Genomic DNA, 71,180 nt, shown 5'->3' on the forward strand with positions numbered 1-71,180 from the left:
TTTTTTTTCTTTGGGGCTACTCCAACCGGTTTCATAGCCTGCAACTTGATACTGTCTTCACTGCCCCCTTCCTCTGCCTCTCTCACTCATCCCCCTCGATTATGTGTCAGATTATGTGCCGTCCATTCCTTACACATGTCTGCCAAGCTTTCACTTAACCTCCCAGGCCATTAATTTGTTAGCCGATTTTCAACAGATCTCACAGGGGTATAACTACCAACAGGCCTCCGGCTTGAATGTGGATTCCATTTAAGAGAAACACTACAGCCCTTTTTCCTCCTAAAACAGGCCCTGATCCGTGGAATTTCACCAGACTCCATCCAAGTTAAACACTAGCTTGATGCATCTTAGTGGATACTGATGCTTATGAAGTATGCTGGATCTTGAAAGTGTATACTCATCGCCGTTGGTGCACACTGCCTTAAGGGAATAGGCAGCCGAGTCAATGGATTTGCAAAAATCTAGTTTCACTGGTTCCAGTGGAGCTGTTGCTCTGGCTTGGCATCCAAACCGGTGTGGGTTGTCTTGGGTCTAATCCCCACTACCGTCTTAGCCAGGTTTCAGAACACAAACTAACCAGGTTTGAGGGATGACCTCCCCATTGCTTGCGTGGCAGATTCCGTTTCTGGCGCTCGTTCTCCCCATTAATCTGCGTTCCGGCAGGACCTGGTTGCAAGTGGCATAGACCCCATTAACACGATTCAGAGCTGATCCAAGGGGAGGGATGAGGGTTGAAACCCTGACTCGTTTCCCACCCTGGAGTGTGACGCGGAATTCAGGCAACCAATCAGCACTGCGATGCGCATGCAGCCTTTCCTTGGTTTTGTTTCCACTTTTGCGATCGGCCAGCAGAAGGGGACGCAAACGTTAAACAGTCAAATGTGTAACTTTGAATCTTTAATGGTTTACACAGGTAATGATTAACTGTTTGCACAGTTAAACAGTTAAATGTTAAACTTTTACACGCTGGTTTTTTTTATCATGCCCCTACAATGTACGTTTCTGCAGTGGGAAAAGGTCTTGCCCCATCAAGGCATGCCAGCCAATCAGGGGAGACCAGCGAAGCGAGCTCGTCTGGTAGTGGGGATTGCTAAGAGGTCTGCAACTGGGTGTGTCTGCTGTGTGCTCGCTGCCTGGGGGGGGGGGAGAAACTCTGATGAAGAGGACACGGTTTCACAACAAACAGGTTTGGATCTGCGAGCAAATTTTAAGTGGGGATTCGACCTTGGAGTATACCTACAATACTGTCAGCTAATAGCGTAATCCTTCAGTTTTCCCCTGCTTTGCTCCAATGATAACTCTACGTTTTTGGAAAGATTATAGTCCTACTACATTTGCACATTGTCTGGAGGCGAAGGGAACAATTGTTTTGCATTTTGTCTGTTTCTCTGTTAAGGCCCTCCCTATGGCGCCTTCTGCAAATGCAGAATAATGCACTTTGCAGCTGGATTTTACTGTATGTCATAGCAAAATCCACTTGCAAACAATTATGAAAGTGGATTGAAGGTGCATTATTCTGCATGTGTGGACTGGTAGGGGCCTTCTTGTGACCATGACTCCTACCTGTCATATTTTCCCACCCATCTTCCCCCACTTCCTCCACCCTTGTCCTCATAACCCCTGAAATCCAGGGGCAGAGCGAGAGGGAATTGCGCCCGGGGTGCGCATTTGCCCTGCGCCCATACCACGCCCACGCATGCCCTGGAATGCCCACACCATGCCCATGCACTGGCACGAGCCCAGGGCGTCACGCCCCACCCAGCCCCCTGGGCACTACACTTCTGCCCAAGTCTCAAGGAATTTCTCAGCTGGGACTGGACAACACCATTTCCATGCCACACAAAACTGTGTAAACTACTATTGCTTTAGAAGTTTCTCCTCCCTAAACCAAACATGGTAGGCTTTCTCCCAGAAAAGGTGGTGCAGTTCATTTTGGTTTCCCTCCCTGGCACTAATATAGGCTGACCAGACGTCCCGCTTTTGGCGGGACAGTCCCGCCTTAAAACAATTTGTCTTGCGTCCCGTGGGTTTTTCAAGTGTCCCGATTTTTGGAAGGCTGCCGCACTGCCGTCTGGGGCGCAAGGCAGTGCGGCAGCCTCCCACGCGCACGGCCGCAGGAGCGCACGGCCTTCTAGGGTGCTCCCGTTTCCCACCCTGTCACAGGGCGGGAAATGGGAATGCCCCAGAAGGCAGTGCGCTCGCACACACGGCCATCCCCCTACCCGCCCGTCCCGGTTCACAAGGTGACCATCTGGTCACCTTACACTAATACCACTTGATGAAATCCTTTCTGAGGTAAGGCAACCAGAACTGAACATAATATTCCTGATGCTAGTGCTTTTACTGGGAGGCCTTTATGGCCTCCTCATTCTTGAGTCTTGTGAATGCATCGCTGCCTCTGGAAGCCATTTTCCTCTCGTCACATTTCGTGTCCAAGAAACAGAAAACTTCCCAGGCAATCGTTTCACATGCTATAAAGCAGCCAAGATGGAGGTGAAAGGTCTTAAACATTACTGACTCCCTGTTTTTCACGCACTGGAAACCAATCAAATACCAGAGTTTGAAATGTTCCCAGCTGACCCTGGCCAGAACAGTTATGCTTCATTTGGCATGAGGAAGAGCAAAGCGCATAAAACCAAAGAGACAAAACGGACCATTTCCTTTGTGGAGAAACTGACAATCCAGCAACTTTCTCTGGCCTGTTGGAACCAACTCTTACCTTGGGATTTGACATTCTCATTCCACTTAGGTGTCAACATGGACAAACAGGGAGTGTTGAAAACCCGCTGAAACCTTGGAATCCTTCTTTCCTCCACAGGGATCTCGGGCTGCTCCCCTTCACATCCCACCTTGGCTCTTGGCTGGATTGTCATGGAAAAGCCTTCTGTGAAACCGCACAGCCTGTTTTCACCATCAAGCTGCTTTCTGGACATCTGATGAATCTAATAGCCCCTGTTGCTGTGCCATTTCAGGTAGACAGATTTTCACTCAGTTCTGTCTTTCACTGAAACCTCTGCATGTCCTGGAATGCACTAAGCTGGACTAGAAGGTCACTCAAGTGACTGGAAGGTCACTCAACTGTTCCAAGGCTAGAAGGAGCATGATCCAGCACTCTCAGGTCAATTCCCCACGGTCAATTAATCGTGTGATAGTCATGCAAAATTACCAGGTTTCAGGAAGAACTCCCCACTGCTTGAGCAATGAGCAGGGATTCATCCCGTTTCTGGCGCTCGTTCTCCCCCTTATCCCACGTCCTGGCAGAACCTGCTTGCCTGTACAACTTTTCTCCTTAGCATGCTTTCAATTTAGTTTTGTGAGGAGGAAGGGGGGGGGGTCCAATCTGTGTTTAAAATTCCCGCTGTGGAGCGTGACACAAGTCTAGCAACCAATCAGCTCTCGGCAGCTCGCACAGCCTCTTCCGGGTTTCGGTTAGCATAACGAAAAATGGCTTACACGAGTAACCGTCCACCCTTCCGAACGGGCGAAAACCCGCTTAAACGCCTAAACGCTTAAATGTTTATCCTTGCAAACGAGCGAAAACCCACTTAAACACCTAAACGTTTAAACGTTTATCCTTGCACATGAGCGAACCTCAGGTTCCCGCCCCCAAAAGGTCCCGCCCAAACACGGCACGCCAGCCAATCAGGAGAGGCCCGCAAAGGAGATTGCGTGGGCGGGGGGCGGACTACTACATTTCTGGAATCAGAGACAGGCCTACATGTCTTCGCTGAATACATGCTGCAGTGGGGAGGTTGAAACCCCAATTAAAAGGTGCAGTTTCTTCACAAACTTGGTTTAAACTAGATAGAATTTCCCCGTGGGAAATCAACAGCAATTAAACTAAGTGGATCTGAATCTGACCAGGGCTGGGATAGGAGAACTGGAATTCCATGAAGGAAGAAAAGTAGCCTATACAAACAACAACAACAACAACAACAACAACAACAACAACAACAACAACAACAACAACAACAACAACAACAACAACAACAACAACAACAACAACAACAACAACAACAACAATAATAATAATAATAATAATAATAATAATAATAATAATAATAATAATAATAATAATAATAATAGGGTTGCCAGTCTCCAGGTGGTAGCTGGAGATCTCTGGCTATTATAACTAATCTCCAGAGATCAGCAAGATTAACAAGTCATAAGCTTTTGAGAGTCAAAACTCCCTTCATTAGATGACAGGAACATTGACCATCAAATGCTTATATGTCAGCTATATTACAACTGATTTCCAATCAACCAATATCAGTTTCCCTGGAGAAAATGGCTACTTTGGAAGGTGGGTTCTAGGGCATTATACCATACTGAAGACCCCCACCTGCCCAGACTCCACTCACAAAATCTCCAGGTGTTTCCCAACCCAGATCTGAAAACCCGAGACAGAGGAGATGGGTAATAAGGAAAAAGCATCGGTTGGAGGAGATAATTTGAGAAGACCAGGGGGCAGGAAAGCATATGAAATGTGGAAAGCAGAGGACAGAAAAGCCATTGGCTATAACTTTCATTTCATATTAAAACGGAGGAGGTCATGAGAGCCTGCAAGGGCTATGGCTGAAGAAATGAAAAAAGGCAACATGGTTCAGTGAAAGGGTCCCCAACCTTTTTGGAGCATTTGGACATGGAGTTCTAACACAGGGTGAAGGGTGCATCCAGTGGAGAGATTCAAAAAGTTTAGTAACAGGTTCCCATGGTGGTGGGATTCAAACAGTGGTATAGCGCCAATGTGGCTGGACGGGGCACGACGGGGGTGTGGCCAGGCATTCCGGGGTGGGGCATTCCTGGGCGGGGCTGTGGCAAGGACGCAGGGCACACGCACCCCAGGTGCAGTTCCTTTTCACCCCGCCTCTAGATTCAAAGAAACCAAAAACTGTTTACAATTGTTCACTAATACCAACAAACAAACAATGGTGTGAGCGTGAAGCAGTGAAAAACAGGAAAACAAGTTAACATATGTCCCCGGGCAAATACGCCACTGTGAGGAGGAGGGGCGTAACTAAGGCAAAAATCACGTGGCAAAATCACCAATTAGTAACCCCCTCTCGGCACACACAAATAATTAGTAACCTACTCTCGGGAACCTGTGAGAACCGGCTGGATCCCACCTCTGGGTGCATCCACAAAATGGCTGCCAGAGGGGATAGAGCCAACCACATTTAGGAGGCAGAACCACACACGCATATACACTCAGAGGGAAGGAGGGAGTCCAAGCGCAGGAGAAAAGGATAATTTAAAATATGCACTGGGAAAGAAGTGGCCCTATCATTTTCTGAAAACACTAGGTGTGGATGCCTGGTAAATTGTCAGAAGGTGTCATGGCACCCACAGGGGCCGTGTTGGGCCCCCTTGGTGTTTAGAGTGTCAGACAGGTTTGAATCCACACTTTGCCAAGGAAGCTTTCTGGGTGCCCTTGGGTGCCCTCCCTTGCATGGGCCCTCCCTTGCACGCCACCCCTCCCTCCCCTCCCCTCCCCCTGCTAGGATGGGTGGGCCATGTCCAGATGCCGGATCCCCTCCCCTCCCCTGGAGAAGCGTAGTCTTCATCCTCTGAAAATATGTCTCGAAGCTGATATGTGAGTGAGTCACAGTTTTCAAGAAGTGACGTTTCTGTGCTAATTAGGTGACTGCTTCTTTTGACCCAAGCCGGTTGACAAGGCAGTCACAACAAGAGTTTCTGGAAGGACGCGGCACCATTGAGGAGAGATCTGTAGCTTGATGAGTAGATTCCTTTTAACAGGCATTTCAGAAGCAGCTCAAACCTGCTTGCTGACTCCTTTTAACATATTCAAATACCACCGTACTCACGCAGCCTAGCCTACCTCACAGGGGTGTTGTGAGGGAAAATGGAAGAGAGGAGAGCAATGTAAGTTGCTTTGGGTCCTTACTGGGGAAAAATAAGGGTATAAATGAAGTAAATAAGTCAATGTACAAGTAAAGGACAGCATGGTGTAGTGGCTAGTGTATAAGACTGTAGGATCCAGGAGAACTAAGGCTGAATTCTCTCTGTGACATAGAAGCATCTGCAATATAAACAGTAAAGCTTGAAGAGATGGAAAACTGGGTAGAATCAAAAACAGATAGCAATAAAGGAGTCTTTATGTAGCGCCTGAAAAATAATATTGTAAGGTCCAGGTAAATGTCAAGGAAAGACATTCCACAGTTGTGACCAAAGAGAAGAGTTGATTTGTATACTTCACCTTCACTGGGCATTTCCTCACTCTCCCTGATACCCCCTATGCCGCACGCTGCTCTCAGCGTGCGGCATCCCTGGCGCGTGCCTGGGCGTCCCCACGACCACGCACTCTGCGCGGGGTCATCAAAAGGCGCCGTTTACAAGAGCGCCAGGGATGCCACGCACTGAGGGGGCGCGACAGCGGCAGCGTCGGGGCGGCTGCGCTGTCGCCGTCCCTGTCGTAGGGAGTGCCGGGGGACCCCGCACTACTTGAGGAGAGTAGCGTGGGGCTTAAGGTAAGTGGGGAAAGGCCCACTAAGGAGTCTGAAAGCAGCATATGATCACCTTCATAATCTTCATAACAGACACCTTGTGAGGCAGGTGGGGCTCAGAGAGTTCAGAGAGAACTGTGACTAGTCCAAGGTCACCCAGCAGGCTTTGTGTGGGGAAACAAACCTGGTTCATCAGATTAGTGTCTGCCGCTTCAAGTTGCTAGACCACACTGGCTCTCCAGCCATGCTTTCTTTGGGAACCCAGAGAACCTCTGAGTTTGGATGCCCCAGGAACAGGGCCTTTGGTGAAGACTTGTTCTCATAAGTACAAAGGAAAGATGGCAGAGCCTGAGGTTGTAGAATGGACTGGACCACTCTGGGCGGCAGGTTAAGGAAAAGATCACATTTCAGAGTGTTCCTTGATGGCAAAAACCCCCGCAAATGCCAAACCAGTACAGCATGCCAAGAAAGGTGGTAGAGCGTTTCCTGCAGTATCCGCCATTAACTGAATGTGTATCTACTTTTGTAGTAGAGAATCAACATTTGGGGTGGGGACTATATGCCAGGAAAATAAATATTGCAAATTATAGCCAGGCACAGAATCCAGAAAATAAGGACACTGTCCAAGCTGTACAGGACAAGCAGAGTCACGCAGGTCTGCAATGCACTTTGAAGACGTCATCTGCAAAGCAGTGTTTAATTATCGCCTCCACAACTGCAGCGTAAATTGCGAGTGGATGCAGGAAGTGAACTGTAGAGCAAGCTGTCAGCAGCTCCTGATGATTTGACACGAGGCCTGCAAATGCATTCCACATTCTGACCCCGACTGTCAATCAGCACTCCGTAACGGCGCGCATTTCCCTGTGCGATTGTCATCTGTTCCGCAGACCTCGATGTTGGGCTATTCTTCGGACTGCCTTGTCATCTATCATTATTTTGAAAACGGGGGGGACCAAAGAGCATTCTTCGGGCTGCTGAAACGTGTCCTCGGTCGTCTGCATCGGAGATTTTAGCCTGATCTGCTTCATCAGAATGTTACGCAGTTATGCAAAGAGTTTTTTAAAAAACGAATACCTGATCAACGTTCCAATCCGTGTTTTCACCCACTCTCCGATTTGCATGAGGTCACTGAGATGGGGGGAGAGTAAGGGTCAGCCAAACCCCCTCCCCCCCCCCAGCTGGGACCTGGAGTTCTCTTGGAATCACAACTCACCTCCTCCTGTAGAAAAGGGCTTTCAGAGGATGGGCTGTGTGCCATCACAATCTTCCTGATTTTCCTCCCCTCCCCAAACTCCAGCCTCTCCAGACACCACCTCCAAACCTCCAGGAATTGCCTGGCTTGAAGTTGGCAACCCTAGAATGCTCTGGGGTCCATGATCAGCCAAGAGAGCCAAGGAGGCTCAAGGTGCGATTTATTTTCATATGAAATTTGGGTTATGTATAGATAGAGTTGCAACTGATCTGGATGAAAACATCCTGTGTGTGTGTGTGTGTGTGTGTGTGAGAGAGAGAGAGAGAGAGAGAGAGAGAGAGAGAGAGAGAGAGATGTGCCCTCAAGTCATTTCCAACTTACGGCAACCATATGATTTCATTCATTCAAAACATTCTATTGTTGGCTCTCTTTCCACACAATGCATTTAAAACGTTTCCTCCATAGAGTTTTCCACATTGCTTTTACCCCCTTTGGTTCGTAAAATGTTTTTATTTCCAGCCTCAAAATGTTTTAAATGAGTCCATCATGCTGCCACCTCCCTTACCCCTCCATGAGCAATACAGTCTAGTTGTGACCTTCTTTGCATGTGAGTGAGTAAAATTCTTCAACAGATCCTCAAAATGGATATAGGACTACGTACTGAGGTCTAATACCTACCATACCAGGGACATACTGTCAGCGGTAGTAGGGCGAAATATTAAAGTGCTAGAGGGGGCCTGAAGTACCAGAAAGCCTAGGGGTCCGGCCATGGGGTAATACGCCCCTGAGAGTAAGGGGGCCAGGTGTACTTCTGATAGCGGAGCCAGGAGAGAATCCCGCTCCTGGAATATGTCTGAACTAAAAACAATTGGAAAATTTATTCTGTCTTGTATTTGTTTAGGTAGGAACTGGTTTGTATTAGGTAGAAAAAGGATTTGTAAGTTTCCCTGTATTTGTGCTTGTATGGAACCTCCTTGGCCCAGGGCAGAGAGCCATCTCTGCCCCACCCGGACTTATCCCATTCACGTGTAAAGTCCCCTGATGCACGCGGACAAAGGGAAACCTCAGCCGAAGCGCCTTGCCCTGCCTAATCTCGTCAGCAGGCAGATAAGGGGACTCACGTCATCGCTTTTTGCTTCCTGACCCCGGACACCTGGAGAAAACCTTTGTGTGTCCCCCGCCAGTGGACACGTCATCGCCTCGCCCTGCTCTGGCGCGAAACTTGAGAAGAGGATGCCTATCGGACACTGATTGGTTCCTGCATGTTGCAAATGAATGATTGGTTGTTTTGAATGGTGGTGGGCTGTCTTTGATTCTCCTGGGCTCCCGACGGGAGAAAGTGTACTTAAGGTGTTGTAAGGCTGCTAGGCAGCGCAGAGTTTGTGCGGAAGGGAGGTGCTGACACTTAGGTCAGCATCTCAATAAATCATTTTTATTTATCCAAGCCTTGTCGGGTCTTGCTTGGGTTCCTGGGCGCTGCCGAGAGCGGGATACCTCTGGGACGGAAAGTGTTATCCTGAGCAGCGCGGTAACACTTCCCTGGAGAGGTTCATAATTGTGGGGCTGTCACAGAAAAGGCCCTTTCGCATGAACCCACCTAATGAGCTTCTTCAATTGATTTTTAAATACCAAATGTAACCCGGTATAATTATGCTCTGTGGAATCGACCACAGGCAGCTCTAGCTGCACAGCTGCATTACCCTGTTTCCCCGAAAATAAGACAGTGCCTTATATTAATTTTCGCTCCCCAAGATGCGCTGTGTCTTATTTCCAGGGGATGTCTTATTTTTCCGCTCCACAGCTGCGTGCTCTGGTGTTCTGTTCGACGGGCATGCTTCCAAACAAAAACTTTGCTACGTCTTACTTTCGGGGGATGCTTCATATTTAGCACTTCAGCAAAACCTCTACTACGTCTTATTTTCAGGGGATGTCTTATTTTAGGGGAAACAGGGTATTAGTTCCCCCCACTACAGTTCAATGAAACAAGCTGGAAAAATGATTTTTCTAGCTGTTCTTGCACATACTGCTAGGATAAAGCAATGTGGTGTACTGGGGTTAGAGTGCCATACAAGGATCTGCGAGGCCCAGGTTCGAATCTCTATCTGCCCTGGAAACTATCTGAGTGACTTTAGACCAGTGACACGGTCACAGCCTAATGTACCTCGCAGGGTTGTTGTAGGGTAGCCAGCTCTGGATTGGGAAATATTTGGAAATTGGGGGGGGGGGTGGAGCCTGCAGAGGGTGGAGTTTGGGGAAGGGAATAATGCCACAAAGTCCACCTGCCAAAGCAGCCATTTTCTCCTGGGGAACGGATCTCGGTCATCTGGAGATCAATCGCAATAGCAGGAGATCTCCAAGTGTCATTGGGAGGGTGGCAAACCAAGGTTGTTGTGAGGCAAGGGTCGAATCCCCACTACCGTCTTAGCCAGGTTTCAGAACACAAACTAACCACAAACTTGCGCAGCAGATTCCGTTTCTGGCGCTCGTTCTCCCCGTTAATCTGCATTCTGGCAGGACCTGGTTGCAAGTGGCATAGACCCCATTAACACGGTTCAGGGCTGATCCGAGGGGAGGGATGAGGGTTGAAACCGTGACTCGTTTCCCGCCCTGGAGTGTGATGCGGAATTCGGGCAACCAATCAGCGCTGCGATGCACGCGCAGCCTTTCCTTGGTTTCGTTTCCGCTTTTGCGATCGGCCAGCAGAAGGGGACGCAAACATTAAACAGTCAAACGTGTAACTTTGAATCATTCATGGTTTACACAGGTAACGATTAACTGTTTGCACAGTTAAACAGTTAAACATTAAACTTTTACATGCTGGTTTTTTTGATCACACCCCTACAATGTACGTTTCCGTAGTGGGAAAAGGTCCCGCCCCATCAAGGCACGCCAGCCAATCAGGGGAGACCAGCGAAGCGAGCTCACCTGGTAGTGGGGATTGCTAAGAGTTCTGCAACCGGGTGTGTCTGCTGTGTGCTCCCTGCGGTGGGGAGGGAGAAACTTCGATGAAGAGGACACAGTTTCACAACAAACAGGTTTGGATCTGCGTGCAAATTTCAAGTGGGGATTCAACCAAGGAGAACCAGAAAACGCAGCCCCGGAATTACCCAGGGCTGCTATTGCAGCAGTGAAAGGGAGAGCAAGAAAAGTCTGGCTGCATAGCAGCAGGCCTGCCAGGCCTGTGGTCACATGACTGGGGGCCTGTCATGTGCCAAGGGAGCCTGGGCGCACCTATATAAGGTGGCACCCGGCTGACCCCAGTCTCTTTCGAGGCCATCAGAGTGAGCAGAAAACAGAGCGAGCAAGGAAAACAAGAAAACTTTTCTAGGGACTTGCTGGGGCAAAAGGGGGTATGAATAAAAGAAGGACATTTAAAAAAATATATATACATGTTTTCTACTCATGGCTTTGTACGGCTTTTGTTCCAGATGCTTGGAAGGACTAATTGCCCATCAGTACCCATTATCCTACATTATACTGAATCCTAAACAGATGGCCGCTTTGCAGAACAGGACAGGGTGACTTACGCTAGAGTAAGCATTCTGGCTGTGATTTCCCCCCACGCAGCTGAAAGAAAACGAAACTGGAAGGCCAAAGCTTAGTGGATGTGGGCCCTAATCCAATAAAAGCGATCCACCGACGGAAAGGGTCTTTCGTACCAGCGTTGACTTTTTGGATCAGGCGCCGCATGCGCTGAAAGACACATGCCTCGTCCAAAAAGCACACAGTGCATCAGGAAAGGCGCTTGGCGGATCAGTGTTTCTAAACATGGCACTCCCAAATTAGCCAGGAACTGCCAAACAGAACATTGCTACAGATAGCTCGGACGATGCCCGTCGTGTGTTTGGAAGGAGGGAAGTGACTTCAAGTACAGAGGAGTATGGAGGGCGGGGCAGTCAGGGTGTGAACCCTGGGTGCCACTTGAAGGAGAGAAAACTCTGCTCTAGAAGGGTCCAGCTTTCAATGACAGGCTGCCTCTGAAGTCTGTGCGGTTGTCGGAGGTGGAGTCTGCAATTTAAAGCTGGATCCGGCCAGGCTGATCCCAGCATTGAACTGTGGGCTTTGCCTGTAAAGTCATGTGCACTTCAGAGGAGGAGCCAGCAGTATTAGGTTGGACCCTGCTAGGCTGCAGGTGAGGTTTGGGGACAGCAGTTTTCAGTGCTTGCCCTAGGTGCTATTTTCTATAGGTACGCCCCTGTCCAAGTGCCCAAGTTTTTTGCCATCTCAAATTACTAACAGCACAGGCAGGGGTCTGCAACCTGCGACTCTCCAGATGTTCAAGGACTACAATTCCCATCAGCTCCTGCCATGGTGGCAGGGGCTGATGGGATTTGTAGTCCATGAACATCTGGAGAGCCACAGATTGCAGACCCCTGGCACAGGGAGTTTGGCTTCAATTGGCAAACCATACAGGTGGGGGAAAAAAAACCCTACCTCCCCAAATGCAGATCGGGGCCCTACTCAGCTGCTATTTCTGTTTTTAAAATTCTAGCAAGATCCACCCAAGGCTCTTTCAGTTCCTTATTGGTTTCCAAGCATGTAGCATAGCTGAGTGTCAGAGCAGGAGCGAGGAGGAACTGTGCCCGGGGCACAAGTGCGCCCTGCCATGCCCCCGCCACACCCATGCCCTGGAATGTTCCCGCCACGTCTCTGGAACACCCCTGCACCAGCACACACCTGGTGCATCACCCCCCCCCCCCCATCCCCTTGGTTCTACGCCACTGGGGAGTGCCGACAGTCCACCAAAGTTTCCTTCCATGCCCACCTTATTGACAGCATGCACCACACATCCTGATTGGTCCTGAAGACACCTTTTTTCCTAGCAGTTACGACTGCTGTGCAGCCTCTCCCTGAAAGTGACCCCGCCTCCAATCCGCTTTAAGCCACTCTCCAAGGTCAAAGATGGAGATCTTCTACATCACCTACTTCCTGATCCTTTTTGGTGGAACTGACAGGAATCAAACCTGAGACCTTCTGCGTGTAAGCCGATGCTCTACCACTAGGGTACAGGAAAGTTACCCATCAAGCTTCCATGGCAACAATGGAACTCAAACCTGGGTCCCGCAGATCCTAGTCTGACATGGTATCCATGCTGACTCTTTCTTTTGAACCATAAGAAAACCAAAAGCTTTTAGGGTGCACCCACCATGTCCATGGCTGCACTGGCATAATGCCCATTGGGCAAGGTGGGCAGCTGCCCAGGGCATCACCTTGTGGGGGGCATCAAAATGCTGGGTTCGTTTTTGGGTATTTTAGTGGTTTTCCATTTTTGGCCATCAGGGGGCGCAGTTTTTAGGCTAGTGGCACCATAATTTCAGCGTATCATCAGGAGAATGTCCTTATGCTACCCCCCAAGTTTGGTGAGGTTTGGTTCAGGGAGTCCAAAGTTATGGACTCCCAAAGGGGGTGCCCCTATCCCCCATTGTTTCCAATGGGAGCTAATAGGAGATGGGGGCTACAGTTTTGAGGGTCCATACTTTTGGCCCCCCATGAACCAAACTGCACCAAACTTGGGGGGTATCATTAGGGCAGTCTCCTGATGATATGCTGAAGTTTTTGTGCTGATATGTCTAAAAATGCACCCCCTGCAGGTACCAATGTCCTGGTGCAAAAAAAAATTGGTCGTGATGGAGTGGCCGCCCATGGGGGGGGGGGGCATCCAACTCAGGTTTTGCCCAGGGCTACAGTTTGCCCGGGGCTGCCTCGTTACGCCCCTGCATGGCTGGCAGTGCCAAATGTCTATTCCACAGGTGTGCGGGTAGGAGTGAATGAGGATTTCTTCGCTTTATACAGCAGAGTGATAATTTCGTTATTATTTGCTTAATGCAACTTATTTTCCTTTCCAATAACAGGATAATATGTACAGCTAAACACATTTTCTCAGCCCATTGAACCTGTAACATGCACTTATTGGGTTATCAGCTTACTTTGCTATATTGCTGCTTATTACAGAGTGGGGGGGATCTATTTGATTGATCCGTTCCATGTCAAACGTCACTGTAGCTGCATGACACCCAGAAGATTTGATTTTTTTGCACACATGTAAATTCTGTTGGCATTCCTGCCAACATTCAGATGTGCCTGTTGTGCGCTCACTTACAACTTCCCGATCCCAAACATACGGCTGCAAACAATTTCTCTTCAAGTGGCTTTTGGCATTAGATCACAACAGCTGGAACCATTCCTTGCTTGCAGCCAGTGCACAAATGCCGAAGGGATGTCTTCATCTGAGGTTGTCCTCAACTTGTAGCTAGTTGATCCCAGACGTTGCTCCACCAGAAATTCATGGCACCTTTCAAGAGCCCAACAGAACCTACTGCGCTGGGCAACAGGCAAGAAAACTACTCCACGTTGTATCCCTTTATATAAATGTGCTCTATTTAATATGCAATGACCCCCTTAAGTGAGCAAAAGTGCAACAAACATACAAACTATATGAAGAACCAGAACAACAAGAAGACAAAAACAAACATACAATGCAAACCCTTGGAAAACACAATAAAGTTCATAAAGAAAGTCCAGAAAGAAAGTCCAGAAAGAAAGTAAGAAAGAAAGAAAGAAAGAAAGAAAGAAAGAAAGAAAGAAAGAAAGAAAGAAAGAAAGAAAGAAAGAACTGAGCGAGCAGTGAGCGAGCGAGCGAACGAGCAGTGAGAACGAACGAGCGTGACCCGCTAGCTGTAAGACCTGGTACATACAGTCTTAAAACAGGTCAGTCCTTTATAATCAGTATGTTTGAGGCACTTTTTTAATCACTGGAGGGGTCCTCGCATATTAAATAGAGCACATTTATATGCACTTATACAGTGTGGAGTAATTTTCTTGTCTATAGTCCAGTGTAGCAGATTCTGTCCGTTTGGTTTTTTGCTATTGTTCTGCTACACTTTTCGGTTTTGGATCTTTCAATAGCTCCCCATCAAGAGGGACAAACGGCATTTTCAGTGAATCCCGCTAAATTCCGGCGTTCCATCTTGCACTGCATTTGTTCCGTTCCCCACAACTGCCCAAAACGGCTTGTTAGTTTCTTCTTCCTCATAGCCTCCAAATCTGTTCTTTGCAAAGACAACTGCCTCTCTCACATCCTTCAGAACCCTCCTCAAAACATACCTTTTCCATCTGGAAATTTCATATACTGGAATGACCTTCCCTACATCCTGATACAGGCAATTTTACGGGTGCAGGAGAAAACGTCTGCGCGTGGGCCTGCTCACATCAGTTATCTGCAGATGCAGGGCCAGCATCAGCATGCCCTGAGATGGGGCAGCTATCAGGACCCTGGGCTGTTTGCAGGGCCCACTGTTGCTGATTCCCCTCCCGCACCCACCACCTCGTAGAGCTCTACCTGCTGCAAGTGTAACCCCCATGCTCAGAATGGGTTGACCCAGTAAGGGGTGGAGACTCAAAGCAGCAAGAGGCTGCAGAGCTCACGTAGTTGGAGGAGACGAGGCTACCAGACTTGGACCTTGATTTCTATAAGCCCTTAACACCTTGTTAAGGGAACTGCAATGTTGTTGGGAACTAGTGGGAAGGTGGTAATTTATTTTTGCTATGTTGTAAATGTTGGAGTTTATTGTTTCAGGGTTTCTTTTTGTGGTTGTAATGGGTGAGAGTTCTCCTGGAAACCTTCATCATGTTGAATCCTGTTCACCCAGCCCTTGGAGCCTTCAGGAGCCAACCCACTTGCAGGAAGAATTGGACTTGGCAATATCAGAAGACTGTGACTAGAAGGACTTGAAATGCAACCTGAACAGGACCTTGAAGGGTGATGTTAAATGTTGATGTTTGATGTTATATGTTAAGAAAGTAAACCATTTTGTTTTTAAAATTTGTTGTTGCAAACTCATTCCAAGTTCTGCCCCACAGAACCCACAGATAGAGGTTACACAAGCACAGTATTCAAAGAATGGGCTGCAGCCATCTGAGGATGGGGATGCTGGGATGAGGGCAAGAGTAGCTCATCCAGGCAGATGAGAGCTACGTGGCCCCTTCCGCACATGCAGAATAACGCACTTTCAATCCACTTTCACAACTGTTTGCAAGTAGGTTTTGCTCTTCCGGACAGGAAAATCCAGCTGCAAAGTGCATTGAAAGTGGACTGGAAGTACATTATTCTGCGTGTGCAGAAGGGCTGTGAGTGGTTTGGAGGGGGGGGGGAGGAGTGCATAAACAGAGGCCTGGTAGTGGAAAGAGGAGAGGGGGGGGGAGAAGTGGTGGATTTTGTGCCCCAGGGCTTCCAAAACCTGGAATTGGCCCTAAACAAATATTGTTGGATGTGAACAGACCAAGAAAGCAGCATGGGTGGGAGAAGGCATTTTGGCACAAAAGGAGAAAAGTTGACATGAGTTTTCCGGTTTAAACTCCGTTTGACTGCCTAACGTAGATGTGTCAGAAATTAGGGTATCAAATTGAACCTGAACTTTTTAAAAAAAGAAACAAAATACAGATTGACGGGTTTCTTCTGAAACAGAAGCGACTCTGAACGGGCTGTTGTGGGTTTTTCAGGCTGTGCAGATGGCCGTTTCAGCGCCTAACCTTTTGCCGTCAGCCATAGAATCAGCAGCAGTTAATTCCAGGTGTGAAAACCTCTGACAGTGCATTGCCTCTGAACTATTATGTTGGCCGTAGCTACTGATTGTGAATTGGGTTGATTCCTTGGCCTCCGTCCAGAGCAGATATTCACACCTAAATCCCATTGACATTTGCAGTCGGATGTGGCTGTGAAGCTGTTTTCAAAGGCCCTTGTGTGAGAGAACACACACACACGTGTGTGTTGCCGTTGCTAGCTGCACACCCCAAAATGGGAAGATGGTGCATCTTGTCAATTAATTAAGGCACAGGAATGCTTTTGTGTGGCTGGGAACCGCCAGGAGCCTGGGGAGGTGGAAGCTGGAATGAAAGGAGTGGCATGGTACTGCAACATCATTTCCATGGGACATCACCATAGAGATGGTAAAAACCACTGAGATCTGGGAAGCCCCTCCTGTACTGGGCAACACGATGATGTCACTTCTCGGTTTTTGACTGGAAGTGACATTGGTTGAATCCCCACTGCCGTCTTAGCCAGGTTTCAGAACACAAACTAACCAGGTATGAGGGATGACCTCCCCATTGCTTGCGTGGCAGATTCCATTTCTGGCGCTCGTTCTCCCCGTTAATCCGCGTTCCGGCAGGACCTGGTTGCAAGTGGCATAGACCCCATTAACATGGTTCAGAACTGATCCGAGGGGAGGGATGGGGGTTGAAACCCTGACTTGTTTCCTGCCCTGGAGTGTGAAGCAGAATTCGGGCAACCAATCAGCACTGCGATGCACACGCAGCCTTTCCTTGGTTTCGTTTCCGCTTTTGCGATCGGCCAGCAGAAAGAAGGGGAAGTAAACGTTAAACAGTCAAACGTGTAACTTTGAATTGTTAATTGTTTACACAGTTCAACAGTCAAACGTTAAACTTTCACACGTTGGTTTTTTTGATCACGCCCCTACAATGTATGTTTCCGCAGTGGGAAAAGGTCCCGCCCCATCAAGGCACGCCAGCCAATCAGGGGAGACCGGCGAAGCAAGCTCACCTGGTAGTGGGGATTGCTAAGAGTTCTGCAACAGGATGTGTTTGCAGTGTGCTCGCTGCGGTGGGGAGGGAGAAACTCTGATGAAGAGGACACGGTTTCACAACGAACAGGTTTGGATCTGCATGCAAATTTCAAGTGGGGATTCGACCATTGAAGCTTTCCTGTTTGCCCCTCCCTTTTTGCTCCTGCCGCTGGCAGAAGATGTTATAAAGCAGCATGATAATCCAGGAAAAAAAACAGAGGACGTTATTCCCAACAGCTTTTTCTGTTCTTGTGGAGCCATTGCACAGATTAACCTTTCCCAGCATGCCTCTCCAGTGCAAACTGATGTAATCCTTTCAAGCCCGGAGCTGCAGGAGGTCAATAGGATCTTTGCAAGAGCCTGCACTTAAAAATTATTATTCAGCTCTAGATAAACAGTGTGCAGAAATAGGCACTCAATCACTGGAGCAAAAAAACCCACTCAAATAATTCTGTCCTACATATGTTAGTAAATCCACATATTCTGGAATGGGAGCATGCCCATCTAGGTCAGTGATGGCGAACCTTTTTGAGACCGAGTTGCAACCCAAAACCCACTTATTTATCGCAAAGTGCCAACGTGGCAATTTAACTGGAATACTGAGCTTTTAGTTTAGAAAAAACGGTTGGCTCCGAGGCATGCGTTACTCGGGAGTAAGCTTGGTGGTAGCCGGTGGCTTTGCTTTGAAGCAACTGTGCAACTCTCCCAACGGGTGAATCACGACCATTGCCAGCAACCGAGCTTACTCCCAGGTAAAGGATCGCACTTTAGTTATTCACATGAAAATCAGTGGGGTTTAACAGCGCTTAACAGAGTTACCTACACTGCTTCCTCAAAACTAGGTCTTACGTTTAATGCTAATAATCAAGCCCAGCAGCCCAGGCCAGCCTCGATGTGTGTTGGGGGGGGACTCTGTTTGCACGTGCCCACAGAGAGGGCTCTGAGTGCCCCCTCTGGCATCCGTGCCATAGGTTCGCCACCACGGATCTAGGAGGATGATAATACCATCAGCTGCAGACACATCTTTGGAATGAATTAGCCATTCTTTCATTTACTGAGTATAAAACCAGATGCCCTCAGTCTTGCATTGTACGGAGCCACGTTGGGTTGGATACAGGCAGCTTTTTCACTCAAGCTTGCCTAATTCTCCTCTTTACCATAGACCCATTGATTTTGTCCATGCAGGTCCAATGATCCCCAGCATAGCCTTTGAAACAGTCAAAGGACCTCCACCAGAGGAAATGGGGGCTGGATCCAACTCAACAGCTTGCAGCTTCCACACTGGCCTCTTTAGGGCGGGGCAAGTCGGGGCATGAGCCTTGGGTACTGTTTGACTAAGTGCACCCAAGACACCCCTTTGCAAAGCAGGAAACCACAGCCACTCAGAGGGCTGGTCTACCTGCCATTAAGAATCAATGGGTAGACGAGACCAAGTCTACCAATTATTCTTAATGGTGGGTAGAGCAGTTCTCCAGAGAGCTGGTTAACCGCAAGTAAAAGGAATTGGTAGACCTGGTCTTCTTCTTAACTGCAGGTAGACCAGCTCTCCGGAGAGCTGGCTGCCCACAATTGAAAATAATGGATAGACCTGTCACCTGACCTCTGCAAAGGCCAGGTCTTCCAATAGTTCTTAATGGTGGGTAGACCAGTCCTCCACAGAGCTGGTTACCCGTGAGTGAAAGTAATGGTAGACCTGACCACTGGAGAGCAGGTTCCAAGATGGGGGAGACCTGTCAGATTTGGGGAGGGAGGCACAACTTCAGTGCTTGTCCTGGTTGCCATTTTCTGTAGATATGCCCCCTGACTTTCCACTCTCTAAACGACTCCGCTCCTACCGGAAGATTAACATTGTTCTTTCAGAAAAATCACACACCAAGCTGCTCTAAGCTGCTTGAAATAACATGAAACAAGGTATGTAAAAATAAGTCTTTCAACTTTTGGTTTGTGTATGACTTTTCACCAGTTTTGTTGGCGTTGTTTTTACCAGAGAGAACCAAAGATGTTTGTTCACTCTTCTCTTAGTTCGTGTTCAGTCAGGGAACCCAGACACAACTCATGAAACCAGTGGTGGGATCCAAAAATTTTAGTAACAGGTTCCCATGGTGGTGGGATTCAAACTATGGCATAGCACCAATGGGGCTGGGAGGGAACTGACGGCCACAGTAGTGGCGGAGCATTCGAGCGGGGGGCATTCCTGGAAGGCGAGGGGGGGCTGTGGCAGGATGCAGCCCTATTGTGCTGTGCCTTGAGGCGAGAAACAAATACTGCCTTAGGCATGCCAGAGCTGACCGCATGCCCGGTGCACCTCCTGCTAGACTGCTTCAAGTTCTGTGCGCTACTGCTGAGAGGAGGGGCGTAACTAAGGCAAAAATCACGCGGCAAAATCACCAATTTGTAACCCCCTCTCGGCACACACAAATCATTAGTAACCTACTCTCGGGAACCTGTGAGAACCTGCTGGATCCCACCTCTGCATGAAACACTGTAATGTGTTGTCTGGTCTTCAGGAGATCGGTCATGGAACTCTGTCACATTGACACCCCCCCACCCCCCGCCCAGCTTCTGGGTGATTTATGTACAGTAAATGCAAAGTGGCTGTGTTCTTCCCATTCCATAGAAACTGTCTAAAGCCACTATGGTATTTCATCGAGCTAAAGTATTTAACTAGCCTACAGGGGAAAGTCATTCAAATGGCTAAAATTGAGTATAGCACGTATTATCAGTTTAACATTTGAGACAGACTGGATTTAGATTTTCAGAACTTTGGCTCAGGACCTTGTCCCCAACCCAAATGTATCACCTCAGCATCGCTGTGCATCTAGAACACAGGTGTCAAACTTGCGGCCCTCCAGATGTTGTGGACTACAGTTCCCATCATCCCCTGCCAGCATCATGCTGGCAGGGGATGATGGGAACTGTAGTCCATAACATCCGGAGCGCCACGAGTTTGACACCTATGGTCTAGAAGAAAGAAATCACCAGAAACCTGAATATGATCAAATAATAGATTTCTGCCAACCAATGTTCTTCCTCCTAGCCCAGAGGTGTCCAACTCTGGCGCTTCAGATGTTCATGAACTACAATTCCCACCAGCCCCTGCTGGCAACCGCCAGAGTTGGACACCCCTGTCCTAGTCCATCTCTCAACTGAAAAATTTGCAGATGTTCCTGCTTACATGGTGGGAAACGAGCCTTCACAAATACCTCCATATTTTGCTGGGTCCTCTGTTTAATATACTGCCCAGCATTAATCAAGCATTTGGGAAGCATCCCAGATCCCCTCGGCCAAAACGGGTCTCTTGAATGACTGTCTGTTCTAGCTTTCCAGCTCCTGTTGGGCTTCTGTTTTCCTTTCATGTTTGGGGAGCAGAGGTCAGCCGCAGGAAGACAGGAGGGCCGTCACGTGCTCTCCCATTTGTTGCTGTCCTTCTAAACCTGTTTCGGTCCCCCCCCTGCCGAGCGACAGGATGTGTTCATGCTCCCAGCTTTATATGCTAATTGATTTTGGGGGGAACCCATTCGTCAGTTCAATTTAGGAGATCACCCACTAGGTTTGCTGCTCACTGTCAAAGGTAATTCAATTAAAAGTCCAGAAGTGTGACTAACTGCCCCGCGGTTAGATGTGTTTACCAGCTGCCTCCAAGCATCGCCCAGGCCTAGCAGGTCTGTCAGGCCCTCTCCTTATAATATATGACCCTCCCTGCACCCCAGTTAACTATCGCAGGCAGCAGCTTTCACAACTGTGCCAGCAAAGTGGTTCAGAACTTTCTGCTGCACATTGTAAAATACAAATACCCTGTTTCCCTGAATATAAGACATCCCCGGAAAATAAGACGTAGTAGAGGTTTTGCTGAAGTGCGAAATGTAAGACATCCCCCAAAAGTAAGATGTAGCAAAGTTTTTGTTTGGAAGCATGCCCGACGAACAGAACACAGAAAAATAAGACATCCCCTGAAAATAAGTCATAGCGCATCTTGGGGAGCAAAAATTAATATAAGACACTGTCTTATATTCGGGGAAACATGGTAATATCATCTTGGGCGTGTTGTCAATGCATTCATGAATGAGTATCTCATCTTCTGCCATTTCCCGAGGCTACTTTTAACTTGACAGGACTTACAAGTGATAACCAAAAAAATCTGTGTGAGATGTAACTGGATAAGCGCAGACTGATATATGGCAGCCTGGCTTGGATTTGCCTTGTTATTGAATGTGTTCCGCCCTCCTTCGCCGCCCTTTCTCTTGGAACACCTGCTGCACAAGTCAAGAGAAAGCTTGAAAACTATTATCACTTTAAGCATGAAAGCGAGGCTCCTGAGCTGGGAAGAGAATCGGAGACCTCATCTATTTAGAGCCTTAAAAGATGAAGTTTGTCAAGTTATTGGGGGCAAAGATTGACTTCGCCGCGATGTCAACTTCCAGGTCACAGCCATTCGTTACAGTGTTCTCCTGTAGACTGGAACTAATTTACAACACTCCCAGTGGAAAGGTCTGTGTTAGCTATGAGCTCCGAGCCACAGAACTGGTGCTTTATAGTTGCAAAGAATGAAACTTAAGGAAGGGCACACATTATGCAAAGTACATCCTTTTAGCTCTGCTGGTTTCCTGAACCCACAGGAAATTTCCTGAACCCACAGTGCAAACATACAAAGCTGTCCGAGTGTGTAGGCAAAGGGTGTTTGTGTTGTACTGGGTCTCCTCTCAAAAGTGGCAAGGTGGCATGGGGTAGCACTAATATTTGTGTTATTTACAAATAAACTGACCGGGGCAAAGAGGAACTCCTTCAAGACAGCAGACCAAACCTACCTGCCCACCTTGGCTTTCGAGAGAGCTCTCTTGCATCCCAAGGTGCTTCAACCAACTTAGATCTGTTGCTGTCTCCTTGTCCTTCTCCATTTCATATTCAAACTTGTTTTTCTATCTGGTCTACCAGGTCTGGAGGCCCTTTAGCTCCCAGCCAAAGATTTCTTTCAAAAACAGCCACCTCTGCTTCTGGGCTCCTGACACCCAGGAGTATCCATTCAAGACACTTGTACCTGTTCGACCTCTGCATTTGGCAGAGGCCAATTTGCGGGTGGTCCCTCCATGATACGGCTGGCCTCTACCCGGGCCAGGGCCTTTAGTGCGGAACCTAGAACAGTTCCGCAGGGCCTGCAAGATGGAGTTGTTCCGCCGGGCCTTTGAGGAGGTCGGCCGTTGAAGGTGCTGTCCCCCGCGCCCCATATTTCACCTTGGGGGCTTGCCCACATTCTGCCGACTGCCCGATTAGTCCATTGTTTATGTTTATTCTAATCTGGAGGAACCGGGTTTGATTACCTGCTCTGCCGCCTGAGCCTGGGGAGGCTTATCTGGGGAATTCAGATTAGCCTGTGCACTTTCATACATGCCAGCTGGGTGACCTTGGACTAGTCACAGCTTCTCGGAGCTCTCTCAGCCCCACCCACCACACAGGGTGTTTGTTGTGAGGGGGAAAGGGCAAGGAGATTGTAAGCCCCTTTGAGAAAGGGGGGATATAAATCCAAACTCTTCTTTTTCTTCTTGTCATCATCTGATTTTAGGATGGAGGTTGGAGCTGGTTGTTATTGATGTTTTAACTGGTATTTTAAATGGTTTGATTTACTGATCATAATTTAATGTGATTGTTTTATTGGTTGTACACCGCCCAGATCCTCTGAAGATGCCAGCCACAGATGCAGGCGAAACGTCAGGAGAGAATGCTGCTAGAACACGGCCATACAGCCCGGAAACCACACAGCACCCCAGTGATTCCAGCCGTGAAAGCCTTCGACAATACATTACTGTGAAACTTATTTCAAAATGTTGCAAACGTTTCTAGAATTGCTTTGCATGACGAGAGCATTTTTGAACTTGAATGTCATAGGGCCTTTCCCCACTCTCTTTGATCCCCCCTATGCCGCACGCTGCTCTCAGTGCGCGGCATCCCAGGCGCGCGCCCGGGCGTCCCCACGACCCCCGCACTCTGCGCGGGGTCATCAAAAGGCGCCATTAAGAAGAGCGCCAGGGAAGCCATGCACTGAGGGGGCGCGACAGCAGCAGCGTCGGGGCGGCTGCGCTGTCGCCGCCCCTGTTGTGGGGAGTGCTGGGGGACCCCGCGCTACTTGAGGAGAGTAGCGCGGGGCTTAAGGTAAGTGGGGAAAGGCCCTTTAATCTAATTCTAAAAATGTTCCCAGAGGCTGGTCCAAAAAATCAGCACAATGGGGCCATGTGCAGATAGAGGATGCTGTGCAAATCCCAGGGGAACTGATCTCTGTAGTCTGGACGTGAGTTATAATTCCAGGGGATTCCCCAGGTGCCACTTCAAGCTATACGTTACTTCTTGGATTATTTTATTTACCATTTATCTGTTACAGAACGTTCAGGAGTTCAACAGGTATAGTGTGATCGGGAACATTACTCACCTACTCCATCTGATGAAAAGGTCATGGCCTTTCCCTTTCAGAGGTGGTGACAGCTGCTTCCACCTCCATAACTTCAAAGCTCAAGGCCGATCACCAGTGACTACTGGCAAATGACCAGGGTCTCTCAAGTGCAAACTGTCCTTCGCCTTCTCCCTTCAGCCTATCTTCTAACTTTTGGCCCCCTTCCCATTCCGTGATCTGTCCTTTCTCACCAGGCATGGGTTTGCACAACATTTCCAAATGTTTACTGTAAGAAAACACAACTCCCTCTTACTCCCTACTTTCAGAATCAGTTGTGGCTCGCCAATGCACTTCTGGAGAACCCTGCTCTACCTGCACGTCAGAACTGCTTCAGCATGACTTTCTCAATAAAGAGGGGCCAAAGGTCACCCCCACAGCCTGTTGGACGGCTAACAACCCTTCCTGGGAGTTTAAAGGGCTCCCCCGATGCCTGAAATCGGTTACAGATTGCCCCAATAGGGCTTTTCCTTTATTTGAATGGTAATGACAGGGTGGCATGCTTTGAAAGAGTGCTTTCCGAAACCGCCGGCCTTCCTTTCCAGCTGCTCAGTGTGCAGTGCTACGCCCACATCAAAGCACTGACTGTGGACTCCAGTGGAAACGCCATTATTTCAAAAGGCAAGTTAGCTGCATTGGGAACCCTGCCCGAAATACTTTCTACCCTGCCCTCCTGGCTTCCTGCAAGCTGTGCAAAGCTGAATTATTCAAGGCGGCTTTCTGCACAGGAAATAGGGCTCTACTGTAATAATATGATTCAGAAAGAAACTTGGGGCAAAGGGTTCAGGAATGTAGACTACACCACTGTGGACAGTTGGTATAATCTGTAGCTGTTGAATAGGTTTCAGCTAAGTGTTGCTTCCGTTTGTTTAATGTGTCATGTTGATAGCTATGAAGAAGAAGAAGAAGAGTTTGGATTTATATCCCCCCTTTCTCTCCTGTAGGAGACTCAAAGGGGCTGACAATCTCCTTGCCCTTCCCCCCTCACAACAAGCACCCTGTGAGGTAGGTGGGGCTGAGAGAGCTCCGAGAAGCTGTGACTAGCCCAAGGTCACCCAGCCGGCATGTGTGGGAGTGTACAGGCTAATCTGAATTCCCCAGATAAGCCTCCACAGCTCAGGCGGCAGAGCTGGGAATCAAACCCGGTTCCTCCAGATTAGATACACGAGCTCTTAACCTCCTACGCCACTATGCTGTGTTTTGCTTCGCGTTGGCTTCCAGATTTCTACAAGCCAAATCTATAGCACTGTATATTGGATGTTCCACGCTGCTGATCGTATTGATTTTTTTTCCAGCGCAACCAGCTTGAGTCCCAGAGAGAAACATTATGAACAAAGTAAATGAAAAAAGAAAGAAATAAGTTGACTGATAATTGTGGAACCGTTTTATATTTTTACTTTCCAAAAGCACTGCAAGATTTCTATGATTGGAATGAAACTGAAGAAGTTCTTACTATGTTTTCCTTCGATGGTTGCTAACTTGCTTGAGACTGGGATAACAGCAGCCTGTTTCTCTGGGCTTGGGAGAAACATATAAGACACTTGATCCCACCCCATACATACAGTCCTATAATTAGTAAAAGAACTTTCCCCCGCACTTTTATTACTCAAATACCACGGTCACAGGTTGGCAGGCCAACGCCAGGCCCTGCCAAAGCGTTTGGAAGAACAGCCATTCCCAGATGATATAGCGATATTTAGAATGTCAGATGACTAAAAATAAAAGAATTACATCTGTTGATCGCTGCAAGTCATGATAGACAAATGGAACCTCCAAATCCAAAGGTGGCCTACCTCCAAATCCTGAGGATTGTAAGAACAACAAAGGAAATGCCTTTAATGACATACTTGTGATTTCTACAGGGATACTTGGCTAGTCACCTGCCCCATAGCGGCAAGAATGTTGGACAACCATCTGGTGCAGCAAAGCAACTCTTATGCCCCACTGACAATTATTTCAGCTTGTGGCACCTCTGGTATACCAGAGTGTTAGTGAGAGAAAATACCTTGCAAGCAAGAATCTAATTAAGTTTGGTCGGATCGGCTCAAAGGAGTTTGCAAACAAGCGGATCAGGAAGCGTCTCTAAAGCATCCTTCTAAAGCAAATGTTACAGAGCAGTGGTTCCCAACCTGGGGTAGGTGTTCCCCCAGGGGTCCGTGCCAGGGTGTCTGGGAGTACGTTAAAAAAATTACATAATGGGTTTACTAATATGGGGGTACAATTTTAGGGAAATGGGTTGCTAAGAGGTACGTGAGTGAAAAAAGGTTAAGAACCACGGTTATAGAGGAACCCTCCGAAATAGCAAAGTCTTCTGCTGCCCTCTACTGGTTCGAGATGTAATGACACAATCAGAACAACTACCCTGATTCCCCGAATATAAGACATCCCCTGAAAATAAGACATAGTAGAGGTTTTGCTGAAGTGCGAAATATAAGGCATCCCCCGAAAGTAAGACATAGCAAAGTTTTTGTTTGGAAGCATGCCCGACGAACAGAACACAGAAAAAATCTGAACATCCCCTGAAAATAAGACATAGCGCATCTTGGGGAGCAAAAATTAATATAAGACACTGTCTTATATTCGGGGAAACACGGTATCTCTTTGACTTTCCTGACGTGTATCAGCAAGACCATCTCAGTCCCAGACAGGACAAAGTAATAGATGGGAAGAAACTGACATGTGTTAGTTGATCCCCCACCCTTTCTCTAACAACCAACTCACGTTCCCCTTCCCTTCCAGTACAAGTACAAAATTTTGCAGTGAGCTTGCCTTCTAAGAAACCTGGCTGCGGTCAGGTCTGCTAAAGTCAACCCAAAAGCAAAGTGTCAAAGCAAGTAACAAGGGAACATCAGAATCTTGCCTCAGAAAATAACTACAATAAAACTGCTTTGTAACAAAATATCAATATAAAATAGGCGGCATGTTAACCAGGCCCTTCCCTGCTCAGGAGCAGCAGTGGCGTAGTGGTTAAGAGCAGGTGCACTCTAATCTGGAAAACCGGGTTTGATTCCCTGCTCTCCACTTGAGCTGTGGAAGCTAATCTGGTGAACCGGAGTAGCTTGTGCACTCCAACACATGCCAGCTGGGTGACCTTGGGCTAGTCACAGCTTTTCAGAGCTCTCTCATCCCCACCCACCTCACAGGGTTTGGGGGGGGGGGGAGGAAAAGGAGATTGTCAGTCCCTTTGAGTCTCCTTAGAGGAGAGAAAGGGGAGGGGGTAGAAATCCAAACTCTTTTTCTTCTCTTCATTCAAACGAATTTGAAAGCTACTAGTCAACAAAAGTCACAGAAATGTTTGCTTGATCGGCAGCTGAGGCTTATATAAGAACAACAGAACAGCCCTGCTGGATCAGACCAGTATCCATTTAATTCAGCATCCTGTCTCATAGTGGCCAGCCAGTTATACCAGTGGGCTGACAGCAGGGTTCAAAGGCCAAGGCCTACCCTTGATGTTGCCTCCTGGCACTGGTATTCTGAGATTTGCTGCTTCTGAATATGGAGGCTCCCTTTAGTCACCATGTTGGGTAGCCACTAACGTACCACTCCACGAATCTGTCCAATCCCGTTTTAAAGGTGTCTGTGCTATGTCAAGCAGCAAATCCAGTGAAGCAGGAAGGAGGGCTGTGAATTATATTGACAGAGAAAAGAAAAATGGCTGTGCCACCCTTCATTTACTGCCCAGCTGCTCACCCAAGCACTGATACAAAGGGGAAAAACATGACCACAGCAAGAAGCGAAGACTTAGTTTTTATATCCTGCTTTTCTCTACCGTAAGGCATCTCAGCGTGGCTTACAATCGCCTCCCCTTCCCGCCACAGACACCTTGTGAGGTAGGTGGGGTTGAGCCAGTTCTGAGAAGACTGTGACTAACCCAAGATCACGCAGCAGGCTCAATGTGCAGGGGAAACAAACCTGGTTCTCCAGATTCGAGCCTGCCACTTTTACCCACTAAGCCACGCTAGATGCCTTCCTCTAGCATGGTGTAGTGGTTAAGAGAATGTGGATTCTAATCTGGAGAATAGGGTTTGATTACCCACTCCTCCACCTGAATGGTGGAGGCTTTATTTGGCAAACATTCCTGCTGGGCGACCTTGGGCTAGTTACAGTTCTTCGGAACTCTCTCAGTCCCACCTACCTCACAAGGGGCGATTCCGCACATGAGTAAAATAGGTTCGACCCAGTTCCCTGAGAAGGGTGCTGACCTAGGTCGAAGCCACTGTTGTTCCCCACTGCAACCAGCTTGATCCCAGCTCGGAGGGCGGAATCATCCTGTGCCTCTTCGCCGCTCCGTTCCGATTGGCTACTGTTCTACGGCCATGTTCCATCTATCCCCACACACGTTATTTTAAAAAACTGCCACAGGAATGGAGGGACGAAGGTGGCATTTTTTGATTGGCCAGCTGTATGCATGCCCGAAACACTCAGCTGTGATTGGCTGAATGGGGGACTCCTGGCACCAGAGATTCCGCACTTTACTGGAATCGAGCTGAGTTCAAGCGTGGTTCCCTGAAAAAGTAGTAGTTCCCAACTGGAGTCGGAAATTTGACCATTACACGGGGCGAAGCTGGTACAAAACCACGTCGATCCCAGTAGTTGTGCGGAATCGACCAAGGTGTCTGTGGTGGGGAGAGGAAGGGACTGGTTGTTGTGGGCTTTCCAGGCTACGTGGCCATGGTCTGATAGATCTTGTTCCTAACGTTTCGCCTGCATCTGTGGCTGGCATCTTCAGTGGTGTACTACAGAGAGAGGTATGTTATACTCTGTGTCCAGGAAAGGAGTTTGTAAGCCACCTCGAGTCTCCTTGCAGGAAAGAAAGGTGGCATATAAACCCAAACTCTTCTCTTACCTTGCAAAATCCAGGAGGAAGAAAATAATCTGTGCTGACTTCCATGACAATCCTCAGATCTTTAGGTCTGAATGCCATTTCTATGATTCCGTGTAATATGCACGTCTATGGCAGCCAGCCCAGTACAGGGGGTTAGCGTGATCCAGAGGCAAATCCCACTGCCATGGCACCTTGTTGGGAGAGTTCAGGGCAGCTGCAAACACTCAGCCTCACCTGCTTCTCATGGTCGCTGGGAGAATAAGATGGAGGAGAACAAAAAGGCCATTTCGAGCGCCCAGTGGGGACCATTGCAATTAAACTTTCCTGATCTCTGCTGTGCTGCACCCCACGCCCATTAAACACGACACACCTGAAGAACACCTGATCTTTACTCCGCAAGCCAAGTTTAAATCTGCTAAGCAATATCAGCAAAAACTTTATTTACTATATACTCAGTTTAACATTTTTAGGCCTGCTTCTGCAACTTTTAGTTAACCCTCAAAGGGTTAACTTAAAGGGAATGCCTGATCCTTAAGTCATCATAGCAAGTCCCCATAGGCACTTTTAGTGCATAGGTATTTTAAAAGTCTGTGAATTTTAAACTCTTAATTCCTGTTCCAATCAATGTATTCTATCTACTGTTTCGCTACTAAGGTGAGATGAGATTTTAAGTACTAGTCATTGACTGCAAACAAATAACAATAATATTCAGTTCACGCGAATATCCCCTTTGTATATACCTTAGATTACGTATTATCCTTGATCTGTGCTTTTGGTGTATTTTTTGTGCTGTGAAATTGATGCTTATTTGTTTTGTTGTCCTGGTCGTTGACTGTAAATAAATGATTTTTTAAAAAGTCATCATAGCATCCGTCGAAGACTAAAATATTTTTCAAAAAAAACCCTTTTGTTCCTAAGCATGACACCCTGACTTGGATAGCCCAGGCTAGCTGGATCTTGTCCATGTTTGGATGGGAGACCACCAAGGAAGTCCAGGGTCGCTATGCATTCAGGCAAAGGCAAACCACCTCTGAAAGTGTCTTGCCTTAAAAACTTAAAAACACTGGGAGCAGCAGTGGCGTAGGAGGTTAAGAGCAGGTGCACTCTGATCTGGAGGAACTGGGTTTAATTCCCAGCTCTGCTGCTTGAGTTGTGGAGGCTTCTCTGGGGAATTCAGATTAGCCTGTGCACTCCTACACACGCCGGCTGGGTGACCTTGGGCTAGTCACAGCTTTTTGGAGCTCTCTCAGCCCCACCAACCTCACAGGGTGTTTGTTGTGAGGGGGGAAGGGCAAGGAGATTGTCAGCCCCTTTGAGTCTCCTATAGGAGAGAAAGGGGGGATATAAATCCAAACTCTTCTACTCTTCTTCTTTATGGGGTTGCCGTAAGGGAAAGAAACAAAAGTGTAAACACTGAAGCAAGTCAGAAGGTACTTGCTGTTTTTGCAGACTTCAGTATTCTATCTATGAAAGTTTGTTTCTTTTTAAGTAACCCACCTCCAGCCTAGAACCCAAATCGGTGACAAATGCTGAAGAGCATGCGTGCGTAAAGTGATATCACAGCCAACTTACGGCAACCCTGTGGGGTTTTCAGGGCAAGAAACTGAGGTAGTTTGCCACTGTCTACTTCTGATTAGCAGCCACGGGCTTCCTTGGTGATCTCCCATCCAAACCGAAGCCAGGACCAAGCCTGCTTCGCTTCTGAGAGCTGACCAGATCCCGCTAGCCTGGGCCATTCAGATCAGGGTATATGCACAGCACCACTGTCAAACGTCTTCCTGTACCATGACAAAGCTGGTATTTTAAATTGGTCCGTTAACGAAGCTTGAGCCAAACTCTGTGTGCAACCACAATAAATATGAGCAAATACCTAAGCAAAGTGTTGAAAAATATATTTTATTCCTTTGGAGCTGAAGTGACGATACCAACAGAAGGTTCTAGTTACGACAGCTTGGACTATTATCATTCTCAGCCTTGCCACAAGAGTGCTCGTTCTACAGTGCCAAAGACAGATAATCCAGTACAAGTTTGAAGAATGCACATATAGACACAGTACACATCGCCTGTGCCGTTCTGACCGACTGATCTGGTCAGGTTCCTTGGGTGCTGAGTGCAACGAACATGCAATTGGCATATGCCGCCTCTGTCAATCACAAACCATATCCATAATTTAAAACCCTGCTATATAACTTAAAAATAACGTATGCTAGGAGTGCAGCTTTTCTTTTTTAATGGGATGATCTGAAATTACACATGGTTAAATAGACATTTCAGTCAGGGTCGCCCAAGTCATCTGCAAAAATATAACCTTCAACTGGAAAAAAATGTGCTGTACAGAACTAGAAAACCACACTCGCGTTGACGGATTAATACTACTTTTCCAGTCACTGGATGTATTTTAGAAAGCGCGACAAGCCAAAGACAAGCACCCTTTAGTACGCTAGATAAATATCCAGACGTGTTAGACACAGGGATCCTAGCGGGGCTGTGAGTTATGTACACAAAATGCTTCGGAAGCATACGTGGAGAACTGCCAACCGATTCTTCCCGTCACACTTGGTCACGAAGCCGGGCCAGTCTTTGAGAGAGCTCATCCTGGACAGTCCAGAAAAAAAGAAAACAATCACCAAGACGTTCTGTGATGTACTACTCCGCCCTCCTGAAAGCCCCCCGCGTACCATCTAACCGGCATATTGCTGGTCTTCTCCAACAGAGGGATTTCTCAGATGCCACTAAATCAGGGGTCTGCAACCTGCGGCTCTCCAGATGTTCATGGACTACAATTCCCATCAGTCCCTGCCAGCATGGCCAATTGGCTGATGGGATTTGTAGTTAATGAACATCTGAAGAGCCGCAGGTTGCAGACCCCTGCACTAAATTGTTTTTATGGGACTGTTATTGGATTTTAACATATTTATTGGATTGAATTATTTTATGTCTGTTTTATGCTTTGATTGGTTTTATTATACACCACCCAGAGCCCTTTGGGGGTGGGCAGTCTATTAAATAAAAGGAAGGAAGGGAGGGAGGGAGGGAAGGGAGGGAGGGAGGGAGGGAGGGAGGGAGGGAGGAAGGAAGGGAGGGAGGGAGGGAAGGAAGGAAGGAAGGAAGGAAGGAAGGAAGGAAGGAAGGAAGGAAGGAAGGAAGGAAGGAAGGAAGGAAGGAAGGAAGGAAGGAAGGAAGGAAGGAAGGAAGGAAGGAAGGAAGGAAGGAAGGAAGGAAGGAAGGAAGGAAGGAGCTCCTGAAAGATTGACAAGGCTATCAGAGGAAAAGAGAGGAAGAAAATGAAATACCTGTTCTGCAGAAGCAACACTTGTCCCAACGGACCCTGTCTGTCCTTGAGGTAGCTCCATATTCAAGTCAAGGCTGGAGGTTGAAAGAAAAGAAGCCAAAATTACTGCATATGCCATTGAAAAGACTCATCTGCTGGGTCGTGTGGCCACAAAGAACAAGATGGAACTGATTACGTGAAGTTGACTTATACTGAACCAGCCCATTGGTCTATCAAGTTCAGTCTTATCTACTTTGACTGGAAGTATCTGTCCAGGCTCTCAGAGGTCTTCCACATCACCTCCTACCTTGTCCTCTTTTAACAGGAGATGCTGGGATTGAACTTGGAACCCTCCACCTGCGACACAGATGCTTTCCCACTGAGCCACGGCCCCTCCTCCTTGAACCGCCCACTCTTGCATGCTTATAGCTCCTAATCCTCAACTGAATCACCCCAACGACGCAAGAGTCACGCTCAACTCATGATGGACAGCAATCAGACTCAAAGGGTTGCCCGACATCAGCAGTATGCGTACCACAGAATGTGTCCCCAAATCCTCTGCAATGCAGAAGGGTTTCGCTACACTCTTATCAGCTTCAGACGTCCATGCAAATCCCAGACGAAGGTTTTCCAACCTTCTGCCCACCCAAATGTCAGGCTATGCTTTCTGAATATCTCCAAAACTAAATGAGATTCAATGACTGCCCTGCTCAGCCTGGACGTGAGAGAAGCAGATTTAAGTGCCGGAATATTTACTCCCAAACCCCTTGGTTATCTCCATATCCAAACATAACCTTTCCCCATAAGGCTACAATTAAGGTTACTAGCTGGCCAGAAAAAAGAGTCCTTCTCCTTTAACTGGTTTAACATCCAGAAATGGGCAGCTGAAGCTTTTCTTGGCATGGATCTAAACAATACCACTAGATAGATCAGGGGTGTCCAACTCTGGTGCCCCAGATGTTCATGGACTACGATTCCCATCAGCCCCTGCCAACTGGCCATGCTGGCAGTGGCTGATGGGAATCATAGTCCATGAACATCTGGGGCACCAGAGTTGGACGCCCCTGTACTAGATAATTGCTGGAGATCGAACAGACATTGGATGGATAACTAGAGGGATCAATCTATTGTTGAAGGCTTTCACGGCCAGAATCACAAGGGCAGTGGTGGCGAACCTTTGGCACTCCAGATGTTATGGACTACAATTCCCATCAGCCCCAATTGACCATGCTGGCAGGGGCTAATGGGAATTGTAGTCCATAACATGCGTCTAATTAAATGTTAGCCTGCCCTATATTAATCAGTTTCCGGGCTGTATGGGCGTGTTCCAGTAGCATTTTCTCCTGACGTTCCGCCTGCATCTGCGGCTGGCATCTTCAGAGGATCATTGTCTTGATTCTAGTGCCAATCGTTTAAAAGTTGGCCACCCCAGACAAGAAGGATCTTCTGCAGTGTGCGTTGCTTACTTAACACTCCAGCACCCTCTTCTCAATGTAGGTTCCATTTCTTTACCTTCCCAAATGTTTCACGAAAAATTCTTCCTTAACTTCGAAGATAAATAACCAGTAGACCTCCCAACTGGAGGGAGGGAGGACCAGCCACATTCTTGCAAAAACAGTGTAATTTTTACATGAAGCTATTTCCATGAAATCAAATGCTCACATGCTTGCCAAAGCTGGGACAGACAGCAACGCCTGCTAACTCTTGAGTATATTTCTGAAGGTGTCCAGTAATTGTGATGCCTGAAGTTTCAATTTTCTAGAGATTACCACTTACCCTGCTTCGTCAGCCATTTCTTGGAGAAGCAGATCCACTTGATTCTGGAACAAAAAGGGGGAAAAGAAAGATATCCAAAGCAGTTTACATCATAACATACAAAAATCACCGCACACCGAATGAGAAAGATCTGCCACGTTTGAGAACTTCAAGGACTTTGCCACGAGGGGGAGCTACAAGCACATAAACCAGCTCTGCTTATGCAACTCGTCCCTTAAATTCACTGGTTCAGGATTCTGGATGTTTTCCCTGGCCAGGATCCAGAGAAATATTCAGCGAAGGTGGCTCCCGGTCTGCCTTTTTCTCAAGCACCATCCCCATCCCAAGACACTCTTGATGCTTGGAAGACTTTTAGAAGTGCTGTGTGATGAGCCATAAGGGCTGGCTGTTGAAATCCCACTGAGCATGCCCAAACCAGGCCTCTGGACTACATGAATATGCCTTATACGCCAATTTGGTTACATGTTATGTGTCAAAGACAGGAAAGACAGCTGGCTACCCCTGCGAGGAAGCTGGACTACTGAGAACTGCCCACCCACCCTTCTAAACAAAACTGAACTGAAGGTTTCTCCAGGTCGCTCTAATCCTCCTGAATTGAATGTTCCCGTCTCTAACTAGTTTTCCATTCTGGATGCAATTCCTCAAGTGGTGACACATCCAGCTGATCCCACTCCCAATTTCAGTACATCAGGGCTGAGGAGTGAGTCACCCTGACCTGGACTAGCCCGACCTCACCATACCTCAGAAGTTAAGCAGAATTGCAGCTGGTCAGTCCTTGGATGGGAGACCACCAAGGAAGCCCAGGAGTGCCAACACAGAGGCAGCCAATGGCAAGCCGGCTGATTATGCACAAGGGGCCTGCGGCGTGGTAGGGGCGAATGTGTCATAGCAAGATTCCTTGTACAGACATATTCAAAGGTGGGGAGGGATGGTGCCTGGGATAAAATGGCGCAAGCCCCCCTCCCCCTGTGGGGCTCCGTCCCCCGCAACCCCCCCCCCCTTACTTTAGTTCAGCCAGTTGCAAAGAGCAGTCGGCTGAAAAAGCAGCCTGGCTAGGCCTCAAGCTGAACTAAGTTAAGTGGGGTGCGGGGTGCAGGCCACCCCCCCACCCCCACCCCGTGGCAGCTATGCGACTGGACATATTTTTTCCTCCACTTTCCATTCTCTCCATGGCAAGCAAGATCACATGAAGCACGATTTTAATTTTGCTTCATTGCCAGAGAGAGCGGTTTTTCCAGTGAGAACAGCCTTGCCCTGGACGTCTTCCTTCCGCCCACACCCAGGCTGCCTAGCTCCACCCTCCCCACTCTCTGGCACTGCATGCCTTTCCCCTCCCCTTCCGTGTTGCCGGCTCACAGAAAAGTCACAGAAAAGAAGCTCATGCATGGACTGAACTACACTTTCTCATACGGATCTATTCATTGAGATATCGACATAATTAGCTATTTGTTGAAGGTCATGTCCCTAAGAGACCGGTAACTTTATGAATGGAACTTCTTGTATTGAAATTCAATCATGTGATAATTTTTCTTAGCCAATGATACTGAACGCAAAGTTGAACGAAATCGGTTATTATGCAAATATCAACTACATTTAAATGAGTAATATTCTTCAGCCATGGCACTTCGGGTTTATTATAAAATGTGTATGTAAAGGCTCGTTGTTATATATTTATTTATTTCAATATTATGAAAAGCTAATCATCCTGTTGTTTTAATTAGTAATTTTCCAGAGCCCGAGGAGTGGATATATCCTTTTAGCAAATAGCACTAAATCGGGAAGTGCCAGATATTTCCTGGCGTTGGATCTCAAATTTAGTCATATGGTATCTGTTTTACAAATCTGTCTTAGAATTGAATGGCTAAACTCTTTTAATCTATTTTATATCTTTATAAATGAACTGTCAAGTTGGAAAGCAAAAACCATTGATGTCATATATGATTTTAAATTTAATAATTTAACAATAGTGGATAACCACTGTCTAATACCTAATGCCAATAAAGGTTATTGTGAAAAAAAAATCGACATAATTAAAACAGAGATTGCTTGAAAGCAGGCAATGGGGTGGGGAGAGAGCATTGGCAATAGCACGATGTCCCCTTCTTTGGTAATGTATGGTCCGGCTTTGCTTTTTCATTGAGGGGGAGATTATTTTTGGAACAGTAATATCAAGAAAAGTGCAGTTTAAAGGCTAAGCCAGCAATTTGATTACCGGACGTAATGAGATCTGTGCCTTTAAGAATAAGTGCCTTTACGAGCAAGTTGATGTGCAGAGTTAAGGGAGCCAGGTCCAGGAGTAAAGGGAACCAGGTCATTGAGGAGATTATTTTTGGAACAGTAATATCAATAAAAGTGCAGTTTAAAGGCTAAGACAGCAATTTAACTACCGGACGTAATGAGATCTGTGCCTTTAAGAATAAGTGCCTTTAAGAGCAAGTTGATGGGCAGAGTTAAGGGAACCAGGTCCGGGAGAGTTTTCTACAGGAAAAACGGCACACCCAGGAGTGACTGCCTCCTCGAGTGTAAACAGAAATACAAGGACACCCCACTACAAGCCCACTGCACACTGAAAAGTCCCCAAATAAGCGTTCCATGAAGAATGGGCTGTCTCTTGCCTTGAAAACCCTACAGGCTGCCATAAGTCAGCTGCAACTTGATAGCACTTTCCATCACCACCAGAGAGTGGGTGGGTCTCAGGTGCTGATAGGGTGAGGAAGGTGAGGGCTGATGTGGTCGCACAACCTTTTGACTGCCAGGATGGTGGGAATTATTTTTGACCAGCTGAAGCCTGTGCTCACTAAGCTGGTCAATCTTACTAAAGTTGCAACTTAAAAACCTGATCTAGCTGTAGCATTTTGCTTGCAGATCAAAATCTGCTTTCTTCTGTAGACAAGATGCAAGACATTTGGCTCCAGGGAAAAAAGTGGAAGATGCTTCCTAAACTGCCCAGACCTTTCTCTGAAAGTACCTCACTGCAGCAATGCTGGAAAAAAACCTGTCAGGAGAGAACAGCTCTTCGAATCACATCTTCCTTTGTAGATCTTACCTGTGGTGTGGTTAGCGTGGTAGTGTTACTCATTGTGTCTTCCATCTGCTGTGTTTGAACATCTAGGGTTTCAAACTGCTGTTCAAATTTGTCCATCAAAGCAGAGATCTGCAGAAAAGGAAATGGGGTCAAGACAGCAGCACAAGCCCCCATGACAGTTCTTTTGTTCCCCCGGTGGAATGAATTCGAACCTTCTCTCCCTCTTCCACCTCTTGAGGAACCGGATTTGATTCTCCGCTCTGCCGCCTGAGCTGTGGAGGCTTATCTGGGGAATTCAGATTAGCCTGTACACTCCCACACACGCCAGCTGGGTGACCTTGGGCTAGTCACAGCTTCTCGGAGCTCTCTCAGCCCCACCTACCTCACAGGGTGTTTGTTATGAGGGGGGAAGGGCAAGGAGATTGTAAGCCCCTTTGAATCTCCTACAGGAGAGAAAGGGGGGATATAAATCCAAACTCTTCTTCTTCTTTTTCCATGTCCTTTCATTGCTCCCAGCGATCAAGATCACTGCATATTAATGGTGAGTCCCGCTCTTCAATGTTGATTTTAAATGGTATGTGAAAGGGAATAATAGCTAAGGTGCCATCCTTTTCCAGTCAGGTTAGATTTTAAGATTTTCAAATAGTAATTATTTGTATATTTGAATGAATTTTATTGTTTAAAGTCAAAACAGAAAAAAACTAATAAAGTAAAACAGGCACATGACAAATAAACAATATTTCATCTGGTTGTTATGGGCTGTGTGGTCATGGTCTGGTAAATCTGGTTCTCTGTGATACACCTCTGAAGATGCCAGCTACAGATGCAGGCGAAATGTTAGGAACAAGATCTACCAGACCACGGCCACACAGCCCACAGCAACCAATTGAGTCTGGCTGTGAAAGCCTTCGACAACACAATATTTCATCTGATCTCAGTAGCTGAGCTCCAACACATGCTCTCTGATAACGGATGTTTGGCTTGTAATGATTTGCATATGTTTTTATGATTTATATTTTTGTTTGCCCTGATTATTGTATAACTGTGTTGTGGTCAGCTGCCCTGGGCATGATTTCTGCTGGGAAAGGGCGGGGAATAAATCAGATCGTTTACCTTTTCCAAGTTCATACTTTTCAAGGTGGCATCCATAGACTTAACCACTCCAGCCATTGACTTTGTCACCTGTAAGACAACAAACAGAATAGCTGTGTTGAAGAGATGCACAGTGGAGGTCAATGAAGCTTCCCCAACTGGAGGATAATTATGCCAGGATGCCAGTTTCAGGTACATGACCCAAACTGGCTACAGAATCTGCAGGAAAATCTGCAGATCCGCCCTGCTGTGCACAGTGCAAACTGCTATTTCGACAACTCGTGACTTTTACTAAAAGCACCGGTAAGCTGCTTACCTTGCCCATTGTTACTGCCGTCTGAACTCTTGCTGCCACAGCATCCACCCGAGCGCTCATGCGCAAGAAGTTGATCGCTTGATTCTTCTGCCGGATTGCATTTTCGGCATGTATTCTTGCAACTTCAGTATTACCTTTCTGAATTGCCTTTTTGAAAGAAAGAAAAACACCAGTTTTTCTACCTTCCTTGAGAGCGACGTTCTAGCAACTTTAAACATTTAACCCTTCTCTGCTGTGAGTAAAATGACAAAACTCCTAAGCTCAACACTTCCTGGGCCATTCTCTGAACTACAAGCAAAGCAGGTTATTTTTCATGCATTAGAGAAACTCACATGAGAAATTCCAGAAAACAAGGGAGCAGTCTTATGTCTGTTTAAAACGGTGGCAGAAAGACACACTGTTCGGGATCATAGAGTTGGAAGGGGCCATACAGATCATTAGACCAAATCCTGCTCAATGCAGGATCTACCTAAAATATCCCTGTCAAGTAGTTATCCAGCCATTGCTTTTTTCTTAATGAAAATTGTATTAATTTTAAAATGAAACAATCAACAATGACAAAACAAATATATCCAACATTTATAGTTTTTGTCTAATTAATACATAATTCTCTAACACATGCATCAATCCTGTATTAGATATTACTCATCTTTACCTTCTTTCCACTATGAAACTTACTACTAACCTAGGTAACATACATATTCCATAGCATTACTAATCTTCAACATCTAATCTAAAAAATAGAGCCTTCTTGTTTCTGTCACTGTTTCCTCCCTTAGAGACTACTTGAAAGTCTCTATTAAAATCTATTTAATAATACTCCTACTGTGAAGGGCAACGAGGATGATTGAAGGATTGGAGCCCCTTCCTTATGAGGAGAGGCTGCAGCGTTTGGGACTCTTTAGTTTGGAGAAGAGACGTCTGAGGGGGGATATGATTGAAGTCTATAAAATTATGCATGGGGTAGAAAATGTTGACAGAAAGAAATTTTTCTCTCTTTCTCACAATTCTAGAACCAGGGGGCATTCATTGAAAATGCTGGGGGGAAGAATTAGGACTAATAAAAGGAAACACTTCTTCACACAACGTGTGATTGGTGTTTGGAATATGCTGCCACAGGAGGTGGTGATGGCCACTAACCTGGATAGCTTTAAAAAGGGCTTGGACAGATTTATGGAGGAGAAGTCAATCTATGGCTACCAATCTTGATCCTCCTTGATCTCAGATTGCAAATGCCTTAGCAGACCAGGTGCTCAGGAACAGCAGCAGCAGCAGGCCATTGCTTTCACATCCTGCACGTGAGCTCCCAAAGGCACCTGGTGGGCCACTGCGAGTAGCGGAGTGCTGGACTAGATGGACTCTGGTCTGATCCAACAGGCTAGTACTGCGGATGCTTCCACCTCAATAATTGACTCCGTGTGTAGTTCCTAAAGTACCAGGTCTAACTCATAGGATTATTACCCTTTTCCATTTTTTCCTTTCTGTTCTTTTCTTCTCCATTATCTATACTTACTACTCTGCCATAGACTTTCTTACTGAGAAAAACAATAATATCTCTACTGCTGAACTTATCTCTATATCATAATTCCTAATTCTTCATCTTACAAATCTATAACAGATCCATTACAAATCTATTACTATACAATACTATATATTATACTTTCTCATCTACTATTCTTAAACATTCAACTAAATGAGCCATAAAATCAAAATAATATCATAACATCCATCTTCTTCTCGTGTCATACAGCCATTGCTTGAAAACTGCCAGTGAGGGTAGCTTACCACCACTTTGGGCAGCTGATTACTGCTGAGCTACTTTTACAAAACAAGTAAACTTCCAGAGACAGAAACCAGGATGGAGTTCATTTAACTGTGACTTAAATCCCTAGCCAGTCAGACATGATTTAAATCATGGTTTTCTACACAAAGAGTCATTCTTGCTGGGATAATCTTAACATTTACAACAAGGTGAAGGTTGACATTTTCAGAATAACTTCAAATTAGCTTTACAGTTATAACAAAAAATGACTGACTGGGTTATACTATTAGAAATATATAGATAATTATGAAATTAATGAGAGGTGAACTGTCTCCAGCTTTGTTTGGGCCACCAGACTTGCCTTTCTTAGCTGCAGTGTTTACATTTTGCACATATGCCTGCCTTACCTACAGGTAGAGGAACTTCACTAAAATATTCCCCAACAGGGCCTCTTTTATAGTCTGCTGCCAGTATAGATTTTCTCCTTCAGGAAGAGAATGATATAACATTCAGGCTATATAACTTGTAGAGTATTCTGCTCAAAAACTTTCACTTTTATTGCTTGCCCCACCCTCCTCACTCTTAGCTCTTTGTGCAGATCTATTCCACTCCAAACAAAACCCAGTACAATATAAAACCACTTAAAAACTCTTAGCGCTTAAGAGTTATGGGGCTGATTCTCTGTAAATAGATTTGCAAAGGAATAATAGGATTTAGTTCTTTCTCTCAACTCTGAATGTCTTATTTATAACATTTTTGCTGTGAAGGGGCATATTCTCTGCAGACACAAATTCACCTTTTTGAGTACTGCAAAATCAAGCATCTGTGATACTATCTTCTAAATAGAAAAACTGCCCATAATAATCTTACAGAAATCTATGGAAAAGCATGACATTGTGAATGAATTAATGGAATTCATTTACCAAAACAAATTCATTGCGTGAATGTATAGCCCGATCCTACATAATTAAAAACTAATCTTTATTTCGTGATGAATAACTTTGAACTATAATGCATCTTGAACAGAACACTATTTAAACTCTCACTAAATGGATTTTTCCTCTAAAAGCATTTTACTGGGGGGAAAACTAGGCCGCTTCCGCACGGAGGCGGAAGCGGTCGGGTCGGCGTAGTCGACGCCGACCCGACGCCGCTGGGACTGTTCGCGTGAACAGTCCCAGAAAGAACCGGGAAGACGGACCCGCTGGGCGCTGTCGCCCGGTGGACTTACCGTTCCTGCGGCCCTCCGGCACGTCGCCGGGGCCTGGGGACACGCCTCCCCTGTCCTGCATGCCTGCTTCAGCGTCGCAGGGCAGGGGGGCGTGTCCCCAGGCCCTGGCGACGCACTGGAGGGCCGGAGACCAGGTAAGTGAAGGGAGGGAGTGGGGGGGGGGGGAAGGCGCCTTGGAGCTGCTGCCGTTCGCACGGCAGCGGCTCCAAGCTGGCATTTCCCAACAACCTCGCTCCCCGAGCGAGGTTGGGAAATGTCGGCTTCGCACCGGTCGGGCGGCACGAGGGCGGAGCAGCTGCGCAGCAGCTGCGCCCCCTGTACGAATGGCTCCCTGGGGATGGCGTTTTTGCCGTCCCTAGGGCGCCATAAAACGCCCGTGTGGAAAGGGCCTAATTTTAAAATCCTTTTAAATTTTTTGCATCTAAAAGCATTTTATTTTTCAAAAATTAATTAAAATTTTTTAAAATCCTTTTTAAAAAAACTGATTTTTATCCACTCTGGCAGAAGCCCACATCCACATCTGCTGAGCATGATGTTTTGGAGACACATATGGGCAAATGGTGGTGGTGGTGGGGGGGTTTGAAGAGGCCAAATGAGCTGGTCTTTTGGGCGCATGGGTTTGACCACTGAAGCTACTATTCAGGTCAGTACAATAATCTGTAAATGAAGGAAATGAGTAAAAGATAATGGAAAAAACAAAGAGAATATTCATACTTTAAAGCCACAATTCAGGATTAAAACTCAGCCATGCTTAAGTTTTCAGCTAATAAACGGCTGTGAGGACGGAGCAGCAAGCTAATCTATGATGAAACAAGTTTTCGGGATGAGAACAGTCTGACCAGAAAAGATACACATCAGCACTGTCCGTTTCTATGTACACTTCTGTCACAATGAGACCCTGGTTATAGGCTAATAAATGCTATTAAGGGAATACAGACATCCACTGCCCCCCCCCCCCCCCCAATCTTCTTACTGACCTTCTTAATTTTAGCTTTTTCCACCTTTTCTTCCTTGTCACACTTTTTGGCATTTCTGTTAAGTTCTTTGGCAGCAAACTTCAAGTTAAAGAGATGTTCTGCAATTCAAGTTAAGGAAGATGTCCGGAGTCCCCAAACGGCATCCACTCTGACAGCATGAAGTCTGAAGAACTCGCTGAAGTCCAAAAACTTTTCCCTATGATACTCAGCCACAATTCAGTCCAAAATACTGAATATGACCACTTACCACAGATACAAAACCAGTGAAGTTGGTGGACAAAGGAACGAGGTTTACATTTTCTCCCTAATTGAGTTTATGGGTCACTAGCCAAGAAGTGTATTATCCAAGCATTTATACATTTAAAAAACCAGTTCATTCTTAAATCTAGAACAAAAGTGCTTGTCAGTACAGGAAATACACTGACTCTCATACACATGTGGTGGATCTGCCACAGGGCAAAATGTGTTGGGAAAATTATATATAAAACTATGGAAGAGATTTGGGGGATAAAAGTTCCATTAGAATCTGAAGTATTTCTCCTGAATTAACCCAAACTATATAAAGAGATACTTTTGAATTTGTTAATAGTAGCACATATAGTATATGTGTGTATATATAAATATTTACTTTTAATGTTTTAATTTAATTAATATCTTTCCAAACAAAAAATAAATATTATATTTTGCTATAACAATGGTGGCAAATCAACAGATAAGCATCTGTTAAAGGTTTTCAAATATATGAAAATATATCCAGACACAATTGCTGACTATATGCTTATATATGTGTCATGTTTAAATGGTGATAAGGTTGGGAGGTCCTCAATCCACTGGATTGGGCATTGATCTCTACAAAGTTGTAATGTAAGTTATTTTAGCAATAATAAGAGAGTGACTAGAGAGTGACTAAGCCCACTGACGTCATATATGGACTTGATAGCACAGTGGTGATTTGCACCCAGTGCTCTACCTGAAATACACTCCCACCTCCCTGAATGCTCAAGCAGGAAAGCCATACCTTCACATCAGTCAAAGCTTTCAAGTCATCTCAGCATTAAAAAAAAAGATGGATCAAAGCAATCCTGAGACATTGCCAAAGCTTGGATGACAGGGGAGGAGGGCAACAACTTAACCAGTACTACCAACCTCTGCTTCTGATTGAGAAAAGTTATTCCCACAGGGTGGGGCAAGTCAAGGAAGGTCTGTGACAAAATATAAGGGACAGACTTAGCCCTGAATTCTAGCCTTGAATACTTTTCTACATTAAAATTCCCTCCAAAAGAAATCTAGCACAGTAGGGAGAAAGCTTCTACTCCGTCTTTCTACTAGCACAGTAGGGAGAAAGCTTCTACTCCGTCTTTCTACTTCTACTCCGTCTTTCACTTGCTGAGTTGTTTTCTATTTGCAGGGAGCTTCTAACATAGACGAGTACTCTAAACTGGGATCCTTCAGTATGAAGTGAGATGGTCCGTGCCACCACTTCCATTTTCTCGCATGTATGAAAAGCAGAAAGAACACTGGAAAGAAACAGTTTCTATAGTCCATTCAAACCAGTACCTATCTTGGCTGTAAGCTGTAAAAGAGATTCCTATCCAAGATCATGAAAATTGCCATCCACGAACAAGCAATGTACTTTATTATTTTGAAAAACGATATACAACAGTCAGGGTAAATATTCAAGAAACACACAGTATCCATCCTGCAGGTAGAAAGTCTGAAATGGACATGATTGTACAGTGCATATTTAGAAAATAGCTACAATACTTTTTATTTTAAATTGCCTTTTTCCCTTCTCTGCAATTGATTTGAATAAGCCCACCCTGTAGCAAAATTACCAGCTATCATTTCTCCTGTAGGATACAAATCTTAAAGGTACTCTTTACTTGTTCTACCAGATCACACTAAAAAGAAGTGCATCACTTCCAACACCTGAAAATGAGCTCAGAGCAAAACAAACCAGCCTTGGAAACTTGAAAATTCAGGACACTCCCTACTTTACAGGAGCTACACCTCAGCAAAGAGCTGTTAAGATACAGAAGGAAGGAAGCAAACCCTAACCCAAACAGAAGGGATGGCAGACAAATGTATTTCTATTTTCCTTGGCACTGCAGGATTGCAAAGAGTCAGAAGGAAAACTACATCTGCTTTAAGAAGCCAGAAGATAATATCATGCTGTGTCATTTTGTGTCATGAGATCAGCCACAGGTTAGGCAGAGTGTCAGAGGAAGAGAATGAGCCCTATGTGTCTCTGACCCCATCCTGAGTGTCAGCTGAATTATTCCAATCAAACCTTACTGATTTGGACGGGTTTTGATCAAAGTAACTCTGCGCTGAACACTGTTTAGTTTTAGGAAGGAAAACAGAAGAACTTCAGTTCTAATATGGGAGGCAGTGGAAGAATGAGGAATCCCAAAGAGATCCTTGCCCTCTTGAGCCATACACAGTGTTGTTTTTGCTGTAATTCTAGAAACAATCTAGTGGCACCCTCAACAGTTATATTCCTTCACAACTTACAGCCACACCCAGACCCATTAAATGTACTCTTCTGTTAACAGCTGAACAGGTAGAAATGCAAAAGATGCAAATACTGCACTGCTGCTTATTATCATTGTAATATTTGTGACTATCTTCCATGCACAGACTGGAACTTTTCATACAACACATTTACAATTTCTCTCTATATATACACACAGCAACAGAAGCCAACACTTCATGCACCTGACGAAGTGCATTCTAGTCTGGGAAATGCTATGCCTCTATAACACTTGGCACTTCAACAATGCTTCACGTGTCCAAGAAAGGCCTCATTATCTTGCTTTGATCCTAAGAACAGACACATTAGCTAGGTCAACACAGACACAACACACACACCCCAACACTCTATAAGTGCGGGTGTGTGTGTGGCAGGACCAAAGTTTGAGCAGAATGTCTTGCATAAGGACATGTAGAACAATCTCAGCAGAGGTAACATTTGAACCAGGGACTCCCTGGACCCCAACTCTCAACTGCAAGGTCCTTTAATCCCACTAAGGCTATGAGGGGCCCCAAGATCTTTGGGGAGAGGTTACAGTAATCAAACCCCCAAGGAAGACCTGTATCCCCCAACAAGCCCCGCCTTCTATCTGTCACTCACACCAGCAAACAACCCACCAGGCCAGGATCTGCTAGGAGGCTCTCCCTCTGTCATGCCTTCCTTATCTAGAACAAAAGGGGCAGGGCCTATACCGAAGCCACGCCCACGCACCCGACGCCCACCAATCGACAGCTCCCCCTAGCGTTGGGGTTCCAACAGGTAAGCCACGTCCCCTCCTTGTCACTCCAGATCGAGAGGCGGAGCCTACGGCGCCCTCGAGCTCCACAGCCCCCAATCAGAAGCATTCCCTCAGCCTCCTTCTCCTTCCCCAGAAAGGATACTCTCCATCGCGGACATGGCGGCGACTGCCGAGGCTCCTCAGGCCCGGTGGCGGCGAGGAAGCTGGACTTTGGCTCGAGAGCGGCGGCGGCAGCTGCTTCTCGGACTCCGGTCTTGTTTTTGAGCCTCACTTCCTGCTTCCTCCCTCTCTCTTCCTCCGCCCCTCCATTCTATCACGCGCAGGGGGAGGAGTCCAGCGCCCGAGTCAGCCACGGACACGCGTCACTCCGAGGGAAGGGCGGAAAAAGGGGAGGGGGACCCACGGGCGCATGCGGACACCGTCCTGTCAGGGGGACCAATTAGAACGCCGTTTTCGAATCGAGCGGAGAGGACACTGAAGCGCAGGCGCAGAAAGGCCCCCCCCCCCCGCTGCTTGTTTACTTGAAATGCTGCCCCTGCGGGGCGTCAAGGGTAACTGCAGGGTGTTTGTCTTGCAGAAGGAGCCGCAGCTTTGTATATTAGTTTCAGTAGCGAGAGATTAAGAGGCGATGATGGAGGTCTCCCGTTCGAATCTCTCCACTGCCACAAGCGTCTCTCGGTGGCCTTAGGCAAGCCATTCTCCCTCAGTTTAACATCAAATTAATTTACACCCAGCTAGACTCCTGCTCTGTCAATGGGAATATTGCTTATTCTGGCAGCAGGTCTTGCAGCATTACCTTATGCATACAGAACAGTTGCTCTACCACTGAGCCTGGGTTGCTTATTACCTTATGCATATAGAACAGATGCTCTACTCCTGCCTGGCTTGCTGTTGTCCAGGTGGGGGCCTGCAGTTCCTCTAGAACTGCAACTTTCCAGACTGCAGAGAACTGTTTCCCTTAGAAGTGTCAGGCCACACCCCAGTGTGTGGTCTTGTGCAGTGGGATTTTATAAAGACTGTCAAAGAAAGAAACCCAAGAATCAGCGTTTTTGAATAGGAGATAGATTTTACTTCACAGAATTGGGTATCTGACACAGGGTGCTCTTGAGAGACACACTTTAACCAGACAAAGACTTCATTTTTATAGATACAAACAGTACATACGTCATATTATAATTTCCCATACACGTATTTTCTGCATGAGCATTAAAATCCAATTGGTTGGTCTGATTCTCACACAAAAGCTGCATGTCCTCTGCTCGTGTTTCCCTACCCATATGCAAAGGGCTGCAATAAACTGAATTCTGTCTTTCAGGTTTTCAAAGATAACCAGTTTTGTCAGAGGCTTTCACGGCCGGATTCAACTGGTTGTGGTGGGTTTTTCACGGCCGGATTCAACTGGTTGTGGTGGGTGTGACCATGGTCTGGTGGATCTTGTTCCTAACGTTTTGCCTGCATCTGTGGCTGGCATCTTTGGAGCTGTATCACAGATGGAAGTCTGTTACACACTGTGTCCAGTGAGAAGGGAATGTTTTAGTGAGGTAATACTATCTGTGATATGATTACAGAAGTGGGGGTGTCCTAGCTATTTTGTGTAGATGCAGCTGTTTAGTGTAAATATATTCAGTTTGTTTGAAGGAAGATGATACTGAAATGACACAAATAAAGATGCTTTATAGACAGACTACTTGCTTAAATGCATCCTTTAGTAGCCCGTGGTACTTCCTGTGTCACCCCCCCCCCCCACCACAAGAACGTTTGGTCGTTGAAACCTATATATACAAAACGGTCAGACTAGAATCAGGGAGACCCAGGTTCAACTCTTCATTTTGCCATGAAGGCTTGCTAAGATAAAATGAAGTAGGAGAGAATGTAAGACACTTTGGGTTCCCTTGGGGGAGAAAAATAGGGTATAAATAAAATAAATACATAAATGTTCTGCACTGGATTAACCCTGTTGGAAATCCAGTGGCACCTTCAAATCTAACAGTGATTATGAGCTTTCATGAGGCACAGCTCACTTCTTCAACTACAACATGCTATATATTATTTATTAAATTATTTGTGTGGTTGGAAATAGCAATGTCCAATGTGCAAAGGAACTGAGAAAACCCAGTAGGGGGAAGGCAAGTGGTCAGCTTCCTTTTTGTCACCTCTTGTCTGTCCTTAGAGTGAAACTCTTCATTCTAATATCCTGCTTGTTAGCTAGCAAGGCAGCAGTATGTTATCTTTCCACTCTTTAATATCCTAAATATAGTTCCCTAATGAACATATATCTTTACCCTTTTGATCAGTATGTTAGCCTCTTCTCTGTGCAGTAAAATTCTAATATATAGCATATTGTGATATTTATTATAGTATTAAATAAATGAATAATGCTTCTCCTATTGTATCCAAAGAAGTGAGCATTGTTTCATAAAAGCTTATACTGGAATAAATGCTGAAGGTGCACTGGATTTGTTTTGTTTTGCTACATTTCTTTCCCCACCCCCACCATCATGTAGAATAGCTCTGGTAGTTTAGGAAACAGCCCATGGCTTAGTGGTAGAATATCTACTTTGCTCAAATTGGCAGCAACCCTTCGGGATTCCAAACAGAAAAAATGTTCCGCTGTGATCCTTTAACTGGAGATGCTACAGCTCGATCCAGTGACTTTGTCCATGCACGTTTTCCCTCTGGGGCTGGTCAGACCCATGTGTCTAGCAACTTACGCTTGAAAGACGTGCATATTGCAGTTGATGTCGGCTGCCCCATGGGATGGTTTCTATAGGGTGCAAAAAGGAAGTAAAAGATCTTTCCAGACTTTGCAGCGCCACAAATGCACAACTGCTGCACGTTTCTTTGGGAAGCTCCACACGTGGACGGCTCAACAGAGCGCATTAATCCTATCTGGCGTTAACTGGGACGCGAGAAGGAAGACAACACAGCGCATGTCCAGCAAGTCGCCCGTATGAATGAACGAATAACATCATTGGCGCCTCCGCTTTTCTGAATGACCGCCTTCCCAGCAAGCCTATTGGCTAGCGACGCAGCGCCTCATTTGCAAGTCGTGACGGGATAGGCTGCGAGGAGGGCGCGCAGGCGCGCGTGTTTGAATCAAACCCGCGAGTTGCCGGAGTTTCTGTTTCGAAGGAAGCTTGAGTGGTCATGGCGGAGCTGGCGGAGTCGGTCGGCCCAGAGCAGGCTGAGCGGTACCGGAGGTAAAAAGTGTGGAGGAAGGACTAAGTGGGCTGTCCTGGTTTAATTCGGAGTGGGACCCCTTCTTGCGTTTGGTTTTCCCCCGGACTGTGTCTGTGTGGCTGTAACAACTATTGCTATTGATCTCCAGGCAATAAAGACCGGTTCCCCTGGATCAAATAGCCCCTATGGGGGTGAAGCCAGTGTGGGTGGGTGTTGGGGGGAGAAACCTCCCCAAACCCCACCCACATAGGCTCCACCCCCTGCAACCACGTTAACTCCAATGTTATTGTCAACATAGTCCATTATCGTCTTGAGTTTACTCCAATTTGCAGACGATTGCTTTTTTAGCACGCTACGAAGCGGCTGTATATGCAAACCTAAGAAGACATCAAACACAGCATATCAAAGTCACCTCGTTCTCTTGTAGCCGGGGACTGTTAGTACATTGGAGTTAATTTGTTCCTTTACATTTTGGGACTGTTATAAACTGTTGTGCATGCTCAAATATGTGCAGTAGGCTATGGCATTTACATGTGATCTAGGACTGTAGAGATGTATACTGTATGTGTATTGTTTTCACTTTAAAGTACACGATGAGTTTCCTTATGGTGATAGTGGGGTTTGATGCTACTTTCCCTTTTCTGTTACACATAATAAACGTTTACATCAGGGGTCCCCAAACTTTTTAAACAGGGGGCCAGTTCACTGTCCCTCAGACTGTTGGAGGGCCGGACTAAAAAAAAACTATGAACAAATTCCTATGCACAAATTATTGTAAAATGTTTGATTTCACCTTTCAGCCTTTCTGTCATGGTCTATTTTTAGAACAGTGACCAAAGTATGTCAAGTACAGGGCTCCAAATATTGTTGGGGAGGCTGTGGAATACCTTCCCCTGTAAAAAAAAAAAAAAGCAGAACTTTCCCAATGAAGCATTCCATCTAACCCAGGATTAGGTATCTTCCTGGGTTCTTTCCTCCCTAGCAGCCAGCGAGCGATTCACCAGCCTGGCTGATGCCAAAGGGAGTGAGGTGGACAGAAAGCCTGAGAGCAACACATGGAGTAGCCAAGAGGGAAGGGCGGAGCAGGAGTTGCCACGTGTAAGGTTTCCAACTCTGGGTCAGAAAATTCATGGAGATTGCAATCAACAGCCGTTGGGGCCGGTTCCTCCTCTCCCTCGAGCCCCCACTGCACATGAATGGAGCCATCGCCGCCATGCCTGGCGGGCCGGATAAATGCCTTCAGGAGGCCACATTTGGCCCCCGGGCCGTAGTTTGGGGACCCCTGGTTTCCATTTATTTAGGTAGCTATTAGTGCAGCACGTTTTTTCTATGTCAAACCCGGGGTGGAAGCCAACTAAGATTGACTCCACCTCTGGGAACACTTCCACCACACTCCCGCTGCTGTGGTGGAGCAGAAGCAGTGTGGGAGCGCTAACATGGTGCTGAGCACTGTGCCAGCCATCGTGGGGGGCTGCAGCATCTGCCTGCCAGCATGATTGCCCTTCCACTGGGGGAAGTGCCTCAGCGAGGTCAAATTTGCCAGCATGGGACCGCATTGCCTCCTCAAGCCAATCCCACCCCCAACTCCACCCCCAACCTGGATTGGGCTGTAAAGCAGCCTCATAAAATCATAACAGAGTATTGAGTTTGGCTTCACAATATTGAACTTTTCAGTAGCATATTATACACATAGCATATGAATAATGGAGGAAATTAGTCATACTTAAATAATGGATAGATCTTGGACCAGTGATGGTGAACCTGTGGCACGGGTGCCAGAGGTGGCACTCGGAGCCCTCTCTGTGGGCACGCACACACAGAGTTCATCATGTGGGGGGCGGAAAATCACCCCCCCCACACACACACACACATATCTAGCCTGGGCCCTTGAGCACAACATGCGCGCACCGTGGTGATCAGGGAGGACACGGCTGGTGAGCCTGGTGCCTGTGCTCCAGGTGGCTTCTCCCGGGGGGGTGGGGGGGTGCAGAAGAGGCAGAGATGCTAGAGAGGCACAGAGCGGTGCATGCAGCATTTGCTGGAGGCTAGAGCAGGCTGGCCCATGCTCGAGTGGGTGGGGCGGAGGAAAAGGGAGCCAACCATTTTTTTTCTAAACTAAAACCTCAGCATTCAGGTTAAATTGCCCGGATGGCACTTTGCGATAAATAACTGTGGTTTGGGTTGCAATTTGGGCACTCGGTCTTAAAAAGGTTCGCCATCACTGTCTTGGACAGTGTGATGTACTCTCTATGGTGTATAGAAAAATCTTCAAATGCTGTAGACTTCCTTACTTTTTTTTGTTTTAAACTTCATTCTTTGTATTCATGGAGTCTTCAAAAGCATTTAATTAATTCCAAAAGATAGTATATTTTATTGAGTGGGTCCCTTCCCCCTGTTTCAACCCAAATGTCCATATTTTTTTCCTTCTGGGAATAAAACCTGAAAATTTCTATTTATGTGTTGATCATTCATATACACACACACACACAAACACAAACCTGGGCCTTAGCATCTCAGTTCCTAGCAAGCCGTTATCATGTGTGAGTTCAAAGTAACTTCATATTTATATAGGATACTCGTTCGTTATTAAGCATCACACTTCTCCTGTGCCGAACCTCTACTATTGGTGTTCTTTATAGACTGATGAAGGCCAGTGTATATGAAACCCTTTGGTGGCTCAGTTTTATTTATTTATTTATTTATTTATTATTGTATTTATAAACCGCCCCATCCCCTAAGGGCTCTGGGCGGTGAACAACAAATATTGCAAAACAATATAACAATAAAATTAAAATATCAACATCATTAAAATATCAACATCAGTGGCTCACTCTTTTATTATCAGAAACCAGTAACCATAATCGGTGTGGCCTGTTTTGTGACAGACAGCACAGAAAGAGGGACTTTGCCATGGTCCAGGTGCTTGGGAGCAACAGCCGCAAAAGGCCCTTGCTTTCACATCCTGCATGTGAGCTCCCAAAGGCACCTGGTGGGCCACTGCGAGTAGCAGAGTGCTGGACTAGATGGACTCTGGTCTGATCCAGCAGGCTCGTTCTTTTGGTCATCTACTCTGGCCTTGAGCTCATCTCTTGTCTGACCGGGCAAACTTTGTCTTTTACAGGTGTGTGTCCCAAGCTAAGGAAGAGGCCCGAAATGGGAATCTGGAAGAATCCATCCGGCTCTTCAGAGAAGCCCATGAAATCCATCCCAGTGGAAAGCTGATGGCGAAGGTTCAGAAGCTAGAGGAGGCGTTGGCTTCGCTGGCCCTGGATCAGGAGGACGATGGCTTTGTGAACGTGTGTCAGAGCGGGCTGATGCTCTACGGAGAAATGCATGAAAAACTGTTTGACCACCAGAGGGAAGGGATCGCCTTCCTGTACAGCTTGTATCGGGACGGTCGGAAGGGTGGTATCCTGGCTGACGACATGGGCTTGGGAAAGACTATTCAGATCATTGCGTTCCTCTCCGGCATGTTTGACGGGGAGCTCATCCGGTCCGTGTTGCTCGTCATGCCGACCACGCTTGTGAGCAACTGGGTGAGAGAGTTCACCACCTGGGCGCCTGGCCTGCGCGTGAAGGTTTTCCACGGGACCAGCAAGGTGGAGCGCACCAGAAACCTCGAGCGAGTCCAAGTGAGGAACGGCGTCTTGATCACCAGCTACCAAATGATCCTTAACAACTGGCAGCAGCTCTCCAGCTGTCGAGGGAGGGAGTTTGTCTGGGACTACGTGATTCTGGACGAGGCCCATAAAATTAAAAGCCCTTCTGCCAAAACCACCAAATGCATGCACGCCATCCCTTCCCAAAATCGCATCCTCCTCACCGGGACGCCGGTGCAGAACAACCTGCAAGAGCTGTGGGCTCTCTTCGACTTTGCTTGTCAGGGTTCGCTCCTCGGCACCATGAAAACCTTCCGGATGGAATACGAAAACCCTATCACAAAAGCCAGGGAGAAGGACGCCACCCCGGGGGAGAAGGCCCTGGGGCTGAAGATATCTGAGAACCTGATGTCCATCATCAAGCCCTATTTCCTAAGACGCAGTAAGGATGACCTTCAGAAGAAACTCAAGTCTGAATCTGAGATCAGTCGTCCGGAGGATCAAAACGAAGCTGTTGCTCCTGAGATGCCCTCTCTTCCCAGAAAAAACGATTTCATTGTGTGGGTGTACGTATCTCGCATACAAGAGGAAATATACAGGAACTTTCTATCCTTGGATCACATCAAGGAGCTGTTGATGACCACGCGGTCCCCCTTGGCCGAGCTGAACATCCTGAAGAAGCTCTGTGACCACCCAAGGCTGCTGTCGGCCCGAGCCTGTGGCCAGCTTGGCCTGGCAACGTCTGAGTATTCTGAGAGAGAGGAAGGTGGAGAAAACGAAGCTGAGGAGCTCTGGGGCCAGAACATGAACATCGATTACGTTTCTGACGAGTCTCTCATTGAAGAGTCCGGCAAGGTGAAGTTCCTCATTACTTTGCTGGACAGGCTGCAAGAAGAAGGCCACCAAACCCTGGTGTTCTCCCAGTCGAGGAAAATGCTGGATATCATAGAGCGCATCTTAATTCACAAGCGCTTTAAGCTCATGCGCATCGACGGGACGGTGACTCACCTGTCGGAACGAGAGAAGAGGATCGACGCCTTCCAGAACAACCGAGACTACTCCGTCTTTTTGCTGACAACCCAAGTAGGGGGCGTGGGCTTGACGTTGACCGCCGCGACCAGAGTGGTGATTTTTGACCCCAGCTGGAACCCCGCGACCGACGCCCAGGCCGTGGACCGAGCGTACAGAATTGGGCAGAAAGAGAATGTCGTGATCTACCGGCTAATCACCTGCGGGACGGTGGAAGAGAAAATCTACCGGCGGCAAGTCTTCAAGGAGTCGCTCATCCGGCAAACCACCGGCGACAAGAAGAACCCCTACAGGTATTTCACCAAGCAGGAGCTGAGAGAGCTTTTCACTCTGGGCGACGTGCGCAGCTCCACGACCCAGCTGCAGCTCCAGTCCTTGCACGGGACCCAAAGGAAAACAGACGTGCATCTCGATGAGCACATTGCGTACCTCTACTCCCTGGAGATCTTTGGCCTTTCTGACCATGACCTGATGTACACGCGGGAAACAGGCCACGAAGACAAGGCGGAGGACGAAGAGGCTCACCGGTACATTGAGCACAGGGTGCAGAAAGCCCAGGAGCTGATGCAGCTCGAATCGCAGCTGAAAGACCAGCTGGCTGCCAGCATCCAACACACAACAGAAGGAGCGTGGCTGAGGGCGGCAGACCCGTCATCTCTTCAGCCAAGGAAAAAATCCCCAAAGCCGCCTCCAGTTTACTCTGCACCCTCACCTGTACCTGTGCCACTTCCAAACAGCGGCGATGTCATCTGCGTGGAATCTGACCAGGAAGAAGACTTGGCCAACGCCAGCTTTCAAATGGCAAGCCTGGCTATTGAGGACGTGGGTGACGAAAGCCTGGTTCAGGAGGCATCTTCTATGGATGTCTCTCTTCCCAAGACTGAAGAACCCAGGTGTGCCAGCATACAGGAAGGTGAGCCAAAGCAAGATCTGAGCTCTTCTCCAGTTCGCTTCGTATCCAATGAGGAGGAGGATAGCTCTGGATCCAAAATGACCGCCTGTGATCCTCCTGCTAGTTCAAACAACAGCTTTAACGATGCTCAGATGGCAGATTTGCAGCGGTCCGTGGAATCTTTTTCTGATGGCGATGACGATGTTCATGAGGCTCAAGCCAAGACTGAAACGTCACTCGATGTTTCCGAACATCCATGCCAAGAGGCAAGTCCAACTGGAGAACTCGATGCCGTCTCTCCGTCGGTGTTGCAGGCCAGTGGAATGTCTCAGCGTAGCACAAATCAGAAGTCTGGGAGGAGTGAAAGTCTGGGGAGGGCCGAGTCTTTGTTGGCCTCTTCCCTGTACCAAGCTGATTTCAACCTTCTTTTAGAAGATTCGGAGAACCCGCCTCAAGATGCTTCGGAAAGAGAAATGTTGCTCGAAGACACAGAAAACACCGGATTTCAGCTGAGGCTCGACAGCCGCTGCAGCTCTGCAGCTCGTTCTGGGACAGGAGAAAACCGAAGCTGCAGGAGCTTCCAATCTAGCAAAAATACAATGGGATCCCTTGTGATAGATATTTCTAACGCTGCACAGAACTCTTCCCTGGACGATAGCGATGTTGTTGCATATAAGAAGAAGCCAGGCCAGATCATTGTTTCCGACAGCGAGGAGGACGAAGAGGATCCCGTCATTTATCTGGGCGAAAGCGAGCGTGGACACACATTTCCCTTGGACCGCCCTAACAGAAACTGCGCGTCAACACCAACGTCTGGCAGACCTTTGGCTGATTTTTGCTTTTCTCCGCATTTCAAACGGAGCGAAAGAAGATCAACAGCTTCTAGAAGGTCCTTGGCTGATGTGGTGTTTGACCAAGTGGAAGACGTGGCGGAAGACATTGCCAGTGCATGTACCGAAAGGCCCTTTCTAGATGATCTTGAAGCCCTGATTCAGGAGCTCAGTGGGAGGGAGTCTGCAGAGCCAGAAGAGGAGCCATTGGGTGAAACGCTCTCTTCGGAGGGCAAATCCAGCTATTTAAGTGCAGTAGACTCCTCGGGCTGATCCTGTTATTTTTGAAGGAACGTTGCCTTGAAAGGTGAAACCCTTGCCTCTGAAAGACTTTAAAAAAACCATTCTCAGTTTATATGGGGTAGAATTGAACAGCCGCTTTGCTGTGGAATTGTGTCGACATTTCAGATGGTTTTTGTGGTCTTCTTTCCCGAGGGTGGTTGGGAACGTTTATGGCGATGAAGGAATTGGAAGTGTTGATCTGTTAGCTGTACTTTCCCCCAACAAAGTAAACTTAATTTTTTGGGGGAAACTTAAAAACACTTGGTTGCCTTTTCTTAACGCAAGCACCTGTTATTGAATTTTGAGTCTCACAGTTGGCTGCAATAAGGACAGTGGGGAGATGGATTTGCTGGCTGGGAAACGTTTCAGGCACTTCATAACCTGTTGTAGATGTTTAAGGGTTTAGTTTGCGTCCTGTGAATGTGTCTCTGGTAGTTATTGTGATTTCTTACAGCTGACTGCTAAAGGTTTACAAAATATACTTGGTTTCATTGTGTTAAGCCTGTTATTATGTTGTACTCACTTTTATTTAAGAGACAGTTGTAGATGTGGTGTCTCAGTTCTTATATAGCAGTGGTGGCAAACCTATGGCACTGGTGCCAGAGGTGGGCACGCGCAGAGTCATCGTCCCCACACACACACACACATCTAGGCTAGTAGTGTTAGGGTCTGGGGCTAGATTATTGAGTATAACCATTTTCAAATTTAAGACCCTAGTTTCTCTTGGGGAGCAGTGTAGGTAACCCTGTTAAGCGCTGTTAAGCCCCACTGATTTTCATGCGACGAACTAAAGCGCGATCCTTTACCTGGGAGTAAGCTCAGTTGCTGGCAATGGGGCTTGCTTCTGAGTAAACCCTCCTAGAGTCGTGATTCACCTGTTGGAAGAGTTGCATGGTTGCTTCAAAGCAAAGCCACCGACTACCACCAAGCTTACTCCTGAGTAATGCACACCTCGGAGTCAACCGTTCTTTCTAAACTTAAACCTCAGTATTCAGCTTAAATTGCCGTGTTGGCACTTTGTGATAAATAAGTGGGTTTTGGGTTGCAATTTGGGCACTCGGTCTCGAAAAGGTTCGCCATCGCTGTTATATAGAGAACCTTCTGTTGTCTCTTACCTGGCAAATCCCTAGCCATGTCCCAAGTCACAGAGAATACACATAGCATCTGTATTCAGTCTACACTTGATTTTTCTTTGTGCATGTCACTCTTGTATTGTGTTCAACACACGTACAGCTGAACATGTGGTATAAGCCCCACATTGATCCAGGTAACGTTCCCCCATTTCAGTTGTAAAGAGAATGTCTGCTGGCACTTAATTACAAAAATCCAATGCACGCTTATACATGCAAGATATATATGTGTTCACTTTAACATGTAAACAGGGCTCCTGTCTGCTGTCGAAAAATGCCAGGGGATTTCATGAATGACCTTCCACGAATTTTTGAAACAGTAAATGGGAGCAGGGAGCGGGGAAAAAATGGGCAGGGGAAAAAATGCCCTGTTCATAAAAACACAAGCAAAGGGACTGAGGCTCAGTGGCAGAGCAGGAACCGCCCCAGATGTCCTGGCTAGCTGTCTGGAGGCCACAGGGAAATGGTTAAAGCAGAGCCGGTTGAAGTTCAATCCATCTAAGATGGAGCTCCTGTGACTGGGTTGGCATGGATTAGATGGCGCCTGCCAATTGCCAACTCTTGACGGCATGCAGTGAATACCTGTGTCAACCATCGAGAGTCTGGGAGTGATCCTTGATGCTCCCCTAACTATGGAGGTGCAAATCACTCACGCAACCTGCCAGGCTTTCTGCCATCTTTGCCAGTGAGGTTGGTGGTATCCTTACCAATTTCAAACTGATTTAGCTACAGCCAGTGATTCCCAACCAGGGTTCAGTGGTACCTTGGGGTGCCCTGAGCATGTCCCAGGGGTACGATGACAATGCTACTGCCCGCTCACCCGGAATCAAATGGATTTTGAAGGGGAGGTTGGAAGCCTCATGGGCTCCCTTTAAACAACATTGAGAAAAAGCATTGTTTTATTTGCCTAAATTCGACGTGGATTGTGGGGGAGGGTAGATTTAAAGGGAGCTCTCCTTTAAACCCTAAAACATGCAAAATAAAATAAAACAAAACCTCAAGGGTACCCTGAGATATGAAGAGAGAGGTCAAGGGTACCGTGACATTGAAAAGGTTGGGAAACACTGCGCTACAGCAATCTACTCAACAGTCACCTCCAGATTAGACACACACAAAAAGAGAGACACAGGGTAAACTGCAGTAAATAAAGATACAAGCCACTGTATCCACTCTGTTAAAAATGTCACCAATAAACTATAAAGTGTCAAGTGCTTTAATGATGCCCAAGTCCTCAAAGTGAAAGAAATGGAGAGCGCAATGTGTAAACAACAATGCATGTCCCTTCTGTAGGTTCCGTTTATGGCCACGCTGTGCTGTCAAGTACAATACATAAATGTACAGTTTTTTCACCAGTCTGACTCCACATAAGCAGATACCCGAATGGCAGTCTCTATGTTAGAATCATAGATGCACTGAAGCCACTCTGTAGGCAAGTGATGAATCCCAATCTCCCAGTAAACCTGTCGGGTATTACAGGGGTTGGTAATTCATTTTCTCTCTGCATGAGGCTATCTTTGGATCTGCTTTGGAAGCTCCAAATGGTGCAAAGGGCAGCAGTGCGAGTCCTTACAGGGACCTCGTGGCGTGCAATAATGCAACTTGTACTTCAGCAGCTGCACTGGCTGCAAGTAGAATACCGAATCAGATTCAAGGTTTTGGCGCTTACCTTTGAAGCCCTAAATGGTCTGAGGCCTGAGCCCCTCAGGGGAGGGCTGTATATGGAGCAGCAGTGGCGTAGTGGCTAAGAGCAGGTGCACTCTGATCTGGAGGAACCAGGTTTGATTCCCTGCTCTGCCGCTTGAGCTGTGGAGGCTTATCTGGGGAATTCAGATTAGCCTATGCCAGTGGGGGCGAACCTTTGGCACTCCAGATGTTATGGACTACAATTCCCATCAGCCCCTGCCAGCATAGCCAATTGGCCATGCTGGCAGGGGCTGATGGGAATTGTAGTCCATACATCTGGAGTGCCAAAGGTTCGCCACCACTGGCCTATACACTCCCAGACACGCCAGCTGGGTGACCTTGGGCTAGTCACAGCTTCTCGGAGCTCTCTCAGTCCCACCTACCTCACAGGGTGTTTGTTGTGAGGGGGGAAGGGCAAGGAGATTGTAAGCCCCTTTGAGTCTCCTATTTGAGAGAAAGGGGGGATATAAATCCAAACTCTTCTTCTATATAAACGTTATAATATCTGTGGGATCACATCTCCCCATACCTCCCCCAACAGGTAGCTATGCTCAGCAAATAATAACTTCCTGGTGGTCTCTGGCCCGAAAAAGTTCCAGCTGGGCTCTGCCCAATGAGACCAGGGCCCTGCAGAACTTGATGCAGTTTTGTAGGGCCTGTAAAATGGAGCAGTTCCACCAGGCCTCTGGTTAAGGCAGCTGTGGGGGTACCATTTAAGTAGCCTCCCTCCTCTTCGTCTCCTCAAGTCAGGTTTTTGCAGGGTTAGGTTGTGCTTATTTTATTGTAAATTATATTATCGCCATCTTGGGAACTCATAATTTGTACTGGCTTTAAATTGTGGGCGTAATGTTGTAAGCCTCCCTGAGCTCATAAGGGGAAGGGCGATCTAGAAATGTAATGCAACAAAATAAATAGTACAGAGGGTCCTAGGTTCAATCCTCAGCACCCCCCGTTAAAAGCTTTAGGTAGAAAGTGATGCCAAAGATTTCTACCTAAGGTCTTGAGCAGCTTCCTGTCAGGGTAAACAAGATTGACCTTGATAGCACAAGGGTCTAAAACGGGTGTCTGACTCTGGTGCCCCAGATGTTCATGAACTATGATTCCCATCAGCCCCTGCCCAATTGGCCATGCTGGCAGGGGCTAATGGGAATCATAGTCCATGAACATCTGCGGCACCAGAGTTGGGACACCCCTGGTCTAAAAAAATACATGGCAACCTCACAGCAACTGTCAGAATGGGAGTTCTGGTTGCCAGCAGACTACACAACTAAAAAGGACATCAGAATATCCCTCTTGAGTCCCAATGGGGGTAGAGTTGGCTCTTTGAATCATTGAAAAACATCAGCGTTGGATGTCTTTTTAAGCCATTGCCTTGCTAAGAAAAATAACAAAAATCACGAAGCAGCTTTGCACTTAAACCTTGCAAGCAAACAAATTGACTTGCAAAACAAGAGCTTTTCAATAGTGTTTAGTAAAGTTTGCATTGGTGTGAACAATTCACTGAACAATTTGAGTCTTGGGTTTGGTTCTGGAACACTGGGGCAGTGGTTGGTTTTTGGAGTAATGGGGTCCAAATGAAATTAAGACCAAGCAAACTCTTTTTAAGTCTGTTTTGTAACGAAGCAGTAAGCTGGTTCTTGTCAAGGTGCTTGCAGGTACGGCACCTGGCCAGCAGGAGACGCTGTGCTACGCCTCCAGTTCTTCACTGGGCTCCTTGCTGTGTCCCCTTGTGAATGTTGTTGGTTGTCTCTCTGGGGAAAGATACCTTGGCATTACAAGCAGAGTGCGCTAAGGCAAAAGCACAGCGGATCATCCCCAAGCATGCATGTGCGTGTAGGCATAAAGAAAAGTCGGAGTCATTCTTAGTTTCTAATCTAATAAGTAGAGTATTTACTAGTGAACTCCATTCAGAATAGGAAGGTGAAGAGATAGGTTCGCTATTCTATCTGGCTAGATGGGGATGGATGCAGTCACCACTCCCTCTGCACACGAGGTGCAGCATGGAAGGCAAGGGAAGAGAAGAGTGGAGAGGAGAGGAGGAAGAAGCAGGAAGGAAGGAAGTCCCTGAGAATAGCAATCTACACATCAAAGGAAAAGTGTCAGTATGATAGAGAAAAGGTGTCAATGCCTATGACAGTGATGGCGAACCTTTTCGAGACTGAGTGCCCAAATTGCAACCCAAAACCCGCTTATTTATCGCAAAGTGCCAACACAGCAATTTAACCTGAACACTGAGGTTTTAGTTTAGAAAAAACAGTTGGCTCCGAGGCGTGTGTTACTCAGGAGTAAGTTTGGTGGTAGTCGGTGGCTTTGCTTTGAAGCAACCGCGCAACTCTTCCAACAGGTGAATCACGACCCTAGGAGGGTTTACTCAGAAGCAAGCCCCATTGCCAGAAATCAAGCTTACTCCCAGGTAAAGGATTGTGCTTTGGTTCTTCGTGTGAAAATCAGTGGGGTGTAACAGCGCTTAACAGGGTTAGCTACACTGCTTCCCCAAAACTAGGTCTTAGGTTTAATGCCCAGGTCAGCCTAGATGTGTGTAGGTGGGGGGGGGGCATGGTGTTTGCGCATGCCCACAGAGAGGGCTCTGAGTGCCACTTCTGGCACCCGTGCCATAGGTTCGCCACCACTGGCCTATGACCCTCTCTAGCTATCTGACTTAATGGTAAAACCCCCCTCTGTGTATGAGGCAAGAAACAGCGTACAGTCCTTCATTTCCAACAGTGAATATCCATCCTGAGCTCTTTTTTAAAAAAAAATTAAGGGAAAGCTACCACTGACAGTGTGGACTTAACTCCTCAGAATGGTTGACATTTTCCTTCCTTTTAAAAACAAAGCAGTATTTAACCCCAATCAAATAACTGACATCCCTGGGCACTGTGTGACCATCGATTGACTACTGTGCCACTCCAAATATGGTGCAACCACTGGGAAGACCGTGCTAGACATAGACAAGCCTTTATTGGCATTCCAAAATACAATAAAACAATTGTCCATAAAAACAGATAGATACAGCAGCCATTCAGAGTCTTATCAATAGTTTAGTCCAAATGGACTCATCAAAAGTGCCATTCCTATACACCTCTCCACAGACCAGACTGAAAACCCACCAACAGAGCCCAGGCATCACAACAGCATACAGTGTCAACACTCCACTATAAAACACAGAGTGGCACCTAACACAGAACAAGGGATAGGGGGCGAGGAAATGGGCAAACAATTGATTTGACTCCCATAGGTTGCCACAGCCTTCAGTTGTCACTCCATCTGGCAATCAATAACAAAACTACGGCATCTCTCAATGAATCACCCACAGGTTATTTGACTTGATAGCAATCTAATGCTTAATATCCATCTAGCGTTGCATTTATAATCTTTAGGAAGACCGTGCTGTATGTTCTCATTCAGTTAAAGCAGTGGTTCCCAAACTTATTTGGCCTACCGCCCCCTTTCCAGAAAAAATATTACTTAGCGCCCCCTGGAAATTAATTTTTTTAAAATTTTAATAGCAATTAAACAGAAAGATATATGTATTAATGTTTCTACCTGTGGCCATCACCGCCCCCTGGATCGCTGCAGCACCCACCAGGGGGCGGTGGCGCCCACTTTGGGAATCACTGAGTTAAAGCATGGAAAACCCACCCTGAGAGTCTAGTTTGCTCAGGAAGGCCTAAAGGGCAGAAGGCACTGCTGCAGGTGGGCAGGACCTATGCCATTAATTAAAGGGTTAAATAAAAGTAGAGGTAGGCCTGAAAGCTGGGCAGGAGGTCGCATGAATGGACCACCACTGGAATGACAGGTTCTCTCTCTTGCTCGTGCTGAATAAAAGTCTTCTGTGGTCTGTGTCAGCGAAAGCTTCTGAATTATTTCCCACCCCCTCAATTTGCTGGAACATCAAAATCTTCATGGTGAAGAGGTTGCATTTTTCTAGTACATTGCTCAAAAAAGGTTGCCTATTCCCGTGGACCTGCAGGAGGAAGCAGCAGTTACTGTTACTCCCTACAACAACAGAGGTGTCCAACTCTGGCGCCCCAGATGTTCATGGACTACAATTCCCACCAGCCCCTGCCAATTGGCCATGCTGGCAGAGGCTGGTGGGAATTGTAGCCCATGAACATCTGGGGCGCCAGTGTTGGACACCCCTGCTCTACACCCATCCACTGTGAGTTGTTATCCCTCTAATTTGAGACGTTTTCAAACTCCTTAATTAAGTTTTGCTTGTTAGAAGTGATGGCTTCCATGGTTTAAATTTTTGTTTTACATTTTAGAAATGTCCAGCCTGTAATGTGGCCTATTAGCCTGGAGAGGGTGAAATGTTCTGTCTCTTTAAGAGAGGCTTGATGGATTGTCTCATGTTGTGGAAGGCGGCAACTGTTCATTTCTACAGGCTGAGCCTCTCTTAAAGGGGCAGGACAGTTTTCTGTAGGCTGTTAGCAACCCTATTGGACAGCAAAAGGTGGTTTTTCAAAATAAGTAAATGGTGTGGAATGTGCTTTGTAGACTGTCAACTTGTACTGAAATGGGCCAAGAATTGTTGAAAATAAGGTATATTTATCTCTCTGTTTGCGGGAGCATCTCCTGGAAACAGGACGTTGGAGCCAGTGAGATGTGATGATGTCATTCCGGTACAATCTGGAAGAAGATCTGGCTTCAAAATGGTGTGCTGCTATGTCGCTGTCTGAGTGAACTTGGGCCAATTAACTTGGGCCAATTAAACTCCGTCCACCCAGAAATGGGAAAAGAAGTAAAGGGGCCATCTTGAGCTCGATATAATAGGTAGGACAGATGTTGGTTGAATGGGTGCTGGTCCAGTCAGATCCCTGCAAGGGCAAGACTTCTTAAACTTTTTGAAACATTCCTAATACATCCCATAATTTCATTTCATTATTTACTTGACTTATACTCCCCCTTTTTCCATCAATGGCAAGCCAGTGGAGTTTACTCCGTATTCCACTCTTCTATTTTATCCTCACAGTAGCCCTGAGAGGTAGGCTAGATGAAAGACAGTGTGTGTGAGAGAGGGGGGGAGCTCAAGGTCACCCAGCAAGAGTTCAGGGCACAGTGTGGATTCAAATGTGGGTCTCCCAAAACCTAGACTGATGCTCTAACCACTCTACCACCAACCTTCCTCTTCTATCAAGATGGCATCCAGTTCTTAGGAGATCTTCCATCCAGGCATGGGCCCGTCCTGCCCAAAGTGGCTGCAGGTCATGTCTTAAGCCACGTGGGGTGGATCCTGCAACTAAGGAAAGGGCATTAGAGGAGGCAGAATAAAAAAGCTGCATGGATCCCGCCCCCAGCTGTAAACTGACAATCTGCTGCATTTATAGTCTGATCTAAAGTGGACATAAACAGTAAAACCCATTGTGGTCAATGGGACTCACTTCTAGGAATGTATGCACAGGATGGCAGCCTTGTTGGACGTTTTAATTTATAGGATATTTGAAGTTTAAAATACTGGGTTTTCTTAGCAGACTGCAGGAAGTGCATTTCCTTAGGTGGCGGAGAAGCAATATAGAAATGCCCAATAAATCACGAGAATAAAAGAAAACGTCCCACGCAAACGACCATATTCTTTTCCAGAGCTTTCATAAAAATCTGTTTTCCTTTTGATGGATTACGCTGGAGCTCAAGATTAGCATCATCCTGTCTCCCTGGCTGGGGCTGTTTTATTACGGACATAAAAGTCTCTAAGAAACGATCGCACTGGAATTTTATTCAATTGCTTTAGTGGTGAAGTTTCTTCGGTACAGCCTGGTTTTTTGAAATCCATTCATCTTTTTGATGATTCTGTCCAGTTGAAATGGCTGCTGTTTCCCAAGTAGAAGAGTAAAGCAGCTTCACAAAGAAGTAGAAGAAGAGGAGTTTGGATGTATATCCCGCTTTTTTCTCCTGTAAGGAGACTCAAGGCAGTTTCCAAGCTCCTTTCCCTTCCTCTCCCCACAACAGACACTTTGTGAGGCAGGTGGGGCTGAGAGAGTTCCAAAGATCTGTGACTAGCCCAAGGGCACCCAGCAGGCTTCGTGTGTAGGTGCAGGGAAACAAATGTAGTTCACCAGATAAGAGTCAGCCGCTCATGTGGAGAAGTAGGGAATCAAACCCAGATTAGAGTCCACTGCTCTTAACCACTACATCATGTTGCCTTCAAACCCTATGGCAGTGGTGGCGAACCTATGGCACTCCAGGTGTTCATGGACTACAATTCCCATCAGCCCCTGCCAGCATGGCCAATTGGATGGTGGGAATTGTAGTCCATGGACATCTGGGGATGATGGGAATTGTAGTCCATGAACATCTGGAGTGCCATAGGTTTGCCACCACGGCCCTATGGGCTCTTAAGTTCTTGCATTTAACAAAAGTATCTTGCAAATACACGATGATCTTGCATGCCAAATATTTTTATTTAGGTGCATAAATTTAGTTGCATTTGGAAGGGGTCGCGTTGGCCCCGACATCCCTGGCTCGCAGCCTGGGGGTCCACCTGGACTCTTCACTATCAATGAAGGGCCAGGTGGCCCATGTTACCCAGGCTGCGTTTTTTCATCTTCGCCAAGCCCGGCGGCTGGCTCCCTATCTCTCCCAGTCTGACCTGGCCACTGTGATCCATGCGACGGTCACCTCGAGGCTGGATTACTGTAACTCGCTCCATGTGGGCCTTCCCTTGTGACTGATCCGGAAGTTGAAGCTGGTACAGACTGCAGCGGCTCGGCTTTTGACGGGTGGTGGTTATTTACATCATATCACCCCCATGCTGTGCCACCTGCACCGGCTTCCAGGGGAGTTCCGGATCTTTTTCAAGGTGCTGGTACTGACCTTCAAGGCCTTACACGGCACAGGGCCCTCATACCTGCAGGACCGCATCCCCCTGATGTCCCGCATAGACCGCTGCGTTCGGCAACGGCGGAACTGCTGGAAACCCCTGGCCCTGTGACGATGCGGCTGGCCTCGACCCAGGCCAGGGCCTTTACGGCTCTGGCCCCTGCCTGGTGGAACGCTCTCCCTCCAGCTGTCCGGGGCCTGTGGGACCTTGGTGAGTTCCACAGGGGCTGTAAGACGGAGCTGTTCCACCAGGCCTTTGACGGGGCTGGCCGTGGATCTACTGCCCCCCCCCCCACCCCCCGGAGGCTGCCAATTTCCATCTTGGCTGGGTCTTGATTCCATCTTGGGCCCAGCCTCTCCCCTCCCGGTCTTTCGATCGGGCGCCTGTCCTTAAATTTGCTTGCTCTTAACTTTGTTTATTTAAATTTCAAGTAACTGCTGCTGTTGAAAATTTGTTTTAATGGGGTTAAGCTTTATTTATGTATTTTATGTGCTGTTATTGAGAACAGTTGTACTGTGAGCCGCCTCGAGCCCTTCGAGGGTGAGGCTGCCTATAAATCCAATTGATGATGATGATGATGATGATGATGATGATGATGATGATGATGATGATGATGATGATGATGATGATGATGATGATGATGATGATGATGATGATGATGATGATGATGATGATGATGATGATGATAAAGCCCTGAAGGATTTTCTATAAATACAAAGATTAGCAGGATAACTTTAACCTTCTACCAATTTTTTTTCAGTTTTTTAAAATTTGTATTTCAAAATCAAAGTCCATTTACTGCTTTCATATAGACTCCCAGTTTCTTCTATACTGAATATTAACCCTTAAGCCCTGTTCTGTCAGCACTTGGCCATTCAGCATCAAAATGAAATTATAACTTTAGCATCGTTATCAGATTTTTTTAAAGTCTTACTTTCTCTATTGGATCTTAATTTAAGCATCCTTAACCTTTGAAACCACTAGTCATCAATTTATCTAGATATTCTGTCAAGGGTTTCCAATTGTCCATGAGTCTAATCACATTCCTTTCTTGCAACAGTGAAGTTAATTTGGCCATCTTGACCAACTCTGGTACCTTCACCCACCATTCTACTGATTCTTAATGAAGTAAACTATTCAAGTTTTCTCATGTTCTTTTACATACTACTTCTTCACCTTATGTCAAAAAAATACACACGCCTAACTTTGTATTAATAATTTAGCTTGTTCACAATTTATTTTTTAAAAATGCCTGGACTAACAGAAAATCTTCTCTTTTCCACTGTCATTTTGCCTCTTGAATTTGATGTCAGAGGTTTTTCCCCCATTTCTGCAAAGTCCTGGAAATTGTCTAGCCACTAATTGTAACATAATCATGACTTCCAAAAATTGACCAGTAAAAGGTTTTGCTGGAAAGCAAAGATCTTTTTTAAAAGCCTTCTGGTTTCAGCGTGTGCCAGAGAAGAAATACCGTGGCCCAAAAACCGTCAAATAGGTCTGCTGGTCTTTGTTTTGAGTCACAGGCTTTTGACAGGCGATGGACTCTATTTAAAGCAGAATGTTGGGCCAACCAGTTTGAATGACAGTTATGCTGAACACAATTTTTTCTCATTACTTTGCGATGCTTCCATTTTTCCCAAATAAAGATTTACTGTGCCGTCTGCTACTGGGGATGTTAATGGTGCTTTGATAGCTAAAATGCTCTCTGATGTAATTACAACCTCTCTTGAAGAAAGTATTTTCACACTTTTATTGTGTTTGTATAACTTTTCCTATAGTGTAGTGTATAACTTTTCCTGTATTGTCATGATTGGCAACCGGGAATTTCAGAGATCTAGGTTGGAACTTTCTCTCTACCCCAGTAAGGTTTATAGCACCCTTGGATCAGTCATTCCCTCTTAGCCCAGCCTACCTCACAGGGTTGCTGTAAGTGTTAAAATGGGGGGGGATGGTTGCCGCTCTGAAGAAGAAGAGTTTGGATCTGTACCCTGCTTTTTTCAACCATATGGAGTTTCAAAGTGGCTTACAAACTCCCTCTCTTCTCTTCCTCACAACAGACACCTTGTGAGGTAGGTGGGGCTGAGAGAGTTCTGAAAGGATTGTGACTGGCCCATGGTCACCCAGCAGGCTTCACGTGTAAGAGGCGAGAATCAAACCTGAATCCTCAGATTAGAGTCTGCCACTCTTAACCACTACACCACACTGGACACCTTGGGTGGAAATGTAAATAGAATATCTTGTAAGGCACAATAGAAGCCATGGCCCTTTCCGCACGGGCCATAAACAGCTCCCGAGCGGCGCAAAGCCACCGTTTTCCGACCTCCCTTCCCCAGCGAGGTTTATGGAAAACGACGGCTTCGAGCCGCTGCCATGCGAACGGCGGCAGCTCGAAGGCGCCATCCCTCCCCCCTCTGACCAGTCGACCTACCGCCTTTGCAGCTGTCCGGCACGTCGCCAAGGCCTGGGGACACGCCCCCCTGCCCTGTGATGCCGGAGCGGTTGCGCAGGGCAGGGGGGGCGTGTCCCCAGGCCTCGGTGAGCCGCAGGACGGCCGCAGAGACGGTAGGTCGACCGGGCGATGGCGCTCAGCGGCGCCGTCTCCCGGGTGGTTTCTGGGACCGTTAGTGCGAACGGTCCCGGGGGATTGGGTCGGCGTCGTGTACGCCGACCCAACCCCCATCGTGGCCATGCAGAAACGGCCCATGCTATCTAATACGTTGTAGATAAATCTCTTAAGATTGGCCCCTACTGAAATGGTGAGACTCGGTAGCCAGATTTGGTTCTCATTCGTTATTTTGATAAGAATAGTTTAAAAAAACAAACAAGAATAGCTCATTTATCTCTACAGAACTCAGAGGTTAACAACACAGCTGACTTTAGCTTTACAGTGAAATGCAGCACCACCTCCTGCTTTATTTTAAGGCCAGCCACTGTACGCAAACACAATGCCTGGCTAGTTTCAAACGCCTCCTGACATGTCTCTGTATCAGCATGTGTTTGCGCTTCCCGCATCCCCCGAAATACCATCAGATGCTGGCCAGAGCACATATGCTTTGTTTTGGTTCTGTAAATATTGTCTCGGCTAAGGTTACTGCTTCCCTTGTCACAGTGACTCATGCACTGCAGCTGACGTCAGGCCCCTGAAGAGGTAAATGAGCTTTGAGGTCATTAGAAGCAACGCAGCCGCATCCTTGTCAGGTCTGATTGATCTTCCGTTCTATCACAGGCGGACGAAGGCGGCGCAAAACCCTCCTCTGGCTCCGGCGCCGGAGGACTTCTATCGATTTCACTTGATTTCTTTCAGTACAGAAGGCACAACCGCTCCCCGCTCAAGCAGAACAGAGGGTTTAGCCAGTCACTTAATTGTACCGGCGAAACGTATTTATCCGTTGGCTTTCCACTGCAAAATAAGTCCTCAAAGCAGCCCGGGATTAACCATTAAGCAAAATAAGCACTGGTTCAGGGCCTCAAGGAAAGAGTGCTCCGTAGAGGGTTTTTCCCCCCCCAGTGCTGTATTTGCGATGGACCACGGTGCCACGTTGCAGCCGAACCCACTAAAATTAGCTGTGCAATTAAAAAATGCAGGAGAAAACTTTCTGTAGTATGTGAAGTTGTAAGTAAGCAACAGTAAACAAAACCTTGCATCTTTGACTCGTGTCAAATAAAATACTAAGGCAAGAAAGCAGAGGAATGATAGGTGTTTTGTTTCATACAAATACTGACATTTCTTCATTGGGATATATATGTTTTGCGGTTTACTACTGTTTTTATTTTGAATTATGTATACAGTATATGGGGGTACCATGATCTCTTCAGCGCTTAGGGCCTCTAGAAGTTTTAATCTGGTCCTGCCTCAAAGTGATCTACAGCATGAAATGAGCTACCACAAATTCCTCTGATCCTATATGCCGTTTGCTGGAAAGAAACCCTGCTCAACACAGTAGGGTTTTTATGGATTTTCCGGGCTGTGTGGCCGTGGTCTGGTAGATCTTGTTCCTAACGTTTTGCCTGCATCTGTGGCTGGCATCTTCAGAGGTGTATCACAGAAAGAAGCATGTACACCTCTGAAGATGCCAGCCACAGATGCAGGCAAAATGTTAGGAACAAGATCTACCAGACCACGGCCACACAGCCCGGAAAACCCACAACAGCCAGTTGAATCCAGCTGTGAAAGCCTTCGACAATACACAAAAAGGAAAGGCAATTGTAAGTCACTTGTGAGACTCTATGTGGTTAAGAAAAGCGGTGTATAAATCCAAACTTCTACTGCTAATTGGCCATGCTGGCAGGGGCTGATGGGAATTGTAGTCCATAACATCTGGAGTGCCAAAGGTTTGCCACCACTGTCCTACTGCATTGTAGCAGGGGCGTATCTACCAGAGGAACGTGGGGGTCAATTGACCCCGGGTGCCACCTAGTAGGTCACATGGGGGCATAAATCTTCCCCCCATGTGCTCAAGCTGTAAGCCTGCGCATGTCCCTCTGGTTGGGTCATGGCAACTTGGAAAGCTGCAGGCCTGCTGCCCCCTGGGGTGGGGGGGGGGGGGGGGGGGGGGGGGGGGGGGAGGGGGGGGGGGGGGGAGGGGGGGGGGGGGGGGGGGGGGGGGAGGGGGGGGGGGGGGGGAGGGTAAGTGGGGGGGCGGCGGGGGGGGGGGGGGGGGGGGGGGGGGGGGGGGGGGGTGTGGGGGGGGGGGGGGGGGGGGGGGGGGGGGGGTGGGGGGGGGGGGGGGTGGTGGGGGGGGGGGGTGGGGGGGGAGGGGGGTGGGGGGGGGGGGGGGTGGGGGGGGGGGGGGGTGGGGGGGGGGGGGGGTGGGGGGGGGGGGGGGTGGGGGGGGGGGGGGGTGGGGGGGGGGGGGGGTGGGGGGGGGGGGGGGTGGGGGGGGGGGGGGGTGGGGGGGGGGGGGGGTGGGGGGGGGGGGGGGTGGGGGGGGGGGGGGGTGGGGGGGGGGGGGGGTGGGGGGGGGGGGGGGTGGGGGGGGGGGGGGGTGGGGGGGGGGGGGGGTGGGGGGGGGGGGGGGTGGGGGGGGGGGGGGGTGGGGGGGGGGGGGGGTGGGGGGGGGGGGGGGTGGGGGGGGGGGGGGGTGGGGGGGGGGGGGGGTGGGGGGGGGGGGGGGTGGGGGGGGGGGGGGGTGGGGGGGGGGGGGGGTGGGGGGGGGGGGGGGTGGGGGGGGGGGGGGGTGGGGGGGGGGGGGGGTGGGGGGGGGGGGGGGTGGGGGGGGGGGGGGGTGGGGGGGGGGGGGGGTGGGGGGGGGGGGGGGTGGGGGGGGGGGGGGGTGGGGGGGGGGGGGGGTGGGGGGGGGGGGGGGTGGGGGGGGGGGGGGGTGGGGGGGGGGGGGGGTGGGGGGGGGGGGGGGTGGGGGGGGGGGGGGGTGGGGGGGGGGGGGGGTGGGGGGGGGGGGGGGTGGGGGGGGGGGGGGGTGGGGGGGGGGGGGGGTGGGGGGGGGGGGGGGTGGGGGGGGGGGGGGGTGGGGGGGGGGGGGGGTGGGGGGGGGGGGGGGTGGGGGGGGGGGGGGGTGGGGGGGGGGGGGGGTGGGGGGGGGGGGGGGTGGGGGGGGGGGGGGGTGGGGGGGGGGGGGGGTGGGGGGGGGGGGGGGTGGGGGGGGGGGGGGGTGGGGGGGGGGGGGGGTGGGGGGGGGGGGGGGTGGGGGGGGGGGGGGGTGGGGGGGGGGGGGGGTGGGGGGGGGGGGGGGTGGGGGGGGGGGGGGGTGGGGGGGGGGGGGGGTGGGGGGGGGGGGGGGTGGGGGGGGGGGGGGGTGGGGGGGGGGGGGGGTGGGGGGGGGGGGGGGTGGGGGGGGGGGGGGGTGGGGGGGGGGGGGGGTGGGGGGGGGGGGGGGTGGGGGGGGGGGGGGGTGGGGGGGGGGGGGGGTGGGGGGGGGGGGGGGTGGGGGGGGGGGGGGGTGGGGGGGGGGGGGGGTGGGGGGGGGGGGGGGTGGGGGGGGGGGGGGGTGGGGGGGGGGGGGGGTGGGGGGGGGGGGGGGTGGGGGGGGGGGGGGGTGGGGGGGGGGGGGGGTGGGGGGGGGGGGGGGTGGGGGGGGGGGGGGGTGGGGGGGGGGGGGGGTGGGGGGGGGGGGGGGTGGGGGGGGGGGGGGGTGGGGGGGGGGGGGGGTGGGGGGGGGGGGGGGTGGGGGGGGGGGGGGGTGGGGGGGGGGGGGGGTGGGGGGGGGGGGGGGTGGGGGGGGGGGGGGGTGGGGGGGGGGGGGGGTGGGGGGGGGGGGGGGTGGGGGGGGGGGGGGGTGGGGGGGGGGGGGGGTGGGGGGGGGGGGGGGTGGGGGGGGGGGGGGGTGGGGGGGGGGGGGGGTGGGGGGGGGGGGGGGTGGGGGGGGGGGGGGGTGGGGGGGGGGGGGGGTGGGGGGGGGGGGGGGTGGGGGGGGGGGGGGGTGGGGGGGGGGGGGGGTGGGGGGGGGGGGGGGTGGGGGGGGGGGGGGGTGGGGGGGGGGGGGGGTGGGGGGGGGGGGGGGTGGGGGGGGGGGGGGGTGGGGGGGGGGGGGGGTGGGGGGGGGGGGGGGTGGGGGGGG

At 48.1% G+C, this 71,180-nt stretch overlaps 2 protein-coding genes across 2 annotated transcripts; one reads left to right on the forward strand and one right to left on the reverse strand.

The window, feature by feature from the left end:
• Nucleotides 1-30,375: 30,375 nt before the first annotated feature.
• On the reverse strand, nucleotides 30,376-45,603 carry CHMP1B (charged multivesicular body protein 1B). The gene is made up of 8 exons (XM_048514919.1): nucleotides 45,363-45,603; nucleotides 41,949-42,046; nucleotides 37,979-38,125; nucleotides 37,684-37,752; nucleotides 36,592-36,699; nucleotides 33,546-33,589; nucleotides 31,792-31,864; nucleotides 30,376-31,093 (listed from the first exon to the last, which is right to left on the reverse strand). The coding sequence occupies exons 1-8, from the start codon at nucleotides 45,376-45,378 to the stop codon at nucleotides 31,049-31,051; spliced, it is 600 nt and encodes a 199-aa protein (XP_048370876.1). The 5' UTR covers nucleotides 45,379-45,603; the 3' UTR covers nucleotides 30,376-31,048.
• A 2,691-nt stretch (nucleotides 45,604-48,294) lies between these two features.
• Nucleotides 48,295-55,532, forward strand: ERCC6L (ERCC excision repair 6 like, spindle assembly checkpoint helicase). The gene is made up of 2 exons (XM_048513684.1): nucleotides 48,295-48,420; nucleotides 51,522-55,532. The coding sequence occupies exons 1-2, from the start codon at nucleotides 48,368-48,370 to the stop codon at nucleotides 55,021-55,023; spliced, it is 3,555 nt and encodes a 1,184-aa protein (XP_048369641.1). The 5' UTR covers nucleotides 48,295-48,367; the 3' UTR covers nucleotides 55,024-55,532.
• The last annotated feature ends 15,648 nt before the right edge of the window (nucleotides 55,533-71,180 follow it).

The sequence above is a fragment of the Sphaerodactylus townsendi genome, linkage group LG13, assembly GCF_021028975.2.
Source record: "Sphaerodactylus townsendi isolate TG3544 linkage group LG13, MPM_Stown_v2.3, whole genome shotgun sequence".
Classification (NCBI taxonomy): Eukaryota; Metazoa; Chordata; class Lepidosauria; order Squamata; family Sphaerodactylidae; genus Sphaerodactylus; species Sphaerodactylus townsendi.

What these genes read in the sequence shown, in the direction of transcription:
- ERCC6L (XM_048513684.1), top strand. Translation starts at nt 48,368, where the DNA reads ATGGCGGAGCTGGCGGAGTCGGTCGGCCCAGAGCAGGCTGAGCGGTAC. An exon ending in CAGGCTGAGCGGTACCGGAG is followed by an intron (nt 48,421 to 51,521) that starts GTAAAAAGTGTG and finishes TGTCTTTTACAG; the next exon opens with GTGTGTGTCCCAAGCTAAGG.
- CHMP1B (XM_048514919.1), bottom strand. An exon ending in GAAATGGCTGACGAAGCAGG is followed by an intron (nt 31,865 to 33,545) that starts GTAAGTGGTAAT and finishes TTCAACCTCCAG; the next exon opens with CCTTGACTTGAATATGGAGC. An exon ending in GTGTTGCTTCTGCAGAACAG is followed by an intron (nt 31,094 to 31,791) that starts GTATTTCATTTT and finishes TGGACTGTCCAG; the next exon opens with GATGAGCTCTCTCAAAGACT.